Below are 71,805 nucleotides of genomic sequence, written 5' to 3'. Positions count from 1 at the left end.
TGCAATTTTTGAGGTTCTTCTCATCCAAGCTTCAAGAAAGAACGAAATCAAAGATACAAAATTGGACCATACAGCAAATCATTTGAGAGAGAGGGGGGGGACAGAGAGAGAGGTGCCCTGCATCTGGCTATCTGATAGACTCATGGTGGAGCATGAGGGTGGACTGCCGAGCTACGGTTTTCTGCGCTGTCGCATTGGGACGCTGGGCAGGAGGAGGGGGATGGCCGGGCGCGCCGTGCCTAGCTGGGAGCAAGCAAGAGGAGGAGGAGGCCGGGGTGTGCTTGGCGTGGTGCGCTGCGACAGGAGGTGGAAAGAGGAGGAAGAAGGTCGGGCGCGTCGCCGAGATGTGGTTGCGGGAGCGCGGCGATAGGGCGCGTGTCCGGGAGGTGGGCCGCTACGACGGTCGCGTGGTCGGGAGGTGGGGCGCGGAGGCGGGCACCATGGCCGGGAGGTGGGGCGCGGCGGCGGGCGCCATGGCCGGGAGGTGGTGCGCGACGGCGGGCGCCATGGCCAGGAGGTGGGACGTGGTGGCAGGCGCCATGGCAGGGAGGTGGAACAGGGCGGCTGTTGGGTCAGGGGTGGCGCCGGTGGCTAGTTCGAGCTCGGCTATGGGGCCGATCCAGGGCTCGATTTAGGATAAGAGAAGAGATGGGCCTCGGAGAACCAAATGCATAGGATAAAACTTCTAATGAAATTTCAACTTCAGTCGGTTCCAATCCCATGTTCTAGTATCATTCAATAGCCTATACCATGTCAATTTATTTCCCTCCAAAGATAAAGGAAATACCTTCTTCTTACCTCCATCCTAGGATAAACTTGCAAGCTTAAACAATACACAAATTTCATCTATATATATATATATATCAAGTGCATATGAGCATGTACCGTTCCATCTCCTGCATAAGGATTAACTAGCAGTTTCTCTAACATACCTGAAGGAATCTCATAATAAATATTTTCAGCAGGTTCAGTAGGTTGAGGAGCAACTCTTATTGCTTCCGGTCGAGGTGAAGATACCCCAAACAAACCCCTCAAAGGATTATTTTCCATAGTGACAAGTGACAATAAATTTCAGCACGTAATATAAATGTTTCCTTACCAAAGGCGCTTCACTCCCCGGCAACGGCGCCAGAAAAGAGTCTTGATGACCCAAAAGTATAGGGGATCAATCATAGTCCTTTCGATAAGTAAGAGTGTCAAATCCAACGAGGAGCGGAAGGAAATGATAAGTGATTTTCAGCAAGGTATTCTTTCAAGTACTGAAAGTAGCGGTAACATATAGTTTTGTAGCAAGGTAATTAACAAGTAACAAGTAGCAATAGTAGCAAAGGTGCAGGAAGGTGGCCCAATCCTTTTTATAGCAAAGAACAAGCCGGAATAGTCTCTTATAATAAGCAAAGCATTTTTAGGACACATGAGAATTATCGTCTAGTCATTTTCGTTATGTTTAGTTGATTTGCGTTCGCTACTTTGATATTTTGATATGTGGGTGGACTAGTGCTTGGGTTTTGTTCTTACTTGAACAAGCCTCACACTTATGATTACCCCCTCTCGCTAGCATCCACAACTACGAAAGAAGAATTAAGATAAATCTAACCATAGCATGAAACATATGGATCCAAATCAGCCTCTTATGGAATAACGCATAAACTAGGGCTTAAGCTTCTATCACTCTAGAAACCCATCATCTACTTATTACTCCACAATGGCCCAAGTAATGGTCAAAGTGGCATGTAGTCGACGTTCACATGACACCACTAAAGGAAGCAACAACATACATATCATCAAAATACCGAAGAATACCAACTTCACATGATTACTTATAACAAGACTTCTCCCATGTCCCCAGGAACAAAAGTAACTACTCACAAATCATATTCATGTTCAAGATAAGAGGAGAATTGAATATCATTAAGGATCTGAACATATAATCTTCCACCAAATAAACCAACTAGCATAAAGTACAAGGACTAATCAACACTACTAGCAACCCACATGTACCAATCTGAGGTGTTGAGACAAAGATTGAATATAAGAGATGAACTAGGGTTTAAGATGAGATGGTGTTGGTGAAGATGTTGATGAAGATTGATCCTCCCACAATGAGAGAGTCATTGGTGATGTCGATGGCTTCGATTTCCCCCTCCTGGAGGGAAGCTTTTCCGGTGGAATCGCTCTGCGGGAGAGCAAAAGTGCTTTTGCCCAGGTTCCGCCTCGAGACGGTGGCACTTCGTCCTGAAAGTCTTCTCTTAATTTTTTAGGGCAAATGGCTTCATATAGCAGAAGATGGGCACAGGAGGCCTGCCAGGGGCCCACAAGCTCATAGGGCACGCCCTGGGGGGTAGGGTGCGCCCCTTGATCTTGTCGCTCTCTGGTGGCCCTCTCCTGGTATGTCTTCCGCCAATATTTTTTATATATTCCAAAATAATTCTTCTTAAATTTTCAGGTCATTTGAAGTTGTGTAGAATAGCTATCTATATTGTAGCCCTTTTTGGGTCCAAAATTCCAGCTGCCGGCAATCTCCCTCTTCATGTGAAACTTGCAAAATAAGAGATAAAAGGCATAAGAATTGCATCATGAAGTGAAATAATGACCCAAAACTTTAAAAATAATAGTAGGAAAACATGATGCAAAATGGGAATACCATAAATGACATTGCAGAGGCTTATTGGACAAAAATCTTTGAGGCGCTAAGGCGAGTTACCTTTAGGGATGAGAATGATGACCGTGTCATTTATGCCCTCAGGCATAACTCCATTCACAAAAAATTCCTTCATAGCAGCAACTATAACATCCTCCATAAAAGACCAATTTCTTTGATAAAAACAAGCGGGAAAACCATCAACACCTGGCGCTTTTAAAGGCCCAATTTTGAATAATGCATTGCTAATTTATTTCTCGGTAAACTCTCTGCATAGTTGGTCATTCATCTCATGTGTCACTTTGGCCAAAAAGAGGTTGAGTAAGGCATCTGGGTTTAGATTGTTATCCGTCTTGTAAAGCTCTTGGAAAAATTCAGTGGGCATACTAGCCAATTCATTCGCACCTTCAACCCAATTACCTTCAATATTGTGCAGCTTACTTGTCTTATTTTTCTTTTGTTGGCAAGTTGCCTTTTGCTGGAAGTATTTCGTATTTTATTCGCCCTATCAAAGCCATTTAGCTCTTTATCTTTGATGCCATGGGATTTCCTCTCTATATAGATATTCATCTAGCTCAAGAGACTTCCTACGAATCAGCTCATCTGTCTAGACCAAAGGAGCACTGTCCCCTAAGTTGGTGAGTTGTTTCCAAAGGACCTGCACATGCCTGGTAACAGACCCAAATAATTTACTGCTACAATATTGAAGGCCTCACATTAGTCAAATTCCAGGAAATCCCCATAGTGAACAAGTTGTTGACTCATGGGGATGACGATAATTCTCATCTTAGGTTTTTCTAACATATTACGGAGCAAAAGGAATAGCACACAAAAACTAAAGGTTCGCTCGTATTTCATTCCTGTGGGTATAGGGGTCAATATGGACATCCAGGATCTGACTATTGATCATTAATCGAAAGGAGTTCTGGGTCATGTCTATACTTCACCAAACCTAAATGGCCACACGCTTAAGGGTCATCCATCTGCTGGGTACTAGGTTAGGAGCCAGGGAGAAAGTCACCAGAAGAGTTTTGGATACACTAAACATGTTTTGGAGATAAAATTGGAAGTGTTTCAAAGAAACTGAAAATGTTTCGGATAAAACCATCAAGTCAGAAGATTTTCAAAGAACATCCGAATTTTTCGGAGGGTGTCGAAAAGGTTCCAGGACCTCCCGATTTTTTTGGAGAGAAGCCCTCCTATAAATAGAGGTGGAGAGAAGCCCTCCAACACGCACTCGGGCTCTCATACAATGCCATGCGATGATCTGCATTTCTCTCTCTCTCTCCCTCAACAATTTTTTGTTCTACAGCAACGCCGCCTAGTTTACGGCAGTGATTAGTTCTGGGCGGCGAAGCGTTGCTATATCGGTGGCACCATATGTGTGCAACCTAGTAGAGAGAGATCATACGCTAGATCTTCTATTTAGGGGAGGAAAATTTCTCGCGGTTGGTAGGTTGTAAAATCCTAGCTGTGGGAATCTGCACCGACAATCTTCATCAACTCTTCTTCCGCTACCGCTACCAGTTGGTAATGATCAGATCAAACATTGTATGCATCTTAATAGTGGTCCTAGACATATATATAGTATGGAAAAAAATTGTTTTCCTCTACGTTATCCTACTGGTGGAGCGGATTGCGCGGGGACGCTTGGCTGGCGACAGATCTGGCTCAATCGTTTCTCTTAGCCTTGGTGGTGCGATGCTCCCAACCTGGGCGGCGTGCGGCGACATCAGTGGTGGGTAGGGTGTAACGCCCCGGATCCAATGCGCCAGGTGCCATCCAGTTATTCGCCGTCGTTGCCATGTCATTCGCTTGCGTGTTGCACTTTGCCGTGTCATCATCTGCATGTTTTTCGAAAGTTGCATCCGGTCCTTTTCCCCGTTGTCCGTTTCGCGATCCGACACCCCCACACGCGCCCGTCGCCCCTCTCAGACCTTGTTTCGTGAGCGGGAGAAAAACGTTCTCGGAATGGGCCGAGATTTGCCGAGTGGCCTTGGTATAGCACCGGGAGACCGCCCGTCAAATTTCGTTCCATTTGGAGGTCGTTTGATGCCCCAACCGTTAACCGTGTAACCCCGAAACCCCCTTTTCTTTGGCAGCCCAGCACCCCTCCAAATCAGCCCATGAGCCCATCCAAACCCCCTCCATGCTCTCGGTCGTTCGATCACGATCGTGTGGGCGAAAACCGCACCCCATTGGTGTGACGCCCGGATAATCAAGCTACAGTAAAACTCTGCTAATGGTGCCACGTTACCTCCGTTACTGTTGCTAATCTATCGTTAGATCAAAACCGGTCCAAAATTCAAAGTTCAAAATCAAGCAAACAATAAAAGTTTTCAAATATTAAAACTAAAATGTTCGGAGTGAACCAAATATTGCATAGATAATAATGGTGGAGAAACCTAACTTTAATAAAATGCTTAAGTGTTCAAAATAATTAAAATAGAGGTTTAAATATTAAAATAAATGCCTTGTGAATTTTATAAAATATTAAACTATTTTAATTTGGGTTGGGAATTAATGTGGCAATAGTATATTTAAAAGTATTAATTTAAGTGCTAGTGATAATTTTTATAAAACTAAAATAAAAGAGGAACTAAAAGAAAACAGAAAAGAAAAATAAGAAAAAGTAAAACAAAAAAACAAAGCAAAAAAAATACGAAGCAAGACCCCCCCCTCCCCTGGGCCGTTCGGCCCAGCAGGGCACCAGGCCATTAGGCTGGCCCAGCCGCGCCCCTGCATAACCCCCCCCCCCCACCCTGCAACCCTAGCCCACTACACCCCGATTCCCCCACCGACGCCCCACTCGCTCCACCCCACTCCCCTCGCCCCGATCCCCTCTCCCTCTCCGCTCGTTCTGGATCAGGGGCATGAACCCGCCGCGCCCGACGTGCACGTCGCCGCCCTCGTCGGCTCCGTCGTCGCCCTCGCCGGCTCCGTCGCTCGCCACCTCGCGTTGCCATCTCCATCTCCCTCGACGGATCTGCTCGCGTCCGAGGACACCGCCCCCATCGCCGATCCCGCCGTCCGTCGCCCCCGGACCGCCACCGCGCTCCCTCGTCCTCCTCTGGACGCCGTCGCCCCGAGCACCGCGCCTGTTGCAGCACCGCCGTCGCGGCCACCTCATCGCCCGGATTCTTCCTCGCCGGACTGCCTCCCCGTCGTCGCTCGCCGTCGACCCCGTCCTCCCCCCCGCGCCCATTGCCCGTGCCCTACAATCACCGTGAGCACCGCACCGCTCCTTCCTCCTTCTCTCCCCTGCCGCTGCTCTGCATCGCTCCGTCACCGCCCGCACGCGCCACCGCGCGCGTAAGTCACCCCGCTCGCCCCCTCTACTCAGGACCGCCCGCGGCCACCCCGTCGGCCACCGCGACCATCTGCACCCGCCTCCGACGCGCTGGCCCCCGCTCCAGTCCCTCCCTTCGCCGCTGCCGTACGCAGTCGCCAGTCGTCGCCCACGCCGGCCACGCCCGCTCAGTCCTGCTCCGGCCGCGGCCTTGCCTTGTCCCCCCGGTCGGGCTCGGCCTCAGCACGGGCGACGCCAGCCCGCACGCCCCTGCCCGCTAACCCGCTAAGACCCCTGTGCATATGACAAGTGGGGCCCGCCCCTGAGAACGTTTATATAAAAAAAGAATTAAAAAAATATAAAAAAATAAAAAATAAAATAAATAAATAATTAATTAGTTAATTAACCCTGTTTAGATTAATCTAATTTAATTAATAGTTAATTAATTAGTTAACCCTAATTACCCTAATCAGTCGATGACATGTGGGACCCACGTGTCAGATGACTGCTTTGGATAATGTTGGATTAAATAATTAATTAAAATTTAGAAAATGATTAAATCTTTAGAAAATCATATAAAATAATCCGTAACTCGGATGAAAATACTTTCTACATGAAAGTTGCTCAGAACGACGAGACGAATCAAGATACGCAGCCCGTTCGTTCACCACGCGTCCCTAGCATAGTGAATCTGCAACATTTCACCTCCGGTTCATCTGTCCGAAAACGTGAAACACCGGGGATACTTTCCCGGATGTTTCCCCCCTTCACCGGTATCACCTCATACCGCGTTAGAACACGTCTAGCTCTGCCTGTTGTCCTGTTATGCACTTGCTTGCTATGTATTTACTGTTTCTCCCCCCTCTTCTCTTCGGTAGACCCCGTGACGATGCTGATGCCCCTGTGGTCGACTACGTCACCGACGACCCCTCCTTGTCTGAGCAACCAGGCAAGCCCCCCCTTGATCACCAGATATCGCATATTCTTCTCTATACTGCTTGCATTAGAGTAGTGTAGCAGGTTACTGCTTTCCGTTAATCCTATCCTGATGCATAGCCTGTCATTGTTGCTACAGTTGTTACCCTTACATGCTATCCTACTGCTTAGTATAGGATGCTAGTGTTCCATCAGTGGCCCTACACTCTTGTCCGTCTGCCATGCTATACTACTGGGCCGTGATCACTTCGGGAGGTGATCACGGGTATATACTATATACATTATATACATGACACATGTGGTGACTAAAGTCGGGTCGGCTCGTTGAGTACCCGCAAGTGATTCTGATGAGGGGGCTGAAAGGACAGGTGGCTCCACCCCGGTAGAGGTGGGCCTGGGTTCCTGACGGCCCCCGGCTGTTACTTTGTGGTGGAGCGACAGGGCAGGTTGAGACCACCTAGGAGAGAGGTGGGCCTGGCCCTGGTCGGCGTTCGCAGATACTTAACACGCTTAACGAGATCTTGGTATTTGATCTGAGTCTGGCCATTTGGTCTATACGCACTAACCATCTACGCGGGAGTAGTTATGGGTATCCCGGCGTCGTGGTATCAGCCGAAGCTCTTTTTGACGTCAGCGACTGAGTGGCGCGCGCCGCATTAGACCGTAAGCTCGCGCTTGTATTAAGGGGGCTAGGTCTGCTTCCGGCCGCGTACGCAACGTGCAGGTGTGCATAGGGCGATGGGCCCAGACCCCTGCGCGCATAGGTTTAGACCGGCGTGCTGACCTCTCTGTTGTGCTTAGGTGGGGCTGCGACGCGTTGATCTTACGAGGCCGGGCATGACCCAGGAAAGTGTGTCCGGCCAAATGGGATCGAGCATGTTGGGTTATGTGGTGCACCCCTGCAGGGAAGTTTATCTATTCGAATAGCCGTGTCCCTCGGTAAAAGGACGACCCGGAGTTGTACCTTGACCTTATGACAACTAGAACCGGATACTGAATAAAATACACCCTTCCAAGTGCCAGATACAACCCGGTGATCGCTCTCTAACAGGGCGACGAGGAGGGGGTCGCCGGGTAGGATTATGCTATGCGATGCTACTTGGAGGACTTCAATCTACTCTCTTCTACATGCTGCAAGATGGAGATGGCCAGAAGCGTAGTCTTCGACAGGACTAGCTATCCTCCTTTTATTCTGGCATTCTGCAGTTCAGTCCACTGATATGCCCCTTTACACATATACCCATGCATATGTAGTGTAGCTCCTTGCTTGCGAGTACTTTGGATGAGTACTCACGGTTGCCTTTCTCCCTCTTCCCCCCTTCCTTTCTACCTGGTTGTCGCAACCAGATGCTGGAACCCAGGAGCCAGACGCCACCGTCGACGACGACTCCTACAACACTGGAGGTGCCTACTACTACGTGCAGGCCGCTGACGACGACTAGGAGTAGTTAGGAGGATCCTAGGCAGGAGGCCAGCGCCTCGTTCGATCTGTATCTCAGTTTGTGCTAGCCTTCTTAAGGCAAACTTGTTTAACTTATGTTTGTACTCAGATATTGTTGCTTCCGCTGACTCGTCTGTGATCGAGCACTTGTATTCGAGCCCTCGAGGCCCCTGGCTTGTATTATGATGCTTGTATGACTTATTTATGTTTTAGAGTTGTGTTGTGATATCTTCCCGTGAGTCCCTGATCTTGATCGTACACATTTGCGTGCATGATTAGTGTACGGTCAAATCGGGGGCGTCACAAGTTGGTATCAGAGCCAGGTTTCGATCCTGGGACCTGTGGGTTATGGGCCCACGTCGCCATTGGGTGGTATTAGGATCTTTTACTCCCTGCCTATACTCTGGGACTCTGATCTCTCTTCTATTCGGGTTAAATGATTTTGCTAAAAGGACTAACTGTAGGTTCTCGTAAATACTTTCTCCCGGAGAGCCCTTTTTCACAGATGGTCGCCGACTGCACCAGAAGATGTTGAAGATACTCTTCGATCATTCCCGAGACCCTTGTGCCCTCTGCCTTTTCAATTCCCTACTACCGATATATCCATATGGATAACAACATACACTTGTTGTTCATACAATTACTCTGAGTTTCTCATGTTATTACCAGATACATCGAATTGCTCTCCGGCTTTTTAAGAATTTCTTGTACCACTGCCTTGCAGTTCTTTTCCACCTGAATACCCCTACGAATAATTTCTCGCACTTATCGAGTATCCGCTCATCCCCAAATGATTCATGTATTTCACAACGTCTTTGAAATACCATTCGATCTTCCGAAAATCCTCAGCAGCCTGTTGCTCTTGAAATTCTTGCTTACTAGCATTATGATTAATCCCATAAGTCTCGAAATCTTATTGGCACCCTTTGTCATTATCTTTTTGAGTCAATTGATTCAATATGTTGCGAATGCTCGCATTCCTCAATCAGATCCTAGAATTCATCCTTCCGGCTCAGACATCTTTAACATGAGCTGGATCTCGACCAATCAAATCGTCATCGATTGTACCCCTAAGGCTATTCAACTTATCCATCCCTAATCAGAGCATTGCTTCTGATCCCTTGTCTTGGAATTCATAATTCCTTTGCATTTGAGCTTGTGAGTTAGTCAGTTGTTTCTATAGTCTGATCTCCTTGCATTCTTCTTCCTCTGGTTGAGTACTGATGCTCACATCAGATCCCTTGTGGACCACCAGACCCTTTTGTCGGATTTTATCCGACAATGTCCTCCATATTAAATAAGCTGGTGAGCTTTTCCTCGGCTACATAATGCCTTTTCCCGCCCCGCCACGCCCGAGGCGCCCGGCGACCGCGCCTCGCCCCGCGGACGCCACCGCCGCCGACCGCCGCCTTACGCGCCACCTCCGCTCGCCGGAGCACCCCGACGCCGTCCTCGCCCGGATCTGGTTAACCGGGACCAGATCCACCGGTCCCTCCAACCAAACGGCCTCCCCGCGCCCTGGATCCCTCCGTCCCGCTCGTCCTCGTCCCGCGTTGACTTTTCGCGAGGGTAAAATTCTGCTAAGTCCCTAGTTTTCCAACTCCATGTGTACATCTTTGACATGCCATATCTTCATGTATATAGCTTCGTTTTGCATGTACAATATATCAAAATGTTCATCATCATATGCTCTTAATTTTATTCCACTGGGACATGCTTGTTTGAGTTAAGCTTGATGCCTTAATCATCGTTGCAAGACTGCTATATGATGTTGTCTGCTGTAGTTTAACAGAACTTGCTCATTTGCCATTTTTGTATCTTTTTGTGTGAGTTTATTTTGAGAATGATGTCTACATGTGTTATGAGCTAAAACATGCCGTATTTGCTGTGGTGCAATCCACTTTTCAGGATATGCCATCTGTAGGTTGTTACAAGCTTGCAAAGTAGCCTTCGTGATGTTGCTGATTTCTGTGACTTGGTCATTTCTGCCAAGTCTGTAGTTGTAACATTGTGATGCCATGTCAGCCTGCTTCTACAAGTCGTTCTATGCATAACCTGGAGATGTTCACTAAGGATATTTTCTTACACATGTGATGATATATCCATCCATGCCCTTGGTTGCATTTATAGCCTGTGTAGCTTGTTGCAAACTTGCTCTCAAATTGCTAAATAATGTTGGTGTCAGCCTGTTAACATGAAGTTCAGTTTTGACATGTGTTTTGCTAGTGATCCATGCACCGTATGACTATGCTATTGCCATTCTTAGCTTCATATTTATGCCTTCTTGCTGTTGGTTGACTTCACATGCCATGAAATGCTATGTTGTGAGTGGTTCAAGCTCACCAACATGTCTACTTATCGTTGTTTCTGCCATGAACTGTTATTTTCACTAAGTCTGAATCTGTCATGAACCTTGCTATGTTTACATGGGTGCTATCATATCTTCTGTACCTTTTTGGCTCGTCATCAGTAAGGGACTTTTATTCTATGAAATTATTAGATTCATTCCATGTCTTTGTTTGCTATGATCTGTTCCTGTAGCATGTTGTTTGATAGCTCTAAACTTTGCAACCTGATGTAATTTCTGCCATGCACAGTGATTTCTGCGAAGTCTGTGAAACTGTTATTATTTGCAATCTTGCCATGTCCTTTTGAGCATGTTATAGTGTTTTCTGGAGATAGCTCAGTGTTCATGTTTTGTTGTGCTTTACCTGTACATCATGTCCATGCATTTTGGTTTCATGTTGAGGTGTTGTAGCATATTTTCATGATACTTGCAAGATGCCTAGTTGCTGTTTTGGACAGATTGTTGTTATATCTTGTTTGGAGTGTATGTGATGAACCGTTGCTCCGTTTTGAGCATGCTCTATATGAAACTTGCTTAGTTTTGCATGTAGTTTCATGTTACCTTGTTGCATCCTTATTTTGAGGTGTTTGCTTGATGTTTGTATGCATTTTGCATTAATGCCATGTTTAACTTGTTTTGCTCATATCTTCTAGGCCGTAACTCCGAATTAAAAGAACTTTATATGTAACTTGACTAGAATTTCGTGTAGATCATCATGGTGCTCTTTAAATTGCTGTTTAACAACTTCAAATTAATATTTGTTCAGATCTGGACCAATTTCGAAACTTGCATATGGGGACTTATCGGATTTGTTATAGGTTGTTTCCGGCCTCATTTAAACTTGCTTTGATGTGTTGTTCTTGTATGCATCATTTTTTGCCATGAGTAGCTTCATGTAGCCTTGTCATGCATCATACTTGGTTGAGCATCATGCCTTGTTCATGTGTGGTGTGTTTACCATGTTCTGTGCTTCTTCTCGATAGTTCCCGTTTCGTTGCGATCGTGAGGATTCGTTCGTCTACGCTTGGTTCGTCTTCGTGGCTTCATCTTCTTCATGGGCTCGTTCTTCTTCCTAGCGGGATTTCGGGCAAGATGACCGTCACCTTGGATCTCATTACTATCATTGCTATGCTAGTTGCTTCGTTCTTTCGCTATGATGCGCTACCTATCACTTGCTTTTCAAGCCTCCCAAATTGTCATGTCAGCCTCTAACCTTTTCACCCTTCCTAGCAAACCGTTGTTTGGCTATGCTACCGCTTTTGCTCAGCCCCTCTTATAGCGTTGCTAGTTGCAGGTGAAGTTGAAGTTTGTTCCATGTTGGAACATGGATATCATGAACTTTGTTGGGATATCACAATATCTCTTATATTATTAATGCATCTATATACCTTGTAAAGGGTGGAAAGCTCGGCCTTATGCCTGGTGTTTTGTTCCACTCTTGCCGCCCTAGTTTCCGTCATACTGGTGTTATGTTCCTTGATTTTGCGTCCCTTACGCGGTTGGGTGATTTATGGGACCCCCTTGACAGTTCGCTTTGAATAAAACTCCTCCAGCAAGGCCCAACCTTGGTTTTACATTTGCCTCACCTAGCCTTTTTTTCCTAGGTAGTCGCGCTCCCGAGGGTCATCTTTATTTTAACCCCCCGGGCCACTGCTTCTCCAAGTGCTGGTCCAAACCGAGCGATGTCCGGCGCCCCCTGGGCAACCAGGGTCTATGCCAACCCGACGTCTTGCTCATCCGGTGTGCCCTGAGAACGAGATATGTGCAGCTCCTATCGGGATTTGTCGGCACATCGGGCGGCTTTGCTGGTCTTGTTTTACCATTGTCGAAATGTCTTGTAAACCGGGATTCCGAGACTGATCGGGTCTTCCCGGGAGAAGGAATATCCTTCGTTGACCGTGAGAGCTTATAATGGGCTAAGTTGGGACACCCCTGCAGGGTATAAACTTTTGAGAGCCGTGCCCGCGGTTATGTGGCAGATGGGAATTTGTTAATATCCGGTTGTAGAGAAGTTGACACTTGACTTAATTAAAACGCATCAACCGCGTGTGTAACCGTGATGGTCTCTTTTCGGCGGAGTCCGGGAAGTGAACACGGTTTTTGGGTTATGTCTGACGTAAGTAGGAGTTCAGGATCACTTCTTGATCATTGCTAGTTTCACGACCGTTCCGTTGCTTCTCTTCTCGCTCTTATTTGCGTAAGTTAGCCACCATACATTGCTTAGTCGCTGCTGCAACCTCACCACTTATCCTTTCCATACCCATTAAGCTTTGCTAGTCTTGATACCCATGGTAATGGGATTGCTGAGTCCTCGTGGCTCACAGATTACTACAACAACAGTTGCAGGTACAGGTTTTGCGATGATCATGACGCGCGAGCGATGTTTTGGAGTTCTGCTTCCGCTTCTTCTGCGATCAGGGGATAGGTTCCAGGTCGGCAGCCTGGGCTAGCAGGGTGGATGTCGTTTGAACTTCTGTTTGTGTTTCATCCGTAGTCGGATGTTGATCTTATGTATGATGTATTCATGTATTCTTGCGACATTTGTATGCCTGGTATGTATCCCCATCTATTATGTAATGTTGATGTAATGATATCCACCTTGCAAAAGCGTTTCAATATGCGGTTCTATCCTTGGTGGGACCTTCGAGTCTCTTTAGGATAGTATCGCATATTGGGCGTGACATAGGGTTTCCTCAAGCGGCTTGGAGCGCATCTTGCAAGGTAAAAGATTTTCTTTTGTTTTAGATTTTTCTAGACCGGTTTTGTTCGGTTTTTTCTTTCTTTTTATATCTTTTTTTTCTTTTTCCCTTTTCTTCTTTTCAAATACATGGAACTTTTTCTATTTGAAGTTTTTTTCAATTTGTAAACTTTTTTCAAATCCGTGAATTTCTTTTACAAATATCAATGGATTTTTTCCAAACTCACAAACCTTTTTCAAATTTCATGATTTTTTTAGATCCGTGAGTTTTTTGTTTATTATTTTGTGATTTTTTTTGCAAATCTATAAACTTTGGACGCCCATATCTGTCGTACATATGGTGTGGGGAACCCCCAACCGAACGAAAATGTACGACACGAGGGACCAGCCACCCGAATGATCTCGTTCGGTGGGAGATGCCCCACAGCCCAAACGTCTCCACATCGCCCCTCTCCCAGTAAAAATGAAAAAGGAAAAATAAAGCCCAACAAAAAATAGCCCCAATTTTGTTTTTCTTGCAATGGCAAATAAAGGCCAGTATGTGTTGTGCTACTATTTTTTCAACATATTAAAAAAATTGAAAATTGCCATGGATTAAAAGATTTCTTTTTTCTAATGACCCAACAGAAAAAATTTATGGTAATTTCCATCATAGTAACAAAAAAATGTCATGGCAGATTCATAGTAAAAGTAAAATTTACCATGGCAAAAAATAAAGTTAAAATGTCCATCACATTAAAAGTAAAAGTTGCCATAGCAAAAAGCATAGAAATTTGCCATGGCAGAAGTGGAAACCTTTGACAGAAAATGAAATAAAATAGCCATGTATGTGATCATGAGAAAATGTAACATTTGCCATGGAAAAATAAAGTAAAATTTGCCATGTCATTGAAAGTAAATTTGACATTGAAAACAAAAACGTAGAAAATTTGCCATGGCAAAAGTAAAGTGATCATTTGCCATGGAAAAAGGAAAAAAATTAATATAAAATGAAAATAAATTTGCCATGCTACTAATTAAATTTGACAAGTGAAAATACAAATATCTTACAAATTGTCGTGTGACGATTCTAAAAAGATGTTTCAAATTATGCTACAATGTATGAGACACACTTTGTCATGATATGTTTGATGAACTAGAACTTGTTGGGGGTATTTTTAGTACATGAACAAAAATTACCATGCATATTAAAAAAATTGTTGTATTGTATTATAATTCTTTTGTCATTTTTTTGCAAGAGAAAGATAGTGTACCATGATACATAAACTACAAATGCTATGCTCCAAGGACTTAAATTCCCATGGTCTCAAAGAAAGTAAATTTTCTCATGTTGCAATAGAAAAAAGAATTTTTATCTACAAATTAATATCAAAAAGATTGCCATGTCATTAAAAGTATGCCATGGCAAAAAAATGGAGTACATTTTTCCATGGCAAAAATGGATTAAAATTTGCCATGGCAAAAAATAGAGTAATTTTGCCATAGAAACAAAATTAAAATTGCTATGGCTACAAAAGTATATTTGCCATGCTAAATATTAAAATTTGTCATGTTCTGTAAAATGTAAATTTGCCTTCATATTTAAATCAAAATTGCCATGCTCTATACAATAAATTTTCCATGTCAAAAAAATAAAGTAAAATTTTCCATTTCATTGAAAGTAAAGTTGTCATGGCAAAGAAAATGTAGAAAAATCCCACTTTTGGCTATGAATAAAAGCATTTTTTCCATGCCCCGTTAATACATTTGCCAAAAACATCTTAAGTTTGCCATGTTTTTTGAACATATTAAGTTGCCATGTTTTTGAACATCTATAACATTGCCATGTTTTTTAACATGGCGAAGTTGCCATGGTAAGTTTGTCATGTTTTTGAACATGTTAAGTTGCCATGTTCGTGAACATCTATAATTTTGCCATGTTTTTGAACATGCCTGCCATGTGTTTAGATAAAAAAAAAGTGCCACGACAAATCACATGAAAAGTCATATAGAGCAATTGCAATTGTTTATGAACAAGGACAAAGATGGAAGTTGCCATGAACTTTGCAAAATTAGCGAAGGAAAACAAAACATTGCACTTTTGCCATGGTATTTTGATTAGAATTTCCATGTTTGTATGAGAAATTCGCAGTGTGTGTAAAAAAGAACAAATTATGAACAAAGAATTTGCCATGGCAAAAAGTTAATTTTGCCATAGTAACATTATAAATTTGCCATGGCAAAAACATCGACTAAACTAATGGAAAGTTAATTTGTCATGACAACACAACTAAAATATGATATGTATAATGTAAATATACCATTCCTATAGATGATAATTTGCTATGCTACCGCACAATTACAAAAAGAATAGCAAGCAACAATAAAAAAAGTCATTCCTAAAAATCAAAGCCACTGTCCCCCCCCCCCCCCCCCCCCCCCCCCACCACCACACACACACACACACACACACACACACACCGGAGAAGAGGCAATATCACTGTCTCATTGGCGCAATGGGGAAGGGATCCACCGACGACGGTTTGCGCTGCGTCTCAAAATGGGCCTTCCCGGTGGCGGCGAGGTTGCGGTGGAAGCGGAGCGCCTTGGGGACGAACTGGGCCTTAAACGGGAGCGGACGCGAGAGAATGTGGAGGTCGCCAATGGCCATGTCCGCCACCGCCACACCCCCTTCCCGTGTGTGCGGTAGGACTTGCAGATCAGTTCGGGAATGGTGGGATCCTGAGGATGGCTTGTCGGAGGCAGCATTTCCGATGATGGACGGCGGCGGAGGCGTCATTCTGCATAGTGGTCGAGAGGAGAGATGAGATGGGGATGGCGAGCAGAGCGAGAGAAAGGAGCGGCATGGGGCAGTGGTGAAGGAACCTGGTGGCGCTCGTCGGCCGTCGACGGTCGCGGAGCCGCGGGGCCGAATTGATATGTGGCATTTTGGTAAACTTTTTTCCAAATCCGCGAAGGTATCCGGCCCCCTTGTTTTTTTTTAAGGTATCTCCCCCGGAGGCCGCCCCTCCCACACTAGTCCGCCCCATCCATCATTCCATCATGTTCGCCTCCATCTGCCGGCGGCGGCTCGCCCTCCGAATCCATCAAATCGCTGGCGGCGGCGGCGGCACAAACCTCCTCGAATTCATCCCTGGCACCATTCCTCTCGCCCACTGCTACACCTCGCCCGCCGTCGCCGAAGTCCCGAGCTCGGAGCCCTGCCCCGACACCGTTTCCTACCTCATCTCGTGCGGCCTCTCCCCCGCCGCCGCTGGCGCGGCCACCACCGCTCAACACCTCCGCATCCGCTCCACCGACAAGGCCGACGCTGTGCGCGCCCTCCTCAAGATCTACGGTTTCACCGACGCGGACATCGTCCGGACCTTGCGCAGCGCCCCGGTTATCCTCGTCGCTGACCCCGAGCGGATCCTCCGCCCCAAGCTCGACTTTTTCGCCTCCCTAGGCTTCGAGACCCACAAGCTCGCAACTGAGCCTTTGCTGCTCGCACGCAGCCTCGACAAGCACCTCGTCCCCGCCATCCAGTTCCTCCGCGGGATCATCGGCAGCGACGACGACCTCCGCCGCGCTTTTCACCGCGTCCCCCGCGGCCTTGCTGTGGACCTCGATAACAACATGCGCCCCGCCGTGGAAGCTCTCCGCCGCGGCGGCCTCACAGAGGCCGACATTTCGAAGCTACTCGTCATCCGGTTGGGCGTGCTCTTGTCGTCACCGGATCGCATCAGCGAAATCTTTGAGGAACTCAAGGCGATGGGCATGTCCGTCTTGGACCCACGCTTCCTCTACTGCTTCCGTGCGATGTCCGGTGTTAAGAGGGACTCATGGCTGCGGAAAATGGCATTTTACCAGAGCTTCGGGCTGTCAGAGGGTGAGTTGCTGCAGGCCTTCAAGACGCAGCCCACCATTTTCCTTTTCACCGATGAGAGCATAAAAAAGAAGGTCCGATTCCTGCTGGACGAGCTGAAGCTTGGAATAAGTGATGTAATTGCGCGGCCTGTAGTTCTAGGCTATAGCTTGGAGAAGTGCATCCTGCCGAGGTGCGCCGTGCTGACTGTGTTGATGAGGGAGGGGAGGATTCGGAGAGATATCAAATTGCTTCAGGCATTGCTTGGCAGTTCCAGGAATTTCGAGACCAGGTATGTGTTGAGGCATGCTGATGATGTGCCAGATGTTGTTAAGGCATATCAGGGTAAGATCAAATTTGAAGGATTCAAATAGGCTGGTCTTCTAGAATGATATAATTCTAGATTAGGCTTATGTTTCTAGTGCCAATGTTAAAGATCAAGTCATGATTCATGATTCTAACAGTACTTCCGAGGACAGTTTTGCCCTATTGGTAGCCCATGTTACTGAGTATCAACTACATTTGTAGTTTAACATCTGTGATTTTGCATCCTGCAGCCTATTAAAATCTAGAAACATAGTAGATGGTTTGTTGTTGTATAGAGGCTGCGTCAATTAATTCGGATCGGAGGGAGTATTGAAGTTTCTTGATCTTGTATGTTCAACCAGTTCTTTTAACCGTTTGTGCTTTTTAGATTGATTATCCCGATAACTCTGTGCATGACAAACATCACAATGGAACGAACCCTGTGTTGATCTTTACGTCTTACTCTTTCCACTACTCATATGAACTATGAAGTCTCTGGTTCTTTCAAATAAATAAATGTCGCCGTGTTATCCAGTGTAGAGAACTTGCACTTGTTATTTCCTCTCCCTAGATATAGTGCTGATGTGTACGAACAGAGGTGTGTGTAGGTCGGCCATTTGCAAGTTCAAGCCTGTAATGATGCGTAAAAATGGATCATGTGGGTGGAATCATGAACTTGCTAAAATGTCGATCTGTTCACGTACAGTAATATTACATATGGTAAGGTCTATCCTAGAGAGACACCCCTATTTATGGTAAGGTTTATTCTGGAGAGACACCCCTGTTCTTGAAACAATGACTTTTGCCCTTGAGGCTCTTGATGGATTTCCTTTCAGTTTCCATTGTATCAATTGTTTCAGACTGCAGAGAACAAGTTCTGTGGAAAATATACAAGGGTAAGCTAGTCCAAAACCGGAATCGCTGCATACCTTATAAGACACAACACTAACTTCTCTTGTTCCGGATCACCGAATGAGTATCTTGGTCTGTATATTATGTTCTACTTGGTCAAGGGCACGATAGATCAAGAATCAGAGAGTTTGAGTCTCCAAACTCGTCCGCCTGTTGTATCCTACAAGAACTCGGATCTAACAATGATCTGGCATGTGTTGATGTGCATCATGGGATCTTTATGGATGTTCAGAACATTCGATATTGTTGAGACAATGTAAGCTGCTTTGATCCGTTTGATCTTATGTAATGGCATTGCTCATTTCATGGTCATTAAACTTCTGGTATATCTAGTATGTTGAACCAGTTCTTTTAACCGTTTATGCTTTCAGATTGATTATTCCGATAACTCGGTGCATGACAAACATCACAATGGAACGAACCCGGTGTTGATCCTCACATCTTACTCTTTCCACTAGTCATCTGAAGTCTCCGGTTCTTTCAAATAAATAATGCTGTCGTGTTGTCCAGACTAGAGAACTTGCACTTGATATTTCCTCTCCCTAGATGTAGTGCTGATGTTTACCACCAGATGTGGGTGGGATGAACTTGCTATTTGGTCTAAGAAATGCGGATCTGTTCACGTCCAGGAATATTACATATGGTAAGGTCTATCCTAGAGAAACATGGACACCCCTATTTGTGGCAAGGTCTATTCTAGAGTGACATCCCTATTCCTGAAACAATGATCTTTGCCCTTGAAGCTTGATGGATTTCCTTTCAGTTTGCATTGTATCAACTGCTTCAGACTTCAGACTTTCAGTTCTGTTGAAAATATAGAAGGGTAAGCTGGTCCAGAACCGGAATTGTTGCATACCTTATCAGACATGACACTAACTTCTCTTGTTCTGGATCGCCGAACGAGTATCTTGGTCTGTATGTTAATGTTGTACGTGATCGAGGACAGGATAGAGCAAGAATCAGAGAGTTTTGAGTCTCCAAACTTGGCCTTCTGTTGTATCCTACAAGAACACGGGTCTAACACGGGCCTGGCATATGTGAATGTGCATCAGGGATCTTTATGAATGTAGAGAACATTCGATGTTGTTGAAATTATGTAACCTGATTTGATCCATTTGATCTTATGTAGTGGCACATTGACACTGCTCATTTCATAAAAAAAATCGACAAAGGGCATTGCTCATTAAACTTCTGGTCTATCTACACAATGCCTGCCATTTTCATGGTCATTATGCTTGAGTGCATCGAGTCAGTTACCTTCTGAGCTGACGAGCAGCTATGCGTCGCTACTACGAGTGCATAACTGAAACTGGGCTTTGCTGGTCGACATGTAAACGCAGAAACAACGCTTGCTCTGATAGGAAGGAAAATCGTTGGATCTCCTGTTGATTATTCAAACAGCCAAAACAAAACCCAAGGGCAAATTTCGATGCAACCGCATCCGGATGCCATTTGTTTCTACCCAAGGCGGAAGTTGTTGCAGGTGGTCTGCCGGAAGAGCAGGGAGGAGCTGAACCCGAGCCGCGACCGCTGCAGATCGAACTCCAGCAGGTTGTCCTCCATCATGTGGCCCCCGACCACCACCGACGTCCGCGGGGCCGCGCCGCCGTCCACCACGCCGAGGCAGAGCGCGCCGCCCTTGGCGGCCACCATCGAGTTGGCCCCGAACACCACCCACGACGCGGCCTCGCTCTGCAGCACCAGCTCCACCGTCGGCACGGCCGGGCCCACGCGCGTGCTCCCCACCTTGCTCCCGTCGTAGCAGAGCTTGAACGGCGCCACGGCCCGCACGCGGGGGATCATGGCCGTCTCCGCCGCGAACGCGTCCGTGACCGCCTTGTGGATGGAGGTCTCCAGCACGGTGTAGGGCGCCACCGTGCTGAGCTTGGTGCCGCCGCCGCCCTGCCTGTCGATGGTCAGCAGCGAGGCGTTCAGCGGCACGGCGCGCCCGTTCACCTTGATGGCCGTCACGCCGATGAAGTACTCGCTCGACTTGTCCTTCTCGCCGGAGACGCCGGCGGTACTCACGTTGTTGACGAGCAGCGGGGTGTACAGGAGCGACTTCGAGAGGTCCACCCCGGGCTGGAACGCGTAGGGCGCGTCGCCGAAGACGACGACCCCGGCCGCCGAGGTCGACGTGAGGCAGAGCGCGAACTTGCGGGAGAAGCGGAAGGCGGCGGCGAGCTGCGTAGGGAGCGCGAAGCGGGCGCGGCTGAGCGACGCCATGCCGGTGGCGCCGGCGGCGAGGCCCTCGGTCAGGAACGTGGCTCCGCAAGTGAACAGAAACGCCGGCGCGGTGGCGAGCGGCCCCGGCGCCGGGCGGAAGGTGGTGGGCACCGACAGCACGTCGGTGATGAGGTTGCCGCCGGTGCTGACGCGCGTGACGGTGTTCTCCGGGAACCCGCCGCAGGTGTCGTTCAGGCACCCCGGGGACGGCTTGCCGACGCAGCTGGTGGCGCAGGCCCCCGTCTTGGCGAGGCGGCAGAGCTTGGACGCGCACGGCACGCGCGCGTAGGACGAGGACACGTACCCGGCGTCGCAGTCCACCCAGAGCGTGCCGCCACCGAGGTCGAGCACGGCCGTCACCGGCACCTGGGGCGTGCGCTGCCGGAAGCCGGTCAGGTATTGCCCTGTCGCGCTGTCCTTCCTCACCGGCAGCACCACGGCGCTCGGGCTGTCGCCGGCCGCGCGGCACGAGCACGCCGCCGACAGGAAGAGGAAGAAGAGAGCCGTGGCGGTGGAGGCGACGAGACGAGAGGAACGCGCCATGTTGAGGGCTGGCAGAGACGGCGACGTGAGTGAGACGGCGGGAGCGGCGAGGAAGGGTGGCCTTTATAGCACCGTCTGCGTGCCCTCGCTGTTGGGGTGTCGGGATCATGCACAGGAGGACAGCGCGGCACGAGGGAGGCGGGGAAGTGGCGTGGCGGCTAGGCCTCGTGGCGAGACGCCGGAATGGACTGCACTGGGCTAGTGGGCCTGGAACTGTATTTGGTCGTAGTAGTTTCGTTGAACGGGTCCATGCATGGCCGAAATTCTCATTTTGTTTATGGATGATGAGGATCGACGAGATCCGGCATCCAAGGCAGGGCAGGGAGTGAAGGAAGCTCGTCCCCATGTGCACATTATCCTGACGCATCGACGTGCCACCACTTCCCATTTGTCGCCTGTCTCTGACTGACTAAAAATGATTTGTTTAGGGGGCAAATGTGCAGACTGTGTGCGGCCGGCGAGTCGTTTTCATGGAGAATGGCGTCCGTCCATCCGGGGAATTTACCGGCGAGCCGAGGATAACCATGGGTGGGTGGGTGGGGGTGGAAGCTCAGTTTACGAAGGTGGTGCAACGCGCGAGCGGAAAAGGCTTGGCGTCCCAGCTCCACCACGCGGGAGCGCCCGCGCGGCAGCTTTTGCTCGCGCACGCCGGCGAGGCGATCGACGCTGGTGTCCGGTGGTGAAAGAGTGGGTGGGGCGGTGGGCCACGGAAACGAACTGGACCATGCTGCTCGTGGTGGTCGTGGGCATCTCTGGCCCTGAAACCGCGGTGGCACTGGTGTTTTCTAGTATTTCCCTTTTTTTCTCAGGAGGAACGAGAAGCTTTTCTCTCGGTTTCCAAATTTTTTTTTGCCTCAGCTCTAAAAGCCTGACATGTTTCGCAAATCAGATGTAGTAAGGAAAATACCAGCTTAGAGCAACTTCAATGGGGCGACCCATTTCGTCTGTTTAGGTCATCCGGACACAAAAGTTGGCTCAACGGGGCGACCTAAACGGACACAGCGTCCGCCTGCTGTCTGTTTTGTGTCCGTCCCGATCCAAACTGGACGCAAAAATGGGCAACAAATGGGTCCGCGGCGGCCAAACTGGGCGCTCCTGTCGTTCGCTCTCGTCCGCTCCTCCCCTCGCGTGTCCGGCCTGGACCCACTGGGCAGCGACCCACACTTCCTGCCACACGAGGACTCGAGATGCAGGCCACGGCGGCAGAGGATCGCGGCGGGCGGCGCGAGAAGAACGCGGTGGCTACGGCGGCCGGCCGGCCGGTGGTGCAGGCCGTGGCGGCGGAGGAGCGCAGTGGGCGGCCGGCCGGTGGGCCGGTTGGCTCCTCCCCTTCGGCGACGCCAACGACAGCGCTATGCCGCCGCTCTGCACCAGGAACCACTCCGTCCCGGCCTTCCTCTTCTCCAGCGGCGGCTTCGCGGGCAACCTGTACCACGACTACACCGACGTGCTGGTGCCGCTCTTCACCAGCACCCACCACTTCGGCGGCGAGGTGCAGTTCCTGCTCACGGACATCAAGGACTGGTGGTTGGACAAGTTCACGCCGCTCTTCCGCCAGCTCTCCAACTATGACGTCATCGACGTGGACAACGACCAGGAGGTGCACTGCTTCTCGCGCATCGTCATCAGCTCCACCTTCCACCGGCCCATGGGCATCGACGGCACGCGCTCGGGCGGCGAGACCGTGGCCGACTTCAAGCGCCTGCTCCGCCACGCCTTCCGCCTGGACCGCGTGGTGGCGTTCCACGACGGGGCCGCCAGCCGCGGCTCCTCATCATCTCCCGCAAGTCCTCCCTGCGCCAGGCCTCGCCGCGCCCGGCCCGGCAGCGCCCGGCAACGCCACGCCTGGCCTCGCGCTCGCCGCGCCATGCTCGTGGTGCTCGCGGTGCCGCCCCCGCCATGGGGTTCGAGCTCGCCCGTCGGCCTCCCCGCGCGCTGCGAGCTCTCCTGCACTGCCTGCTACGTGTTTGAGGACATGTCAGGGCGGACATATCGAAAATGGGTCTGGCTACCATTGGGCGCACTCGCAGACCCAAATAAAAAAGCGGATACGGACGCGCGGACGGGCGACCCAAACGGACAAAAAGCAGATGAAATCGGTGTCCGTTTGGGTCGGCCCGTTGGAGTTGCCCTTAGAGCATGTACAACTATCGTTTCTTAGGCCAACTCCAGCGCGCGACCCAAATCGTCCGCTTTCGTCCGTTTGAGGTAAACTACGACCCAGCGGGCGTAGCCAAACGGACAAAGCTGTCCGCTGGTGTCCGTTTTTTATCCTCCCGGCTCCAAACCTGGACCAAATTTGCGCGACAAATGCGGTTGGACGGACACGAAACGGACGCTGTCGCTGGTTCCTCTCGTCCGCTCTCTGGCCCACAAATCAGTGACGCACATCCCGCTCGCCCCACTGGCTGCCGCCGCGCGCTGCCGTCCCTCCGCCTCCCCGTTCCCTGCGCAGGCCGCCGCCGTCCCTTCGCCTCCCCGCTCACCGCACGGGCCGCCGTCGTTCCTCCGCCTCCCCACTCGCCGCGCATGTCACCGGGAATTGCTTCTCCGGCCCGTTCCCCGCGTCCCTCGCCTCGCTACGTCGGCGCGGCTCCGTCGTGCGCGAGTGCAGCAGAAGCAGCTGGGCTCTAGCAAGCTAGCTAGCTACTAAGCACGCCCGTGCGTGCACAACTGCTAGCTAGCTAGCCAACCAGCCCGTGCGTGCTAGCTAGCCGCGCCCATGCAGCAGCGAGTCGGGGCCGGGCGCGAGCGAGCGCGCGGTTCCGAGCGACCCGGCGAGCGCAGGTGCACGAGCGACGCGCGCGGCCGGGCTCGGGAGCGCGGACACGAGCTAGTTAGTGCGTGCGTGCGCAGCAGCAGCTCCACGGTGGACCAGGGCTCCTCCGGGTACTGCTGCACCAGGTCCGCGGCCTCCCGCGCGAGCAGCCTGGCATAGGGCGCGACCAGGAAGGCCAGCGCGCCGAGCACGGCAGGAGCGCGAGCACGTCGAGGACGGCATGGGGCGGCGCACGTGCTGGGGATCTTGGGGCGGCACGCTCTGGCGGCATTGCGGCGGGTGGGGAGCTCGGGGCGGGGCAGGCGTGCTCCGGCGAGCGCGGGGCTACCGGGAGGCTCGGGGCGGGCGAGCTCTGACAAGCGCGGGATGGCCCAGGAGCTCGGGGCGGGCGCGCTCCGGCGAGGCAGGGCGCGACGGCAAGGCGGAGGAGCTCGGCGCGGGCGGGGCACGTCCGTTTGCAGTCGGGATGCCTCCTGCGCGTTGAGCGCAGATGCTTGCGTCCGCCTGTTCGCCCTCCGGACGTCCGCCAAATCGCACCCCAAATGGACAAAAACTGACGTCTGTGTTGGGATCGTGCGGTGGAGTTGGCCTTAGGCCGTCAGGCGGACGGCCGGTCACTGCCCGGTCACAAAAATAGCCGACCGGACCCTCAAATCGGCCCTATACTTTGGCTGTCCGGCATTCTCAAACCCGGCCCATATGTGGGGGGGGGCTCGCGATGGCCCGTCTCATCCCCACATATACCCCACCTCGGATCAAACTTTAAACCCCGGTCAACACTCTCGAACGATACATTGTTCGCCTCCCTCCCTTCCCGTCTGTCCCCTTCCCCTTCCCTGCCTGCAGCAAGCGTGGCTCCGGTAGCGAGTCAGACCCAAATGGCTAGGCAGCGCTTGCGGAGGAGGACTCGAGCTCCGTGTCGTTGGACAAGGAACTTGCATTCCGCGCCACCCTCCGCCACTCATGTGTGGACAAGGGCAGCTCTTCGTGCTTCACGCCACCCTTCGTCGTCTACCGGGGTGAAAAGCAGCCGTGCCGGCAGCAGCCACGAGAGTAATCACTCCGCTCCACGCCGGCAGCAACCACGAGCATAATCGCTTCCGCCGTCCCGCATCGGTCACCGCCGCCTTCCACTCCCCATGGGCGCTGGCTGCTCGTACCAGCCGTCAGGATCTTCCAACCCCGCGTTGTCCGGATTTACAAAGGCATACGAGTTATTCGCGAAGAAATTTACTCCGTCCAAAACTTTCAGGATGTAAGAGGGGTGCAGACGTGTGCGCGGAAAACTTGAGCATTGTAATATTTTTATCAAGTTTGTTCACATAAATTCGTCCTCGGTTTTCTTTTTCGATCATCTCAATCCGAAGTTGTATGCGACCTTCAAAGCCAAGAAAAAAGATTAGGACGCTGATAACTGCCACACGTGTGGTGTATCGGGTGGTTGTGCCGCACGCCCTGTGTGGCATGAAGACGAACCCGCCCGCACGACCGCGTCCGGGCGCGCGCAGCCATAGCCCGCACGCTCGATGTGTGGCAACATCGCCCACACGTCCGGGCAAACGACCACGCTGCCCGCACGACCCAGCACGCCAGTCGTCCCGGCCTCCTTTCGATCCTCAGTCCAACCCGCCGCCGTCGTCTCCTACCTCTCGATCCCCTACCTCCATCGCCTTCCTTCTCTGGTTGCCATGGCAACCAGAGTAGATCCATAGCGCCTTCCCACCGCTAACCACCCACCTACCCAGCCCCCAACCCCGCCCTCCCATGACGACGAGCTAAAAAAAGGTGGATCTCCGATCTCCTTCTGTTTCTCGTCCTTCTTCTGCCCAGAAATTTGAAATTGCAAATTTGCCCACGAAGTTGGCGACTGGATCCACACTATCAGGGCAAACACCCCACGGATTTGCATGTATTCGCATTTGCCCACCAACATACACCAGATCTGCCATGTACTATGCTAGAGTTGAGCTAAGCTTCTGGGTTGGCTTTGGTGCGAGTAGTTGGTAATGAAGGATGCGTAGGAATCACTAAAAATAGGGAGGGAAAGGAGAAATTTGGCAGAGGGAGGTAGGAAGAATAATTGCCACTTGTATCTAACATCAGTTGCCACCTATCGTTGTCGTTAGCTGCCACCATGTTATCTTGTTGCTTGCCATCCTATTTTATTGGCTGTTGCCATCACTTCAAAATGATAGCTGGCACCCAGATTTCAGAAAAGAGAATGAATGTGCATGTCATACTTGCCATGATGTGTTGGTTGCCTACGCAGGAAATGTGATAAGATTGCCGTGTAATCTTCTACGTGCAAACAGCAAGAATGCATTTTGCAGTTTGTTGATGCATTCTTGTTCATGCAGTGACTGAAAACACTCTGGCAGGAAAAAAAAGCGGAAGAATGAATCACGAAGACGACACTGATCCTTGGTTTTCTCAAAGGCCGGAAACGCTCCCTTGGGATGCAGTAGAGTACAATCAACTCATTTCTGCAGGGCCGCTGCTGCCACTACTAGAGCAGTACGCGGGCATCGGTACGATGCATGATTAAAAAAAAGAACAGTTGCCATGTTCGCGTCGATGAAGATGTCATTCTACTTATGTCCTACAATGTCATTTTCCGCAGGTTCTTATGACCAAACCACATTTGGGGGGGCACCGTGGCAAGTTCAGTCACAGGGCGCTAACAATGACAAATGTACGGGCAACCAACTTCAAGTAGCTAATGTGGCAAATCAAGGTAACGCATACGAAAAAGAAACATAATGGTGTCGACATGAAATTAAACTTGCAAGGATGGCAAAAGACTCACGAGTTATGTCGGAAAAATGTAGGACCTTCATGCAGCATGTGGCATCAGGCGGCAAACATGTACTTGCCATCAACGTCGAACACAGGTGAGTCCATGAAGTAAAGTTGTGGACAGTGAATTAGCAGAAGGAACATAGCTAACAGCTGCAGTTGCCATGCCTGCACAGCTGCAGTTGCCATGACTGGACAACTGCAGTTGCCATGTGTCATAAAATGTGATTGCAAATGTCTAAACAATTGTGGATGACGCGTGTGGACAAACATGTGTGGCATGGATGCACCGCTACATGTGTCATGTTGAACAAACTACAGTTGCCATGCATTGACCAACTACTAACATGATCACAGGTTGTTACGGTAGAACCACATCGGCAAACGTCTCATGGCAAGCTTCACAGTTGCAGGACAGCGCTATTGCAGATAGAGTGCATCAAATTGGAATGACAGGCCAGATAAGATCAGCACATGCGGCACAACAAGGTAAAAAAATGTGAACCAGAACACAGTGTTGCATTTGCTTTTGTGGGAATAACATGTGAGGAAAAAGTAGATTTGTAACGGTGGTGGTGGAAAACAAACAAAAAATGCTACCAAGTGGTTGCGTGCAAAGAGTCATCTATTGTCTTCAGGATTTGGCAATTGCTATATGATTGTGTGCAACATTCATGGTTGATCTCATTTGCCTAGTGAGCTCGAATCTAGAATGCAAGTTTTGATGCTAAAAGATAGTGGTTGCCATGTCTTGGCAACAGTAGTTGCCATGTATGTTGGACTATAGATGCCATGGCTATAGAATGCAAGTTTTGATGCTAAAAGACGCTGGTTGCCATGTCTTGGCAACAGTAGTTGCCATGTTTGTTGGATTGTAGATGCCATGACTGGAGAACTACAGTTACCATGCATGGCCATATGCAGATTCATGGCTTGTTGTGTGAATGATCTCATGCCAAATCACATGCAGTTGCTGTATTCCGTTATGATAGACATGCCATTCAAGCAACTACTTACGCTCGTACCTTTTTTTATTGCAGGACCTTCAACTACAATCAACAGCAGCACGGGGACATCTACTGCAGGAAGCTCTGAGCGCACGGAAGAAGCGTTCCACCAGCAAGCTAACAATCATGCCACAAACAATGTAGAGTCAGTGTCGGAAATGGCAATCGTTCCAGCAATGCCGACAAGCACACCTTTGCACACCAGCACAAGCAACACTCAAGCAGATGAAACAGCCGCCGATACTGAACTGAATGATGAAACTGATGACGAAGCACAAGGGGATGCAGAAGATGGGCAATCAGAAATCATGGTACCTAAGCCACCATATGTTGGGCAGAGGTTTGATTCGTTTGAAGATGCCAAGGAATTCTACCAGACATATGCAAAGTTCCATGGGTTTGCGGTCAACACCGAATACCATAGGAAAATTAAAAAAACTAACGAGTACAGCAGAGGTGAGATGAGGGCTACAAGGCATGAAGGAACAAGAAGGGTAAAGGTGTTGCGCCTGTCGTTCCGGAACGAAAGAGAGGTATCATTGTCAAGACGGAATGCCCTGTCCGGTGTAAGCTGAATGTAGATGGAGCACGGTGGGTGGTCACTGAATATTTTGACGAGCACAACCACGAACTCATAAAGAAGTTTGACCTGGTAAAATTTCTGACCGCCCACAAAGGATTCACCCCACTTGAGAAGAAATTCATAAAGCTGCTACATGATTGTACTGTCGGTCCATCAAGAATGGTCCAGGTACTGTCTCTCATCCACAGCAAAAATGGGACTCTGAGTAGCATGCCGTACATACCAGCAGACGTCACAAACCTAAAGGCAAAGTACCGTAGAGAGAGCAGGTTGGCTGACTCTTGATAACCCACAAGTATAGTGGATCAATTGTAGCCTCTTTCGATAAGTAAGAGAGTCGAACCCAACGAGGAGCTAAAGGTAGAACAAATATTCCCTCAAGTTCTATCGACCACCGATACAACTCTACGCACGCTTGACGTTCGCTTTACCTAGAACAAGTATAAAACTAGAAGTACTTTGTAGGTGTTGTTGGATAGGTTTGCAAGAATATAAAGAGCACGTAAATAAAAACTAGGGGCTGTTTAGATAAAGACACAATAAAGTTAGTATAGCGAGTGTGGAAAAGTGGTGGTAGGAGTTGCGAAATTGTCCCTAGGCAATTGACTACTTTACTACACCGATAGCAAGTTTTATGTGGGAGAGGCCACTGCTAGCATGTCATCCCTGACTTGGAATTCTATGCACTTATGATTGGAACTATTAGCAAGCGTCCGCAACTACCAACGTTCATTAAGGTAAAACCCAACCATAGCATTAAGATATATTGGTCCCCCTTCAATCCCGTATGAATCAATTTCTATGCTAGGTAGAAGCTTCTGTCACTCTTGCCCTCCAATACATAGTCCTATCAACATACAACTAACCCTATGGTGTGATCCACGTGCGCGCTCATATGATGGGCACCAAAGGACAGTAACATAACCACAAGCAAATTAAATCAATCATAGCAATTCATCAACCACCGATAGGACAACGAAAATCTACTCAGACATCATAGGATGGCAACACATCATTGGATAATAATATGAAGCATAAAGCACCATGTTCAAGTAGAGGTTATAGAGGGTTGCGGGAGAGTGGACCGCTGTAGATAGAGGGGGGAAGGTGATGGAGATGTTGGTGAAGATGGCGGAGGTGTTGGTGAAGATCGCGGTGATAATGATGATGGCCATGGCAGCGTTCCGGTGCCACCGGAAGAGAGGGGGAGAGGGGCCCCCTTCTTCTTCTTCCTTGACCTCCTCCCTAGATGGGAGAAGGGTTTCCCCTCTGGTCCTTGGCCTCCATGGCATGGGAGGGGCGAGAGCCCCTCCGAGATTGGATCTGTCTCTCTGTCTCTCTCTGTTTCCGCGTTCTCGTATTCTGCCCTTTCGCCATTTCTTATATATACAGAGATCCGTAACTCTGATTGGATTGAAACCTTCGCCAAGATTTTTTTTCTTCTGAAAATTAGCTTTCTTGCGGCCAAAGAAGAGCAACAACCGCCTTACGTGGGGCCCACGAGGGTCAGGGGTGTGCCCAGGGGAGGCAGGCGCGCCCCTGCCTCGTGGCCACCTCGGGCACCGTCTCGCGTTGATTCTTCCTCCCATATTTCCCAAATATTCCAAAAATATTCTCCGTCCGTTTTTATTCCGTTTGGATTCCGTTTGATATGGGGTTTCTGCGAAACATAAAACATGCAACAAACAGGAACTGGCACTAGGCACTGGATCAATATGTTAATCCCAAAAAATAGTATAAAAAGTTGCCAAAAGTATATGAAAGTTGTATAATATTGGCATGGAACAATCAAAAGTTAGAGATACGACGGAGACGTATCAGCATCCCCAAGCTTAATTCATGCCCATCCTCGAGTAGGTAAATGATAAAAAATAATTTTTGATATGGAATGCTACCTAGCATAATCTTGATCATGTAATCAAATCATGGCATGAATATTAAGACACGAGTGATTCAAAGCAATAGTCTATCTTTTGACATTAAGACAATAATACTTCGAGCATACCAACCAAGCAATTATGTCTTATCGAAATAACATAGCCAAAGAAAGCTCATCCCTACAAAATCATATAGTCTGGCTATGCTCCATCTTCACCACACAAATCATTCAAATCATGCACAACCTCGATGACAAGCCGAGCAATTGGTTCATACTTTTTAACGCGCTTCAGCCTTTTCAATCCTCACGCAATACATGAGCACAAGCCATGGACATAGCACTATAGGGGGGATAGCATATGATGATGGAGGTTTGTGTGAGAAGACAAAAAGGGAGAAAGTCTCACATCGACGCGGCTGATCAACGGGCTATGGAGATGCCCATCAATTGATGTCAATGTGAGGAGCAGGGATTGCCATGCAACGGATGCACTAGAGCTATAAGTGTATGAAAGCTCAAACTGAAACTAAGTGGGTGTGCATCCAACTTGCTTGCTCATGAAGACCTCGGGCATTTGAGGAAGCCCATCATCGGAATATACAAGTCAAGTTCTATAATGAAAATTCCCACTAGTATATGAAAGTAATGACTCAAGAGACTCTATATATGAGGAACATGGTGCTACTCTGAAGAACAAGTGTGGTAAAACGATAGTAACATTGCCCCTTCTCTCTTTTTCTCTCATTTTTTTTCTCTTTTTTTCTCTTTTTTTAATTTTTTTCTTTTTTTTGTGGGCTTATTTGGCCTCTTTTATTTTGATAACCTCACATGGGACAATGTTCTAATAATGATGATCATCACACTTTTATTTACTTACAACTCAATATTACAACTCGATGTAGAACAAAAATATGACTCTATATGAATGCCTCCGGCGGTGTACCGGGATGTGCAATGATCTAGCGTAGCAATGACATCAAAAAACAGACAAGCCATGAAAACATCATGCTAGCTATCTTACGATCATGCAAAGCAATATGACAATAAATGCTCAAGTCATGTATATGATGATGATGGAAGTTGCATGGCAATATATCTCGGAATGGCTATGGAAATGCCATGATAGGTAGGTATGGTGGCTGTTTTGAGGAAGATATAAGGAGGTTTATGTGTGATAGAGTGTATCGTATCACGGGGTTTGGATGCACCGGCGAAGTTTGCACCAACCCTCGAGGTGAGAAAGGGCAATGCACGGTACCGAAGAGGCTAGCAATGATGGAAGGGTGAGAGTGCGTATAATCCATGGACTCACATTAGTCATAAAGAACTCATATACTTATTGCAAAAGTTTATTAGCCCTCGAATCAAAGTACTACTACGCATGCCCCTAGGGGGATAGATTGGTAGGAAAAGACCATCGCTCGTCCCCGACCGCCACTCATAAGGAAAGCAATCAAAGAACACCTCATGCTCCAACTTCGTTACATAACGGTTCACCATACGTGCATGCTACGGGACTTGCAAACCTCAACACAAGTATTTCTCAATTTCATAATTACTCAACTAGCACGACTCTAATATCACCACCTTTATATCGCAAAACTATTGCAAGGAATCAAACATATCATATTCAGTGATCTACAAGTTTTATGTAGGATTTTATGCCTAGCCATGTGAATGACCAATTCCTGTCATCTCTCTAAATAGATATAAGTGAAGCAAGAGAGTTTAATTCTTTCTACAAAATATATGCCCACGCTCTAACAAATATAAGTGAAGCAAAAGAGCATTCTACAAATGGCAGTTTTCTATGTGAAGAGAAACAGGCAATCCAAACTTCAAATGATATAAGTGAAGCACATGAAGCATTCTATAAAGCCATACTCAAAAAATATAAGTGAAGTGCAATGAGAATTCTATAAATCAACCAAGGACTATCTCATACCAGCATGGTGCATAAAATAAAAGTGAAAACTAAATGCAAAAGACGCTCCAAGATTTGCACATATCGCATGAACGAAACGAATCCGAAAACATACCGATACTTGTTGAAGAAAGATGGGATGCCTTCCGGGGCATCCCCAAGTTTAGACGCTTGAGTCTCCTTGAATATTTACTTGGGGTGCCTTGGGCATCCCCAAGCTTGATCTCTTGCCTCTCCTCCTTATCCTCATATCGAGACATCCTCGATCTTCGAACACTTCATCCACACAAAACTCAACAGAAAGCTCGGTAAGATCCGTTAGTATAATAAAGCAAATCGCTACTCTAAGTACTGTTGCAAACCAATTCATATTTTGTTTTTGCATGGTAGCTACTGTAATATAACTTTTTCATGCCTTAATCCACTGATATAAATTGATAATTTCATCAAAACAAGCAAACTATGCATCAAAAATAGAATCTGTCAAAAACAGAACAGTCTGTAACAATATGAACATTAACCATACTTCTGGTACTTCAAAAATTCTGCAAAAATTAGGAAAAATAAAAATTTATATATAAAGACATCTCAAAAAGAATCAGAACCGTTTGACGTTCCAGTAAAAAATAAAAAATCGCGCACTACAGCCAAAGTTTCTGTCCTGCACCGCACAAACCAACAAGCATTGTAAACATCCTAAAGGCAGACCTTGGCACATTATTTTTATAATACAATGGAATTGTACAAGGGGATAATTATTTTTGTTGAAAAGTTTCTGTAATCAAGATTCACAAAGTTTCCGTGAGCATGAACAAAGTTCAAGGAGCTCCCTCACTTCAACAATGCTTGTCTCTCTCACTTTCACTTTCCTTTTTGAAAAAGTTTTGGGTTCCCCTCTTTATTTTTTTGTTTTTAAACTATACGAAAGAACTCAATAGAAATAAATGACTCTCTAAAACTTCCGGGTTGTCTCCCTCGCAGCGCTTTCTTTAAAGCCATTAGGCTAGGCATATAGTGCTCAAGTAATGAATCCACCCGGATCCCAAAGTATATCAAAGCCAATTTTAATTAGCAATGATTTGGCATTTAGTAGTGAGCACAAAGCAACATATATCAAGCAACAACGAAGTCGAACTCTCTTCCTAGGCATCGGCATGTCATAAAAGAACAATTCATGCACAGAAAGTAAAGGCCAATGCATAGTATAAACAGTTTCTTGCAATTTTATCATGTGGGAAACACAGAGAGGTGGAGATATAGTTCCTCTCTCATAATGATTGCAAGTAGGAGCAGCAAGCACATGCATATTATATTCATCAAAATCATCATGTGCAATGGTAAAATGCAACCCATCAACATAATCCTTAATAAGAGCAAACTTCTCCGATATAGTGTAGTCGAGAGAATTCAAAAAGATAATAGGACTATCATGCGTGGGTGCCATAGCAACAATTTCATGTTTAACATAAGGAACTATAGCAAGTTCATCTCCATAAGCATATTTCATATTGGAATCTTAGCCACAAGCATAGCAAGCATCATCAAAAAGGGATATTTCAAAAGAATCAACGGGGTCGTCACAATCATCATAGCAATCATCCTTCGGTAAGCACGAAGGGAATTTAAATAATGTATGAGTTGAAGAGTTACTCTCATTAGAAGGTGGGCACGGGTGATCAATCCGCTCTTCCTCCTTTTGTTCTTCGTTCTCCTCCTCATCTTTTTCATCCAATGAGCTCACAATGTCATTAATTTCTTCTTCCATAGGCTCCTGCAAAATATTAGTCTCTTCTTGGACAGCAGGGGAGTCCTCAATATAAGGTTTAACATAGGCATTAGAAGCATAATTATCATAACAATATTCAAGTATGGCAAAATTTTCAGATTTGTAAAGAGTAGCATCATACTTTTCAAACAAAGAAGCAATTTCATAAGCACCCTTAAAAGCAACAAATTCTTCAATTTGTTGAACATCATAGTAATTATAAACACCCTTAGCATACGAAGATACGATTCCATTATCACTAAACTCACATTGGTAGGGAAGGTGTTTCTTAGGGTCTTCAGAACAACAAGTAAAATCATATAATTCACATAAATTCCAAGAATAGCATTGCATAGTATTAATTTGATGCTGTAAAAGTTTCCCTTTCTGAGATAAGCGGTGTTGCACATAACAAGCATGCTCATCTAAAGATTTGCCCTCAACTAAGCTAGTTGGGGTTTCAGCACGAGCACAAAGGGATCGAAGATGATCCAAGTAAAAAGCTTCAGGAGTGTGATAGATTTTGAGTGGTTCTTCAACCATTGGTTCAGTAGGTACAACTAATGTTTTTTGGTATTTTGCGTTTCCTACCCATAATTAAAGATAGAAAACAACTAAGAACAGCAAATAAAGATTACTTAGTGATAAAGCAAACAAGCACACATGAGAATATTCACCCCATGCTATGACTCCCCGACAACGGCGCCAGAAAAAGGTCTTGATAACCCACAAGTATAGGGGATCAATTGTAGCCTCTTTCGATAAGTAAGAGTGTCGAACCCAACGAGGAGCTAAAGGTAGAACAAATATTCCCTCAAGTTCTATCGACCACCGATACAACTCTACGCACGCTTGACGTTCGCTTTACATAGAACAAGTATAAAACTAGAAGTGCTTTGTAGGTGTTGTTGGATACGTTTGCAAGAATATAAAGAGCACGTAAATAAAAACTATGTGTTGGGGGGATGGACCCCGCGCAGGCAACGGAACCCAGATCCTCTTCAAAAACAACGAGGCTGGCACCGCCCCTCAATACCGGCGCGCGCTTGGCCGGGTCGCTCGACCCGGCCAAGCCCCCCAAGCCGGCCAGACTAGCCGACCCGGCAAGACACGTTGACTCGGACCCAACAACTGGCGCAAGACTGCCAAACCCGGCACGGCCAAAGCCTCCTCACCAAGCCAGCGCCACCTATGGCGTGCTACGCAATCCAGCCTCGGGTCAACTCCCGTCCCATCCGGGCCGTATGACGGGGACAAGACTTCAATCAACAATGACCAAGGCAACAGTGCCCGGCCCATGCCTCTGGTCAGCAGGAACGTGGCAACAGTGCCCCTCACCTACCCGCTGACCAGGGCCGGCGTGGCAACAGTGCCCCCACCCTCACCGCTGACGACAGCAAGCGGCAACCTGACGGAGAGCACTGTACGCGGCTCGACTCGGCTACGCCCTGACGATCGACAAGACGGCGCACAGTCCCCCTAGGCTTGTGGGGCCCGCGCCTAGGGGAACCCGGCGAACCACAAGCCCTCAGCGGGGCCCAGCCCGGGACCCCGAACACCGACTACACGGACCCACCGACTTATAACATTACCATTGTATCCCCGAGGGGTTGGACTATAAAACCCCTGGGAGCCCACGATCATTCGAGGGGGGCGAAGCAGAAGGACTAGCCACAAAAACAGCAACACCGGAGAAAAGGAGCAGCCCAAGCCTTGGCTAGCTTCCTTCCTCCTTCATACAGCTCCAGGAGCAACATTGTACTATCGATCATCCAACTACACTTGGCAGGACTAGGGGTATTATCTCTCCGGAGAGCCCCGAACCTGGGTATGTCCGGCGTCCCGCGCCCGCTCATGCCAACCTCGCCTCTGGAGCCCACCAGCGCCCTCGAGCCTCCTCCTCTCTTTAGCCATCCCTTGGCATCTGCCGTGCGCCCACCACGACAGTTGGCGCCCACCGTGGGGCAGCTCGAGGAGCTGGCCGGGAGCATGCTTCGAACGGGGCCCTTCTCCTACGCCGACGAGTCCATCGCTCTGGCGGACGATGTCGTCGGCGCGCTCGCCGCCTCCTTCGCCGCGCTGCGCATCTCCGATGCGTTCACGGCCGACGAGTACCCCAGCGAGGTGCTCAGCTACTCCGACTCTCCCCTCTCCCTCGGCGGTGGCGTTTCCGCCGGGGCAATGGGCGTCCATGTGGAGGTCTTCGTCACCGGCGACGGCGCCTCCTCCTCGTCGAGCAAAACAAGGAAGGCTGCCGAAGCCAGGGCCGCAGCGGATCGGATCGAGCCGTCCGAACCGTTGCGCGCCGCGATGCAGAGCCTCCGCATCCCCATCGGCACCGACGTCGACGCCACCAACGTCGCTGAGGCCCGAACCCAGCTCGAGGAAAGGCGCCAGTAGATGCTGGACCTATCTGAGACGCTCGCCGCCACTCAGCGCCGCATGGACGCCGCTCAGCTGGAGCGCGACGCCGCCTACGGATTCACGCCCGCCGCGGCCGAGCCAAGCCAGGTCGCCAATGTGCGTGCCCGGGGAGGAGCGATCGGCTGGGCCCTCGGCGCCGTCCCAACCGTCTACGAGACCCCAGCGAAGAACATGCGCGCGGCCCAGGTAGCCGCAGTCGGCCTGGACCAGCTCGCGGGTGAGGAGCTGAAAGAGCGCATCGGGCGGATGCGTGAACTCCTCCACACCGCCAACACCCAGCAGGACCGCCTCAACCAGCTCGCCAAGCCGGCGGGATCCGGCTCCGCCCGCCTTGGTGGGCCCGGCGAACTTCTGCACACCGCTTCCTCACCACCCGACGAGGCGCACTCCGGCCAAGCCCGGACTCGGCGCGTTCCGGCCGCTACAGCCGTCGGCGGATTGGGCAATGAGCCCGTCCTGGAGACCCGCCAGCGCGAACCCGGCCAGCATGGCCGGCGTCCGGCTCCAACTGACCCGGCCCCCGTGGCCTGGCCACAAGGTCGACTCGGCCCGCGCGCCATCGACGACACCGACGCTCGCCACCGCCTCGATCAGCTCGCTCACTCCCTGGAGGTGGAGGAGAGCGGCGCTATCGGGCCGGCGTGCTTCGGCCCGCGCATCCGGGAGGAGCCCTTCCCCAAAGGATTCATGCTCCCCCGCGACACCCCCAAGTACAACGGGACGGTGAAGCCAGAGGACTGGCTCACCGACTACACCACGGCCATTGGCATCACCGGTGCCAATCGTCGTCTCGCCATGCGCTACGCACCGCTCGTGCTCCAAGGGTCGGCCCGCACATGGTTGAACAGCCTGCCGATGGGCAGCATCAACACGTGGGTGAATTTCGAGGAAGCCTTCGTCCGCAACTTCACGGGGACCTACAAGCGACCCGGCCGCCCTAGCCAGCTCGCCATGTGCGTGCAAGGGCCTACGGAGACCGGTCGCGAGTACCTCGCACGCTGGACCGAGCTCCGGAACAGCTGCGAGGGCGTCCATGAAGTCCAGGCGATCCAGTACTTTGTCAGCGGGTGCCGAGATGGCACCCTCCTCAAGCACAAGCTCTTACGCTCCGAGCCGGCCACCATGGCCGCGCTCATGGTGACGGCGGACAAGTACGCCAACGCCGACTCCGCCATGAAGATCGAGGTGGCGCTGGATGAAGCCAGCAAGGGGAAGCCGGTTCCCCCTCTGAAGCCAGCCGGCGAAAGCAGCCGGCAGCAGCATCACCAGAACAACAAGCGCAAGGCCGACCAGCCGGCGCCGCGTCATGACAACCGGCTCGTCGCGGCCACCGAGCCCGCGGCGGACCCGGTGGTGAAGCGCCGGCAAGACGGCATGGCAACCCGCCATGAGCTTCGAGCAGATGCTCGACGCCCCCTACAAGCACCACAGCGGCGCAAGACCCTCCACGCACACGCTTCGGCAGTGCACCATCACCAAGCGCATCATGAGGGGCGACGTCCTGCCCCCTCCGGCTCCAGGCGCGGGGCAGCCGCCTCCGCCTCCACTGCCGCCTCCAGCTGGCGGCGCTATGCACGACGACGCCTACCCGGACCAGAGCGCGGCCTACGTCGTCTTCACCAGCCTCGGCGACGACAAGCGCAGCGAGCGCCTCCTTCGGCAGGAGGTGAACACCGTCGTCCCGGCCAAACCGGAGTTCATGCATTGGTCGGATCGCCCGATCACCTGGACCCGGGAGGATCACCCGGCAGTCATGCCGAGTCCGGGTGGTTACGCCCTCGTCCTCAACCCCACCATCGTCGCGCGGCGCACATGCAAGTTCTCCCGAGTCCTCATCGACGGCGGCAGCAACATCAACATCCTCTACCGCGACACGATGACCAAGCTCGGCCTCAAGGCCGAGGACCTGGACCAACCCGAACGATCTTCCACGGCATCGTACCCGGCCTCTCCTGCTCCCCCATTGGCCGGGTCCGGCTAGATGTCCTGTTTGGTGACAGCGGCCACTTCTGGCGCGAACCGGTCTGGTTCGAGGTGGTGGACCTGTCCAGCGCGTATCACGCGTTGCTGGGCCAGCCCGCGCTCGCCAAGTTCATGGCGGTTCCCCACTACGCGTACCTGAAGATGAAGATGCCGGGCCCAAGGGCCTCATCACCGTCGCTGGTGATTACCGCAAGTCCCTGGAGTGCGCCCGAGATGGCGCCAAATTGGCCGAGTCACTGGTCATTGCCGAGGAGCGGCGCCAGCTCGACCGGATCGTTGCCCTGGCAGACGAGGCCTCCACCGCGTCAGTCCCGACCCCGGAACCGGCCGACGGGGCCGCCTTCAAGCCCTCCAAGGAGACCAAGAAAGTGAAGCTCAACCCAGAAGACCCCAGCTGCAGCAAGTACGTTGTCGTAGGTGCCCGCCTCGACAGCAAATAGGAAGGCGAGCTCGTCGACTTCCTCCGTGAGAATTGGGATATCTTCGCATGGACCCCCAAGGACATGCCGGGTATCCCGAGGAAGTATGCCGAGCACAAACTTCACGTCCGCAAGGACGCCAAGCCTGTCCGTCAACCCCTACGACGATTTTCCGAAGAGAAGAGAAGAACCATTGGTGAAGAGGTCGCCAAGCTTTTGGCGGCCGGCTTCATAATGGAAGTGTTTCACCCCGAGTGGCTGGCCAACCCAGTCCTCGTCCTGAAGAAGAACAAGACCTGGCGCATGTGTATCGACTACACCAGCCTCAATAAGGCCTGTCCCAAGGATCCGTTCGCCCTCCCGCGGATCGACCAAGTCATCGACTCGACCGCCGGGTGTGAGCTCCTGTCCTTCCTGGACGCTTACTCCGGCTACCACCAGATCAAGCTGGACCCGGCCGACGCCCTGAAGACGTCCTTCATCACGCCCTTTGGGGCGTATTGCTACATCACCATGTCGTTCGGCTTGAAGAACGCCGGCGCCACCTTCCAGCGCTGCATGCAGAAATGCCTGCTGCCGCAACTCGGCCGCAATATCCACGTATACGTGGACGACATCGTGGTGAAGACCAAGCAGCACCTCACGCTCCTCGACGATTTGAAGGAAACCTTCGCCAACCTCCGCGAATACAAGGTCAAGCTTAACCCGGAAAAATGCGTCTTCGGCGTCCCGGCCGGAAAGCTACTCGGCTTCCTCGTCTCGGAACGCGGCATTGAGGCGAACCCGGAGAAGATCAAGGCCATCGAGCGCATGCGCAAGCCGGCTCGGCTGCGCGATGTCCAGAAGTTCACCGGATGCTTGGCCTCGGTCAGCCGGTTTCTAAGCCGGCTGGGCGAGAGGGCGCTACCCCTGTACCAGCTGATGAAGAAGACGAGCCCGTTCGAATGGAACGGCAAGGCAGACGAGGCCTTCCAAGACCTCAAGCGCATGCTCTCCACCACGCCAGTCCTGGCCGCGCCGACCAACAAGGAGCCGTTGTTGCTCTACATAGCCGCAACCTCGTGGGCGGTCAGCATGGTGCTGGTGGTCGAGCGACCAGAGAAGGGCAAGATCCAAGCCGTCCAGTGCCCAGTCTACTACCTGAGCGAGGTGCTCTCCATCTCCAAGCAGAACTACCCGCACTACCAGAAGATGTGTTACGGCGTGTACTTCACCGCCAAGAAGCTGAAGCAGTATTTCCAAGAGCACGTCGTCACCGTGGTCAGCACGGTGCCTATCGAAGAAATCATCGGGTGCCGGGATGCCTCTGGCCGGGTTGCCAAATGGGTGATCGAGCTAGCCGGCCATACCATCCTCTACGAGCCCCGCACCGCGATCAAGTCTCAAGCCCTGGCCGACTTCCTCGTCGACTGGACCGAAACCCAGTACTTGCCGCCGCCTCCCGACTCGACGCATTGGCGCATGCACTTCGACGGGTCCAAGATGCGACTCGGCTTGGGGGCCGGCATCGTACTGTCGTCCCCGAAGGGCGACCGGCTCCGCTACGCGCTCCAGATCCACTTCGCCGCCTCCAACAATGTCGCCGAGTACGAAGCCCTTGTGCATGGCCTCCGGCTGGCCAAGGAACTCGGCATCCGGCGCATTCTGTGCTACGGCGACTCGGACCTGGTGGTGCAGCAATGCTCCGGCGAATGGGACGCCCGTGACTCCAACATGGCAAGCTACCGCTTCCTCGTCCAGAAGCTGTCCGGATCCTTCGAGGGTTGTGAGTTCCTCCACGTCCCGCGCGCGGAGAACGAAGCAGCGGACACGCTCGCCAAGATCGCCTCGTCACGACAAGCCATCCCGTCCGACGTCTCTCTCGAGCACCTACGCAAGCCGTCCGTCAAGCCATCGCCGGACTCCGAGTCCATCCACGTTCCAGACGACCCGGCCGCACCTCAACCCGGCCAGGGGACTGCTGAACCCGGCCCAGGGGCTGCTCAGCTCGACCCGGCCACCATCGTCCCGGACCCGGCCGTCACCATCCCCGACCCGGGGGCTGCTCAACCCGGCTCGGGGGCTGCCGACTCGGAACCCACCCTGGTGGCCGTCTTCGCCGTGGTTACGGCTCCATCTTGGGCCCTCTCAATATCAGAGTTTTTGGAGAATGGGGTTCTCCCCATGGACGAGACCCAAGCTTGGCAAGTGCAGCGCCGGGCGTCCGCCTACAGCATCATCAACAACGAGCTCGTCAAGTGTAGCTCCACCAGCGTGTTCCAGCGCTGCGTCGAGCAGGAGCGGGGCGTCGACATCCTCCTCGACATACATCAGGGCGAGTGTGGGCACCACGCCGCATCACGATCCCTGGTGGCCAAGGCGTTCCGCCACGGCTTCTACTGGCCCACGGCCCTCCAAAACGCCGAGTCGCTCGTCCTCAAGTATGAGGGATGTCAGCGCTTCAGCAAACGCAGCCACCAGCCGGCGTCAGCACTCCGCACCATACCGATCGCCTGGCCCTTCGCGGTCTGGGGACTCGACATGGTGGGACCCTTCAAAACCGCCCGAGGCGGCATGACGCACTTGCTGGTGGCAGTGGACAAGTTCACCAAATGGATCGAGGCAAGACCAATAAAGAAACTGGACGGGCCAACAGCCGTCCGGTTCATCAAGGACATAGCGGTGCGCTACGGCATGCCGAACAACATCATCACCAACAACGGCACCAACTTCGCAAAGGGCGCGCTCGAGCAATACTGCTCCGTCTCCGGCATCCGCCTCGACCTGGCCTCCGTTGCGCATCCGCAGTCCAACGGGCAGGTCGAGCGGGCCAATGGACTCATGCTGTCCGGCGTCAAGCCGCGACTCGTCGAGCCGCTCATCCGCTCACCCGGCAGCTGGCTTGACGAGTTGCCAACCGTTCTCTGGAGTCTACGCACCACGCCGAATCGGTCGATCGGGTTCACCCCGTTCTTCCTCGTCTACGGAGCCGAAGCCGTCATCCCGACTGACGTCGAGTTCGACTCGCCACGCGTCGCGATGTACACCGAAGCCGAAGCCAGAGAAGCCCGCGAAGATGGCGTCGACCTGCTCGAAGAAGCACGCCTCCTGGCGCTCAGTCGCTCGGCCATCTACCAGCAAGGCCTGAGGCACTACCACAGCAAGAAGATCAAGCCCCTCGCGTTCCGCGAGGGCGACCTCGTCCTCCGACTCGTCCAAGAGCAGGCAGGCCAGCACAAGCTGTCCCCTCCATGGGAGGGCCCATTCATCGTGAGCAGGGCCTTGCGCGACCGCAACGCCTACTACCTCATCGACGCACGCAAGTCAAGGAAGCGCAAGAAGGACACCGCCGGTGAAGAAACGACCCGGCCGTGGAACGCGGAACTCCTCCGCCCGTTTTACAGTTAGCCGCACGAGCGTATGTATCATCGCCTTTTGTAAACGCATGAAACTATGGGGTCCCCGAACGAGACTCGGGGGCTGCCTTTTGTCGACCAATTTATTGTGTCCCTATTTTCTTGCATCACTATACCACTGAACCCGGCCACCGGTCCGACTCGCTCGACCCGGGGGCTCGGGGGCTGGCCGGCTCGGTCGCTACCCCGCCGCCTTACTTGGTGATTCCTGATAAAGTTAGGATGCCGCGGTCCCCCACTTCGCCCAAAAGCCACAGATCCAGCTTTGGCTGTCGGCTGGCAAGCACAACGGGCCAAAACTCCTTTACGCTTCATACACTAAGCCAAAGGTTGCTGGGTCGATCAACCCGGCCCACCATTCATCAAATGAACAACCGCACGACCGACTGCTCGCCAACCGGCTTCGCCGGATTGCCGCCAGTCAGCCCAGTGGGTGTTTCGCTCGCGCTCAACATTTCGAGGGACTCAAGTCCTGCGCGCTCCTCTCAAAGAACCAAACTCCTTGTCACGGACCGGAGCCTCGGCCGTCTGACTCGCGGGGGGGGGGGGGGGTTTGAGAAAGGAAAAGCGCATGAAATCGGTCCAAAAAACGGAAGGCAAAAAAGCAAAAGCACCCACGACATCTACACAAGTACTTAAGAAAAGGCCCACGACCCGAGTTCATTACACCCTAAAACCCCCAGTGGGTGGGTGGACCTGCTATTTAACAAATTTTACATAAAGTGTCTCAGGCATCTCCAGCGCCGCGTCGCGACATCGACGGCTCTCCCCTCGCGGCCTCCGGGTCCGGCGAGGTGGCGGTGCCCTCCTCAGCATCCGCGTCGCGGTAAACGCCCGTCTCCTCCGAGCTCCCCTCCGGATCATGGAGGAGCAAGCCATAGTTGTCGCCGTCCACGACCCCGCCGTCTTCCGTCCGCTCCGGATGGAACTCGTTGTGGAAGGCGAACTCGGTGATGTAGCTGGCCCGGGAGGCGATCCGGCCGGCTTGCTCCTGCAAGAGCTGCTCCGAACCGGCCCGCTGGCCCATCAACGCGTCCAGCTGCAGGTTCGGGTGCCAGGACAGCGCGAACCGGAGCGCCATCTCAGCACCGGCACAAGCGGCAGAGACGCGCCACTCGCCAAGCCGGTCCGGCCCCATCTCCAACCAACGCGCCAGGCGCGAGAAGCTGCTCGGTTGGACGGAGTCCGGCCATAGGGCCGCCGTCATCGCGGTGCCGGCCTGGGACAGCCGCCCCAACTGCGTTCCCAGGGCCTGCAGGCGGGCCTCAGCGGTGGCGATGATCTCTAGGAAGGTCCAGGCCACCCGCGGATCCGTCCCGGACCCAACAGCGCCGGTCGGGTCATGCAGATAGCGGACGGCTTCCTCCGCCAGCCGCTGCATCTCTGGGAAGGCCCCTGCCGCAAAGGAAGAAGCGAGTTAGAAGAAGAACAACAAGGAAGAAAGGCCGAATCCCGACCCGGCAAACGACAAGAAAAAAGCACTTACTGGAGAAGGACTCTTCCAGGTGCTGCGCCTCAAGCAACGTACCACGCCGCTCCCGCTCGATGGCGCGGTCGCGCTCCTCGAGCGCCTTCTCTAGATCGGCTGCCTTGGCATGGGCCGCCTTCAGCTTGGCGTCCTTGTCTTCGACCGACTCGCTCCGACGGGCCTCGTCCTGACGGGCCCCCTCAGCCGTGGTGACCTGCCCCCGCAAGCGATCCACCTCGGCCTGGAGCCGGCCCTTGTTGTCGGCCAGCTGGCCGCGCTGCTGGTCCGCCTCCACCAGGGCCTGCTGCGCCTCTGCCACCTTGGCGTCTTCCGCCTTAAGGAGCTCCACCTCAGCCTCGAGGTGGCTCTTGTGACCCGCCAGCTGCTCGTGCAGCCGGTTGGCCTCATCGAAAGACCGCCGAGCCGCGGCCGCCTCCGCCCTCGCCTGCGCCGCCTCGACGCCAAGACGGCCGGTGTCGGCAACGAGCCGGTCGTAGTGATGACCGGCCCGGAGCAGACGAGTCCGCCAGGACAGCACCTCGGCTGCGAAAAAGAAGAACTCAGTAGAAGAAAAAAGCAAGACTTAAGATTTGGCCCAACTGTTACACAGTTGGCCCGAATCTCGGGGGCTACACCCAGTGGGTGCGCTAGCGCGCCCCCACTAGAAAAGAGCACAAGGATACCTGCGGCGACGCGGAGCTCCTCCTCCTTGGCGGCAAGCCGCTCCACGAGCTCCCGGTGCTTGCCCAGGAGACGATTGTAGGCGGCGACCCGGAAGGCGTCGAGATGCTGAAGAGAGCAGAAATCAGAACAAGGCCAACACTCTAAAGATTTGACCCAACTACTATGTAGTTGGCCCGAACCTCGGGGGCTACACCCAGTGGGTGCGCTGGCGCGCCCCCACAAAGAAGAAAATTGCAAGAAGACTCACCAGGACGGCGCGCTCCAGGTCGCGCGTCCGCTCCACCTCGGCCTGGGCGAAGGCCTCGAGCCGTTCCGTCCGGCCTCGCAGGCGGCGACTGACGTCGTCCAGCGCCGCCTCCTCCTGGGTCTGAGGCCCGAAGACAACGGCGCCCCCGATCCGCGCCGGCTGCGGCACGGCAGCTCGGCGATCTCCCTGCCGGGGCACTAAGGCGCGCTCCTCGCTGACCGCTCGCGACGCGGCCAGCACCTCCTCCGGGACGCCCTGCGTCGCCGACACTGACCCGGACGCCGGGACGCCCTGCGTCGCCGTCTCCGGCCCAGCTGCCGGGGTGACCTTCGGCGCCGCCGGCTGCGGTGCCTCCTCCAAAACCGGCGGCGCTTCCGACGCCGCCGCCCACAGCGTCTCTTCCAAAACGACGCCGCCTCCACCACCATTAGTCCCCGCTCGCTTGGCCACGTCGGCCCACGGCGGGGTGTCATCCTCCACCTCCACGACCCCCCGGTCGGGGATAACCACCTCACCTCGGCCTTCACGGCCGCGCTCCCTCACCGACGACGGCTCAAAGACCGTCGCCGCCACCACCGTGCCCTCCGGCATTTCGCGCCAGACCGGCTCCGCGCCGAGTCACGCCCATGCCGCCGCCGCATCGGTCCAAGCCCGGACCGACGCCGCCTCCAGCTCCGCCTCGGCCCGATTCCTGTCCCGCCAGGCCAAGGCTTTGGCGTCATTCAGATCCAGGCCGAGGTCCGAGTCGGCCCGTCCCTCCGCCTCAGCCTGGTCGGCAAGGTTGGACCGGCTCCTGCGGAACGCGGCCCCTTCGGCGGTCGCGGCTTCCGCCGCCGCCCTCGCCAGCGCGATTGGCGACCTAGAGAAGAAGACAGAATGAGCAGAAAAGAAACAAGACTAGCTCAAGGAAAAAAAACCTGAGCGCAAACAAGAGATGAAGCTTACCCTGCCAAGACCGGGACCGGGGTTGGCCTCCCGTGCCCGCCGCCGCGCTTCCTCTTGGCCGGCCTCCCGGCCCTGGCCGGGTCTGCCATGCGCTTCGGGGCCCGGGGTCGCGGCGCGACGCTGTCTTTCCCATGCGAGCGGCTCGGCGCCGCCCCATGTGAGGACCCGGCTCCGCCCGCGTCGCCGCCTCCCCCGCCCAACGCCACTACACCAACAACCGGCGTCAGCACCGGCCGTTCCGTGCCGCGGTCAGCAATTCAAGACACATGAAGAAAAATGCAAGACTTACCCGCGTGATGCCCAGCACCGGCGTTGGACTCGGCCTCCTCCTCTGGCGCCACCGACTCCACCTGCGACGGAGCCCAGGCGTAAGGATGCCGAATCGCGTTCAGAAGTACCCCCCGCGTCGCGTCAGGACGGATGAGAAGGTGTACGGCAGCAAAGTAAGAAGACCAGACACTCACCTGCGGCGCCGGGTTCGACTGGCTGTACGGCGCCTTGCCGAACCGCCAGTCCTCCCCAAGGTTGGCCTTGGAGATGTCATTCACGCCGCGCGCGACCTGCTCCGCGGACAGCCGCGTCGACCCCATGCGGTTGGGGTCCTGAAGACCGACCATTTCGCCGATGAGGCAGGAGCGCCCCTGAAGCGGAAGGACCCAGCGCATGATGAACGCGACGAGGAGGTCGGTGCCGGTGAGCCCCTCCTGCGTCCTCATCACCATCACCCGCTCGCAGAGATTAACGATCTCCTACGACGGGCACTTGGGCGAGTAGCCCAAGTTCGTCTTCGCCCGCGGCGGTGCGATGGCGAAGGCCGGAAGATTGATGTGATCCGCTCTAAGGTAGCGGACGTAGAAGAAGGAGTTCTGCCACCTCTTGGCAGAGTCCTCCAGCGGGATCTTGGGGAAATCCGCCCCCGACCGCTTTGAGATGACGGCGGCGCCGCAATCGGCGAACTCCCCGGCCGACGGCCCCTGCTGCTTCAAGGAGAAGAAGCGCGCCCAGAGGTCGATCGTAGGCTTGACCCCCAGGTACCCCTCGCAGAGGGTGACGAAGCCGGAGAGCTGGACGATGGCGCCGGCGCCAAGATGATGCGGCTGGAGCCCGAAGAACTCCAGGAAGGCGCGGAAGAAGGTGCTCGCCGGCAGCCCGAACCCGCGCTCGAAGTGCGTGAGGAATACCACGCGCTCCTGCCCCTCGGGCCGAGTCCTCTGCTCGCCGTGCGGCAGGCGGACGCCGACGTCCATCTCCCGCGGTAGGCGCCGCGTCGCCCGGAGCTGGGTGATGTCCTCAGAGGTGACGTTCGAGCCCATCCAGGAGCCCGATGGCAGCGACATGATCGAAGAAAGAAGAAGGAAGATGGACGGCAAAGGAGTTCTGCTCGGAGCAGCGGGCGCCGCAGTGCGTCTGTTGTGAAGAGCGGAGCAAGAGCAAAGGGACAGGAGGGCGCGAGCGAGAATAATGTCCGCCGCCCCCCTGCCCCCCACCCCCCGATTTATAACCCTCGGTTTGAACGTGGGGAAGTGGGATCGTCTGCATGCGCCCGTTCCACTACCCCGCAATAAGCGCGCGCGTACGCGCGCATTAACTGCCCGGGGAAGAGCAACCGGCCCCCGGACGCCGCAATAAATCCGCACGCTTGGGCCGAGGGCGCGCGGCGGCGGGTCCCAGCCCGTCGCCCAGTCCCGTCGCGCGCGTGGCCTGTCAGGCCCCTCCAGCTTCCGGGCACCACGTGGCGCCCGCGCAAAGCCCGAGGGATTGCCCCAAGATTCGGCGGACTTCTCGGTCCCCGCCACGACCAAGACGCCGCGATCCGGTTTTCGAGAAAACCGGAACACAGTGGGTGTTGCCGGACCTGGCGCTCGCAGAATCCACCTTGCTTAAGGGGGAAACTGTGAAGGCCCACTCATCCGAAGACGGCGGACCTTCACAGCTTCGGGGACTACTGTCAGGGGATGGACCCCGGGCAGGCAACGGAACCCGGATCCTCTTTAAAAACAACGGGGCTGGCACCGCCCCTCAATACCGGCGCGCGCTTGGCCGGGTCGCTCGACCCGGCCAAGCCCCCCAAGCCGGCCAGACTAGTCGACCCGGCAAGACACGTCGACTCGGCCCCAACTGTTGGGGAACGTAGTAATTTCAAAAAAAATTCCTACGCACACGCAAGATGATGGTGATGCATAGCAACGAGAGGGGAGAGTGTTGTCCATGTACCCTCGTAGACCGATAGCGGAAGCGTTAACACAACGCGGTTGATGTAGTCGTACGTCTTCACGATCCGACCGATCAAGTACCGAACGCACGGCACCTCCGAGTTCAGCACACGTTCAGCTCGATGACATCCCTCGAACTCCGATCCAGCCGAGTGTTGAGGGAGAGTTTCGTCAGCACGACGGCGTGGTGATGATGATGATGTTCTACCGACGCAGGGCTTCGCCTAAGCACCGCTACGATATTATCGAGGTGTAATATGGTGGAGGGGGGCTTAAGTGATGTGCATTACCGAGAGGGCCCAGAGATACCTCTCCGACAATCGGAGTGACAAATCCTAATCTCGAAATACTCCAACCCAACAAGTACCTTCGGAGACATCTGTAGAGCACCTTTATAATCACCCAGTTACGTTGTGACGTTTGGCAGCACACAAAGTGTTCCTCCGATAAACGGGATTTACATAATCTCATAGTCATAGGAACATGTATAAGTCATGAAGAAAGCAATAGCAACATACTAAACGATCGAGTGCTAAGCTAACGGAATGGGTCAAGTCAATCACATCATTCTCCTAATGATGTGATCCCGTTAATCAAATGACAACTCATGTCTATGGCTAGGAAACATAACCATCTTTGATCAACGAGCTAGTCAAGTAGAGGCATACTAGTGACACTCTGTTTGTCTATGTATTCACACATGTATCATGTTTCCGGTTAATACAATTCTAGCATGAATAATAAACATTTATCATGATATAAGGAAATAAATAGTAACTTTAGTATTGCCTCTAGGGGATATTTCCTTCAGTCTCCCACTTGCACTAGAGTCAATAATATAGTTCACATCGCCATGTGATTTAACATCAATAGTTCACATCACCATGTGATTAACACCCATGGTTCACATCGTCATGTGACCAACACCCAAAGGGTTTACTAGAGTCAATAATCTAGTTCACATCGCTATGTGATTAACACCCAAAGAGTACTAAGGTGTGATTATGTTTTGCTTGTGAGATATTTTTAGTCAACGGGTCTGTCACATTCAGATCCGTAAGTATTTTGCAAATTTCTATGTCTACAATGCTCTGCACGGAGCTACTCTAGCTAATTGCTCCCACTTTCAATATGTATCTAGACCGAGACTTAGAGTCATCTAGATTAGTGTCAAAACTTGCATCGACGTAACCCTTTATGACGAACCTTTTGTCACTTCCATAATCGAGAAACGTATCCTTATTCCACTAAGGATAATTTTGACCGCTGTCCAGTGATCTACTCCTAGATCACTATTGTTCTCCCTTGCTAAACACAGTGCAGGGTATACAATAGGTCTGGTACACAGCATGGCATACTTTATAGAACCTATGGCCGAGGCATAGGGAATGAATTTCATTCTTTTTCTATCTTCTGCCGTGGTCGGGCTTTGAGTCTTACTCAATTTCACACCTTGTAACACAGGCAAGAAACTCTTTCTTTGACTGTTCCATTTTGAACCACTTCAAAATCTTGTTAAGGTATGTACTCATTGAAAAAACTTATCAAGCGTCTTGATCAATCTCTATAGATCTTGATGCTCAATATGTAAGCAGCTTCACCGAGGTCTTTCTTTGAAAAACTCCTTTCAAACACTCCTTTATGCTTTGCAGAATAATTCTGCATTATTTCCGATCAACAATATGTCATTCACATATACTTATCAGAAATGCTGTAGTGCTCCCACTCACTTTCTTGTAAATACAGGCTTCACCGCAAGTCTGTATAAAACTATATGCTTTGATCAACTTATCAAAGCGTATATTCCAACTCCGAGATGCTTGCACCAGTCCATAGATGGATCGCTGGAGCTTGCATATTTTGTTAGCACCTTTAGGATTGAAAAAACCTTCTGGTTGCATCATATACAACTCTTCTTTAATAAATCCATTAAGGAATGCAGTTTTGTTTATCCATTTGCCAGATTTCATAAAATGCGGCAATTGCTAACATGATTCGGACAGAATTAAGCATAGATACGAGTGAGAAACTCTCATCGTAGTCAACACCTTGAACTTGTCGAAAACCTTTTTTGCGACAATTCTAGCTTTGTAGATAGTAACACTACTATCAGCGTCCGTCTTCCTCTTGAAGATCCATTTATTTTCTATGGCTTGCCGATCATCGGGCAAGTCAACCAAAGTCCATACTTTGTTCTCATACATGGATCCCATCTCAGATTTCATGGCCTCAAGCCATTTTACGGAATCTGGGCTCACCATCGCTTCTTCATAGTTCGTAGGTTCGTCATGGTCTAGTAACATAACCTCCAGAACAGGATTACCGTACCACTCTGGTGTGGATCTCACTCTGGTTTACCTACGAGGTTTGGTAGTAACTTGATCTGAAGTTACATGATCATCATCATTAACTTCCTCACTAATTGGTGTAGGAGTCATAGGAACAGATTTCTGTGATGAACTACTTTCCAATAAGGGAGCAGGTACAGTTACCTCATCAAGTTCTACTTTCCTCCCACTCACTTCTTTCAAGTGAAACTCCTTCTCTAGAAAGGATCCATACTTAGCAACGAATGTCTTGCCTTCGGATCTGTGATAGAAGGTGTACCCAACTGTCTCCTTTGGGTATCCTATGAAGACACATTTCTCCGATTTGGGTTTGAGCTTATCAGGATGAAACTTTTTCACATAAGCATCGCAACCCCAAACTTTAAGAAACGACAACTTTGGTTTCTTGCCAAACCACAGTTCATAAGATGTCGTCTCAACGGATTTAGATGGTACCCTATTTAACGTGAATGCAGCTGTCTCTAATGCATAACCCCAAAACGATAGTAGTAGATCGGTAAGAGACATCATATATCGCACCATATCTAATAAAGTACGGTTACGATGTTCGGACATACCATTACACCGTGGTATTCCAGGTGGCGTGAGTAGTGAAAACTATTTCACATTGTTTTAACTGAAGGCCAAACTCGTAACTCAAATACTCTTCTCCACGATCAGATCGTAGAAACTTTATTTTCTTGTTATGATGATTTTTCGCTTCACTCTGAAATTATATGAAATTTTCAAATGTTTCAGACTTCTGTTTCATTAAGTAGATATACCCATATCTGCTCAAATCATCTGTGAAGGTCAGAAAATAATGATGCCTGCTACGAGCCTCAATATTCATCGGACCACATACATGTGTATGTATGATTTCCAACAAATCTGTTGCTCTCTTCATAGTTCCGGAGAACGGCGTTTTAGTCATCTTGCCCATGAGGCACGGTTCGCAAGCATCAAGTGATTCATAATCAAGTGATTCCAAAATCCCATCAGTATGGAGTTTCTTCATGCGCTTTACACCAATATGACCTAAACGGCAGTGCCACAAATAAGTTGCACTATCATTATTAACTTTGCATCTTTTGGCTTCATTATTATGAATATGTGTATCGCTACGATCAAGATCCAACAAACCATTTTATTGGGTGTATGACCATAGAAGGTTTTATTCATGTAAACAGAACAACAATTATTCTCTAATTTAAATGAATAACCGTATTGCAATAAACATGATCAAATCATATTCATGCTCAATGCAAACACCAAATAACACTTATTTAGGTTCAACACTAATCCCGAAAGTATAGGGAGTGTGCGATGATAATCATATCAATCTTGGAACCACTTCCAACACACATCGTCACTTCACCCTTAACTAGTCTCTGTTCATTCTGCAACTCCCGTTTCGAGTTACTACTCTTAGCAACTGAACCAGTATCAAATACTGAGGGGTTGCTATAAACACTAGTAAAGTACACATCAATAACATGTATATCAAATATACCTTTGTTCACTTTGCCATCCTTCTTATCCGCCAAATACTTGGGGCAGTTCCGCTTCCAGTGACCAGTCCCTTTGCAGTAGAAGCACTCAGTCTCAGGCTTAGGTCCAGACTTGGGCTTCTTCACTTGAGCAGCAACTTGCTTGCCGTTCTTCTTGAAGTTCCCCTTCTTCCCTTTGCCCTTTTCTTGAAACTAGTGGTCTTGTCAACCATCAACACTTGATGCTTTTCTTGATTTCTACCTTCGTCGATTTCAGCATCGCGAAGAGCTCGGGAATTACTTTCGTCATCCCTTGCATACTATAGTTCATCACGAAGTTCTACTAACTTGGTGATGGTGACTAGAGAATTCTGTCTATCACTATTTTATCTGAAGATTAACTCCCACTTGATTCAAGCGATTGTAGTACTCAGACAATCTGAGCACATGCTCACTGCTTGAGCTATTCTCCTCCATCTTTTAGCTATAGAACTTGTTGGAGACTTCATATCTCTCAACTCGGGTATTTGCTTGAAATATTAAATTCAACTCCTGGAACATCTCATATGGTCCATGACGTTCAAAACGTCTTTGAAGTCCCGATTCTAAGCCGTTAAGCATGGTGCACTAAACTATCAAGTAGTCATCATATTGAGCTAGCCAAACGTTCATAACGTCTGCATCTGCTCCTGCAATAGGTCTGTCACCTAGCGGTGCATCAAGGACATAATTCTTCTGTGCAGCAATGAGGATAATCCTCAGATCACGGTCCAATCCGCATCTTTGCTACTAACATCTTTCAACATAATTTTTCTCTAGGAACATATCAAAAATAAACACAGGGAAGCAACAACGCGAGCTATTGATCTACAACATAATTTGCAAATACTATCAGGACTAAGTTCATGATAAATTTAAGTTCAATTAATCATATTACTTAAGAACTCCCACTTAGATAGACATCCCTCTAATCCTCTAAGTGATCACGTGATCCATATCAACTAAACCATGTCCGATCATCACGTGAGATGGAGTAGTTTCAACGGTGAACATCACTATGTTGATCATATCTACTATATGATTCACGCTCGACCTTTCGGTCTCCGTGTTCCGAGGCCATATCTGCATATGCTAGGCTCGTCAAGTTTAACCTGAGTATTCCGCGTGTGCAACTGTTTTGCACCCGTTGTATTTGAACGTAGAGCCTATCACACCCGATCATCACGTGGTGTCTCAGCACGAAGAACTTTGCAACGGTGCATACTCAGGGAGAACACTTTATCTTGAAATTTAGTGAGAGATCATCTTATAATGCTACCGTCAATCAAAGCAAGATAAGATGCATAAAAGATAAACATCACATGCAATCAATATAAGTGATATGATATGGCCATCATCATCTTGTGCTTGTGATCTCCATCTCCGAAGCACCGTCATGATCACCATCGTCACCGGCGCGACACCTTGATCTCCATCGTAGCATCGTTGTCGTCTCGCCAATCTATTGCTTCTACGACTATCGCTACCGCTTAGTGATAAAGTAAAGCAATTACATGGCGATTGCATTGCATACAATAAAGCGACAACCATATGGCTCCTGCCAGTTGCCGATAACTCGGTTACAAAACATGATCATCTCATACAATAAAATTTAGCATCATGTCTTGACCATATCACATCACAACATGCCCTGCAAAAACAAGTTAGACGTCCTCTACTTTGTTGTTGCAAGTTTTACGTGGCTGCTACGGGCTTAGCAAGAACCGTTCTTACCTACGCATCAAAACCACAACGATAGTTTGTCAAGTTGGTGCTGTTTTAACCTTCGCAAGGACCGGGCGTAGCCACACTCGGTTCAACTAAAGTTGGAGAAACTGACACCCGCCAGCCACCTTAGCTGGTGCAAAGCACGTCGAGAACCAGTCTCGCGTAAGCGTACGCGTAATGTCGGTCCGGGCCGCTTCATCCAACAATACCGCCGAACCAAAGTATGACATGCTGGTAAGCAGTATGACTTATATCGCCCACAACTCACTTGTGTTCTACTCGTGCATATACATCAACGCATAAAACCAGGCTCTGATACCACTGTTGGGGAACGTAGTAATTTCAAAAAAATTCCTACGCACACGCAAGATCATGGTGATGCATAGCAACGAGAGGGGAGAGTGTTGTCCACGTACCCTCGTAGACCGAAAGCGGAAGCGTTAGCACAACGCGGTTGATGTAGTCGTACGTCTTCACGATCCGACCGATCAAGTACCGAACGCACGGCACCTCCGAGTTCAGCACACGTTCAGCTCGATGACGTCCCTCGAACTCCGATCCAGCCGAGTGTTGAGGGAGAGTTTTGTCAGCACGACGGCGTGGTGACGATGATGATGTTCTACCGACGCAGGGCTTCGCCTAAGCACCGCTACGATATTATCGAGGTGTATATGGTGGAGGGGGGCACCGCACACGGCTAAAGAGATCAATAATCAATTGTTGTGCTCTATGGGGTGCCCCCTGCCCCCGTATATAAAGGAGCAAGGGGAGAGGCGGCCGGCCAAGGAGGAGGGCGCGCCAAGGGGGAGTCCTACTCCCACCGGGAGTAGGACTCCTCCTTTCCTTGTTGGAATAGGAGAAGGGAAGGGAGAAGGAGAAGAAGGAAGGGGGGCGCCCCCCCTCCCTAGTCCAATTCGGACTAGTCCATGGGGAGGGTGCGGCCACCCTTTGGGGCCTTTCTCTCCTTTCCCGTATGGCCCATTAAGGCCCAATACGAATTCCCGTAACTCTCCGGTACTCCGAAAAATACCCGAATCACTCGGAACCTTTCCGAAGTCCGAATATAGTCGTCCAATATATCGATCTTTACGTCTCGACCATTTCGAGACTCCTCGTCATGTCCCTGATCTCATCCGGGACTCCGAACTCCTTCGGTACATCAAAACATATAAACTCATAATATAACTGTCATCGTAACTTTAAGCGTGCGGACCCTACGGGTTCGAGAACTATGTAGACATGACCGAGACACGTCTCCGGTCAATAACCAATAGCGGAACCTGGATGCTCATATTGGCTCCCACATATTCTACGAAGATCTTTATCGGTCAGACCGCATAACAACATACGTTGTTCCCTTTGTCATCGGTATGTTACTTGCCCGAGATTCGATCGTCGGTATCTCAATACCTAGTTCAATCTCGTTACCGGCAAGTCTCTTTACTCGTTCCGTAATACATCATCTCGCAACTAACTCATTAGTTGCAATGCTTGCAAGGCTTAAGTGATGTGCATTACCGAGAGGGCCCAGAGATACCTCTCCGACAATCGGAGTGACAAATCCTAATCTCGAAATACGCCAACCCAACAAGTACCTTCGGAGACACCTGTAGAGCACCTTTATAATCACCCAGTTACGTTGTGACGTTTGGTAGCACACAAAGTGTACCTCCGATAAACGGGAGTTGCATAATCTCATAGTCATAGAAACCTGTATAAGTCATGAAGAAAGCAATAGCAACATACTAAACGATAGAGTGCTAAGCTAACGGAATGGGTCAAGTCAATCACATCATTCTCCTAATGATGTGATCCCGTTAATCAAATGACAACTCATGTCTATGGCTAGGAAACATAACCATCTTTGATCAACGAGCTAGTCAAGTAGAGGCATACTAGTGACACTCTGTTTGTCTATGTATTCACACATGTATCATGTTTCCGGTTAATACAGTTCTAGCATGAATAATAAACATTTATCATGATATAAGGAAATAAATAATAACTTTATTATTGCCTCTAGGGCATATTTCCTTCACCAACAACTGGCGCAAGATAGCCGAACCCGGCACGGCCAAAGCCTCCTCACCAAGCCTGGCGTGCTACGCAATCTAGCCGCGGGTCAACTCCCGTCCCATCCAGGCCATATGACGGGGACAAGACTTCAATCAACGATGACCAAGGCAACAGTGCCCCGCCCATGCCTCTGGTCAGCAGGAACGTGGCAACAGTGCCCCTCACCTACCCACTGACCAGGGCCGGCGTGGGAACAATGCCCCCACCCTCACCGCTGACGACAGCAAGCGGCAACCTGACGGAGAGCACTGTACGCGGCTCGACTCGGCTACGCCCTGACGATCGACAAGACGGCACACAGTCCCCCTAGGCTTGCGGGGCTCGCGCCTAGGGGAACCCGGCGAACCACAAGCCCTCAGCGGAGCCCAGCCCGGGACCCCGGACACCGACTACACGGACCCACCGACTTATAACATTACCATTGTATCCCCGAGGGGTTTGACTATAAAACCCCCGGGAGCCCACGGTCATTCGAGGGGGCCGAAGCAGAAGGACTAGCCACAAAAACAGCAACACCGGAGAGAAGGAGCAGCCCAAGCCTTAGCCAGCTTCCTTCCTCCTTCAGACAGCTCCAGGAGCAACATTGTACTATCGATCATCCAACTACACTCGGCAGGACTAGGGGTATTATCTCTCCGGAGAGCCCCGAACCTGGGTATGTCCGGCGTCCCGCGCCCGCTCATGCCAACCTCGCCTCTGGAGCCCACCAGCGCCCTCGAGCCTCCTCCTCTCTTTAGCCATCCCTTGGCATCTACCGTGTGACCACCACGACGGGCTGTTTAGATAAAGACACAATAAAGTTAGTATAGCGAGTGTGGAAGAGTGGTGGTAGGAGTTGTGAAATTGTCCCTAAGCCATTGACTACTTTACTAGACCGATAGCAAGTTTTATGTGGGAGAGGCCACTGCTAGCATGTCATCCCTGACTTGGAATTCTATGCACTTATGATTGGAACTATTAGCAAGCGTCCGCAACTACCAACGTTCATTAAGGTAAAACCCAACCATAGCATTAAGATATATTGGTCCCCCTTCAATCCCGTATGCATCAATTTCTATGCTAGGTAGAAGCTTCTGTCACTCTTGCCCTCCAATACATAGTCCTATCAACATACAACTAACCCTATGGTGTGATCCACGCGCGCGCTCATATGATGGGCACCAAAGGACAGTAACATAACCACAAGCAAATTAAATCAATCATAGCAATTCATTAACCATCGATAGGACAATGAAAATCTACTCATACATCATAGGATGGCAACACATCATTGGATAATAATATGAAGCATAAAGCACCATGTTCAAGTAGAGGGTACAGCGGGTTGCGGGAGAGTGGACCGTTGTAGATAGAGGGGGGAAGGTGATGGAGATGTTGGTGAAGATCGCGGAGGTGTTGGTGAAGATCGCGGTGATGATGATGATGGCCACGGCAGCGTTCCGGCGCCACCGGAAGAGAGGGGGAGAGGGGCCCCCTTCTTCTTCTTCTTCCTTGACCTCCTCCCTAGATGGGAGAAGGGTTTCCCCTCTGGTCCTTGGCCTCCATGGCATTGGAGGGGCGAGAGCCCCTCCGAGATTGGATCCGTCTCTCTGTCTCTCTCTGTTTCTGCGTTCTAGTATTCGGCCCTTTCGCCGTTTCTTATATATCCGGAGATCCGTAACTCCGATTGGATTGAAACCTTCGCCAAGATTTTTTCCGAAAATTAGCTTTCTTGCGGCCAAAGAAGAGCAACAACTGCCTTACGGGGGGCCCACGATGGTCAGGGGCGCGCCCCCCTGCCTCGTGGCCACCTCGGGCACCGTCTCGCGTTGATTCTTCCTCCCATATTTCCCAAATATTCCAAAAGTATTCTCCATCCGTTTTTATTCCGTTTGATATGGGGTTTCTGCGAAACATAAAACATGCAACAAACAGGAACTAGCACTGGGCACTAGATCAATATGTTAGTCCCAAAAAATAGTACAAAAAGTTGCCAAAAGTATATGAAAGTTGTATAATATTGGCACGGAACAATCAAAAATTATAGATACGACGGAGACGTATCACTGACATAGAAGACACGATAGCCTACTTCGATGAGAAAGCGAAAGAAGATCCAGATTTCTTCTACAGGATAAGATTGGACAATGAGGACTGTGTCAGGAACATGTATTGGGTGGATGGTGCTACAAGAAGAGCCTACAAACATTTCCGAGATTGCATTTCATTCGACGCGACATATCTCACTAATATGTACAAGATGCCATGCGCTCCATTCATAAGAATAAATAACCACACTCAGTCATTGCAGTTTGGATGCGGGCTCGTTCGAAACGAAGACACGGATGGGTACACTTGGCTGCTCAAAACCTTCTTGGAGTGCATGGGTGGACTTGCTCCGATGAACATAATAACAGACCAGGATTTTAGCATGCGTGCAGGCATAGAGGAGGTCTTTCCATTGGCAGTGCACAGGCACTGCAGGTGGCACATTATAAAGAAGGCTGAGGAGACGCTAGGACCGTTCTTTGCTGACCGTCCGGATCTGCACAAGGCATTCGAGCTGTGTGTGGACCACAGCTTGACGGTGGAGGAGTTTGAACGGAGCTGGATGGCTATGATTGAAACATATCAAGTCCAAGACAACGAGACGCTTGCTAGCCTGTGGGAGAAGCGTATGTACTGGGTGCCATCCTACTTCATGCAGTGCTTCTTCCCATTTCTGCAGACTACGCAGCGCAGCGAGGGGTTCAATGCTGCTCTGAAGCGGTACGTGAGCCCTGGCAACTCATTGCTGCAGTTTGCCAAGCAATACACATCTTTGCAACAAAAAATACTGGGATCTAAGCTACAGCAAGAAGCAAAGACCGCGCTCAAGCAGCCTAAATTGCTAACATGTTTACCAATGGAGAGGCAGATGAGCAAGACATATACCAACAAGATTTTTAACAAGTAAGTCAGTTGTGTTACAGTCTTATTTGCACAAGCATGAAGGTAGTAGGTGCCATATAGAATGCAATGCAGTTGCCAGCTTTTTTGAAAATGCTGATATATTGAAAGTAGCCATTGAGTACAGGGTAACCATGATATGTAGTTGCCATGTTTAATGAACTGCAGTTGGCATGTGAAGTCAACTATAGTTGCCATGTGAAGTCAACTACAGTTGCCATGTTTAATGAACTGTAGTTGCCATGTTTAATGAACTGTAGTTGCCATGTTTAATGAACTGTAGTTGCCGTGTGAAATAAACTATAATTGCCATGTTTAATGATCTGTACTTCCATTTGCCATGATGGTATGGAACGCACTTGCCAATTAAAATGTTATGTATTTGCCATGTGAAAAATATCATGCAATTGCCATAGCCATCATTCATTTTAGATGCCTTTCCTACGTTACAGACTACATCAACATAAGGTGCTACAAAACGTCATATAAGAGTTTAACAAAACCACACAAAACTTGCAGATTCCAGGAAGAAATAAAGCGTGCCAGCATGTACATGGCTTACCAGGTGGACGAACATACGTTCAAGGTGTGTTCTCTCTTGGGCATGTCGGATTCAGAACCTGAAGACCCAGACAAAGGAAGGAACTACTTTGTGAAGGCTTCGATAAGCGAAGGCGAATACTACTGCCAATGCTGCAAATTCGAACGGGGCGGGATTGTGTGCTGTCACATACTAAAGTAATGGACATGAACGCGGTGACACGAATGCCCTGCCATTTCATACGGCGGCGATGGACTTGGGACGCTGACGACGCATTGGGGCCGCAAACATCAAATGCAGTTTTGGCTGTGCATGATGAGAGACCAGAGTCAACCATGGAAGCCGTGAGGCATGTTGTGTTGACAAAGAACTATGCTGAACTAATAGATGAAGCGTGCAAGAGTGATGAGACAGCGAGGGTTGTAGAAAAACACAGGAAGGCCCTGAAAAGAGAGCTTGATGAGATCAAGAAGAGGAAAGCTGAGGAAGCCTTACATAGGTTCCCCCGCACCTTAAGTGTGCCTTCATCCACGGGGCCATCATCTGAAAACTCAGAGGTAGGATCTGGAACAGCAAGCACACAAACCCAGATCAGGAACCCACCCCATTCCATCACAAAGGGGCGTCCAAAAGAGATAAGATACAAATCAAGATTGGAGATTCAAGCAAAGCACAAGAAAACAAAGAAAGGGATGGGCAATCCGTAAGCAACATTGGAGCATTGTGACTTGGTTGTTGGTGACATTTTTTGCAAGCTAGATGTTCTAAAAATTGTAAAAATGGTAGAACAACTCTTGAGGGGAATCAGAGTCTGAAAAGGAAATGCCATGAATCAATGACTGCAGTTGCCACGTGTGTGGTACTGAATTTGCCATGTTATTTCTTCGGAATCTGCCGTGCCTTTTCTACTGAATCTGCCATGTTATTTCAACTGAGTCTGCCATGCCTTTTCTACTGAATCTGCCATGTTATTTCTACTGAATCTGCCATGTTAGTTCTACTGAATGTGCCATGTCATCTATACTGAGTCTGCCATCGCGTAGATTTCCGTGTGCAGTCAACACATTTTAGTCCACACATATTGTATTGTGTGGAAACTATGGAAAACAAGTTGAAACGATCGCGTGCAAAAACCGTAAGGGTACGGCTGCGTACAAACTACCCTGCTAGCCGATACAGTTAGCAGTGCAAAAAACCAAAAAGACAAACGAGAAAGAACGATAACTTTCACTAACCATGACTGATCAACTACATTTGTCATGTTTTCAGACATCAAGGACGCATTCAAAACACCAAACTGGTACTGCCAACCCACAAACGCGTAATAATACTGAAAGCACATAAACGTATCTGCTGTCACACCTAAGTAGGTTCACATCCACACATATATTACAAACTATTCAAATGTCGCTCACACGCCACCACTATATACTAGGCTACGGGGAGATGCAGTCATAGCATATTACACGGACATAGTTTTGAAAAAGAACAAGGTAATACCTTACATTCCTCGGGAACAGAATGTAAGGTAGGCGTTCGGTGTGGAGCACCACGTGATCACTTGTACTTCTTGGTGGCTTTCTTGACAGCTTCCTCTATGAACTCTCGTGCGTTGGACCGCGTGTTGAAATCTTCATTCATCAACCAGTTCCATGTGTAAATTTTGCGGAGCTCGACGACCATTGCAGTTGTGACGACAGGGACCCGTCGACCTTCCCACTTAGCAAGGTATTCCAACGTGTGAAAGCCACAGTCGTGCCTATAAAACAAAAGAATCAGGTGAACTCAAGAAAACAGAGAGAAATCATAAACTTCAATGAAGATGTGACAAAGAGGGTTAGCATTGGTGTAGAGGACACATGAAAAAAGATAGTAATTACCCGTTTCCTTGCTTCATAGTCTCAACGTAATCGATTGGAAAATGTCTGATCTGGACCTTTGAGTTTTGGTAGTGACGGTTCCATGTCTCTTTGAGGTTGTTGATGAAGTATTCGGCATGCGTAGTAAGGTCTACATCAGCTTCTGAACGCACTGAATCAAGCACCTCAAATCGTTGGTTCTTGAGGTCAAGGCAAATCGCGTAGTGGTGAACACACTTGTCATGTGGGTCCTGTGGTGCAAGCTCCTGGAACATGGGGAACATGACCTGCAAGTAAAAAATAAATGAAGGAAAAAAGCAGAGTTCACATCAAGAACAGAAATGATGTAGTTAGAAAAATGATGTCTAAGGACATCGCTGGCTGCACTAGAAGGCACATGAATGACATAGAAGCAACAGGTGTCCAAAAGTACACCATCATAGAAATGTTTAGTTGCAGTGTGTAATTAAAAGAAGTTGCCATCCATGTATGGACTAAGTTGCCCAGTATTTTAGTTGAAGTAGCCACATAAGTTGCATTAAGAAGCAAAAAAAACTCATTTTACATGGCAGCTGTTGCCACATGAAACAACTGTCACAGAACATGGTGTAGCCCACATGTGAAGCATATCTACTGGCAAAACATACCAAGGCAGGAAAAATGTGCAAAAAAGGAAGGAATACTCACACATTTCTTCATTGTGAGCTTGAAGTCACCATGCGCGGCAAAATGCTTCCTCAGGATTTTGTGGTGGAAGTCACCGTCCCATATTTTGCAGGTCACGCTGTACTGCATGATTGTTTTGTCGGGACACATATCCATATGCCTGTTGATGAAGTCAATCCCACATGCAACTACATTCTTCGACATTTTGCCGAGTGGCCTCACAGACTCGGCAAGATCACCCAGGTCAGCGTACGTCGCATCGCATTGTATGATCTTGGTTCTGTCCAAACATGAGCTGTATGAAAATGATATAACATGAAAGAATCATGTCTACTAACTAGAAAAAAGAAAATAAGTCATAAAACAGAGCATCTATAGAATAGCAAAAAGGAAGAAAAGTAAAAAAGGAAAGCAAATGAGGGGTTATGCGGTGTGGTCATTACGCTTTCAACTCCTTCATGTGCTTGCTGTTGGACCTCGCATTTCCAAAGCGCTTGACAATTTCGTACAGCTGGTTCTGATCCTTTGTGGCCTTGACTTCTGGCTCATAGTAATCCGTGGGTGGTGCGTGAACTACCCTATGCTGCCTCACAGAACCAGGGGTGGCACTTCTAATGGTATCCTCAGATAGACTCAGTATGCATGCTAGAACTTGATTGCCCCTGACCTCGTGAGGACCTCCTCTGCAGTGCTGCCTCCTCACTCCTGCGGTAAGCTTCATCAAGTGACGGTGTAATCTCCTCAAGAGTGGCTGCAATGATCAAAAAAGTGGGTTAGGGTATTTGGGAAATAAAACAAGTTAATTGTGCAAAGAAAGGGTGTAGAATGTGAAAATGTAGGTGCAAAATTAGGGAGTTGCCATGTGGAGGCAACTACAGTTGCCAGGTGTAATACAGTGTAGTTGCCATGTGGCAACAACTGTAGTTGCCATGTGGCAACAATTACAGTTGCCATGTGGGCTGAACTGCAGTTGCCATGTTGTATGCACTCCAGTTGCCATGTGCTTGCCGAATGGAAAATGCAACATGGCAACAGAATGTAGGTGACATTGTGCAGCAAATCCAGTTGCCATGTTCATCAGATAACATTTGCCATATCCAGTGAGAAGCCAAAAAAAAGCTTGGTACAAAATTCAGACTAAAAAATGTGTACAACAAAATGATAAACGCAGAAAAAATGTACCTTGCACAATCGGCTCTGCAAACTTCACAGCCTTCCTGCCCTCAGCCATTGGCTGCGCCATCATTGGGGCCATGCCTGCCGGAAAGCAAAGGCAACTGGCATAGGATCGTGCACCACTGGTTGATCTTGGCTGATGCCAAGGCTAAAGCTCGGTGGGGTAAAGGCTATTGGGTGCCTCTCTTGCCTACTAGTCGGACCATGAACAACTTGCCTCTACAGGGGTGAAAGATCTACAAACATTTCTGCCTCGTCTGCTGCAGAATCATCAGGCTTATCAGTAGGGCGGGGCGTGTTGTCAGCGGTATCAGCCGCAACTTTCTTGCCAATCTTCTTGTTTGGGCTGTAGGGGACACCAATGTTGACTGGGAGCTTAGAAGTGCGCAGATTTACGCTGGGGGTCTCCACGGCAGGTAAAGACGCAGTCTGCTCCGGACGTTCACCTCCGTCAGTCGTGTCCGGCTTGCCACCTGGGTCAATTGTACTCCGGTCTTCTGTTTTCTCCATAACATTGCTTTTGGCAGGTGGTGGGAACTGTGTCGACGCAGACACGTAACCAGAGTCATCTCTGCTGCTCCTAGCTACAGCTGGTGCGTTGGGTATGTCTGCTGATTGCTTGCGAGGGCTATGACGCCTAGGTGGAAGACCAGCTCGCGAAACGGTCGCCTTAGCAACCTCTGGACCACCAGAAGCTAGAGCTGTTGTGCCAAGACTCTCACCTATGGATGGCATATCAGTCTGAACTGTCACCTCAGCCCCTTCTTTCGTGGACGCAGAAGTGCTACCACCCACGCGCTTGGAATCCGTATCAGATGAGCGGGAATCTTCCTTGCTTAGGTTGATCTCGGGGGCGTCCACTTCAACACTTGCTGATCGGGTGGCATGGCTCACAGCAGCATCCTTCATTGCCAGCAGAGTGGGCAATATCTCAGCAGTCCTGGCAGATACGGACTCATCACTCCCAGATGTGCGGATGCCTGTTGTTGTAGCCTGCACATCTGCAACCGGCGGAGATGGTCGGCCGCTTGCATCAGAGCTAGTGGGAACAGTGGATGGTGCAGCAGCAGCTTTGTCGACTCGCGCCTCATGAGAATCTGAGTTGCCACCTGTCGACACTTTGAGTGTATGCGTTTGAGTGGGTCTCTGGGGTTCTGCTTTGTCACACGTGTGGTAGTCTTCTTCACCCTGCAAAAAAGCACATGAATAGTGTTAAAAATTAAACAAAAATAGTTGCCATGGTAGCCATCTTAAAGAATGAAAAAATGTGTGATGTGCCGGAGCTGCCATTTCAGAACTAGGTATGGATGAGCACACAAATACAAAGTAGGGGGGTGGAAGCTAGTGGAAAGTTGGTAGTTGCCATATAGGTTGAATAAGAATTGCCATGTGGCCTAGTTAGCAGTTGCCATGCAGGACATGTAGGGGTTGCCATGCAGTAGAAAAAAGAGATCATGGGAAAACAACAGTTGCCAGGTGGGGCTGATGGCAGTAGCCCATGTGGCAAGCTGGACAGCTGCATTGAAAAGCAAAAAATAGCACTATGACAATGAAAAGAACAGGGATAACCTACTTCTTGACTGTCTTCCTCAAGTCTACCAACACGACAGGATCCCCGGTGTTGGACGTCGACGTACGAGGAGATGACCTAGTGGAAGGGGTGTCACCAGCAATGGGGGCACCCTTGTTCAATCGAGCAGAAACACGGGTTGGCGTTGGTGCTTGTTTCTTCATAACTGCTCGTCCACCAGCTGTCGCCTCACTGCACGTATAAGAAAATGGCAAAAAAAGGTACCAAATGTCAGACACGAAAATCATTGCCACGCTTAGCAAAACAAAATGGAAAAAATGGTCGGTCTGTTCAAAAGGAGAGACAAACAAGACACTAAAAATAGATGTCGAACCTCCTCCTAGCAGCTAAGGGATCGGTCCTAGGCCTCTTGCCAGGAGAGCCCTGCCCAACATCCTCTGGAGCCCTGCCCCTCTTTGAGGGCGACACCCCCTTGTCTCTCGCAGCTGTCTGTTCTTTGACTTTCTCCGGTGGGGGGACATCTGATGCAGCCTTGCCCTTCTTGCCACCTGCACGAACTTCAACATGTTCATCATCGTCAGTGTCATGTTGCACGTTCTCCATGTCATCATCATCGTCCTTATCGAGGGCAGCATCTCCATCTAGTTCATCTTGCGTGTCAGGAAGCTCCTAGGAGCTGTTGTAGTCGTATCGGCCACGGCAACCAGTTGGCCGATGTGTCCGTTCTGCAACAAATGGAGTGAACTGCCTCGCAACCGCGTCGCTGTCAGAGCCATTAAGGGACGTCCAACCCTCAACCAACTTCCCGAGCAAGCCGGTCATTCCGGAAGCAAACTGCCCAATTAGATGCTCAACAGGTGCCCTCGCCTGTGCAGAAACAAGAAGCAACAGTAACCAACCGTGTTAGAGTCACGTGCAAGATCAAATAAACCAAAAAACAAACATAGATATATATCAAAAAAAAGAGAAAAACAATTTGAAAAAAACAAAATAAAAATCCTTGATTACCTCAGGAGGACAAGACGAAGCTGAGTGCACGTCCATCCACTTTCCAAAGTTTTGAGGCCCACCAAACACGCTGTAGTCTATAGCATGCTTGGCCATCAGCTGGAAAACATCAAAAACAAACTAGAATGTAAGAGAGAAAATAAGGAACAGTGACTAACAATTCATGTATTGCAAAAAAGAGAGGGAGAAAGTAGAAGTTTCAACACGGATGGCGGAGTTGCCGTGTGGCGTCAGACATGGGTCCCATGCGCAGACAGCCATGGCTAACAAGGTATTCATCTCTTGTTAGTCGCATATGGTTGCCGTATGGGGATTTTTTATATGTTATGCAACATCAAAATTGAAGAATGCCATGCAAGAAAGGAGGCAGAACTAACCTGCAGTTTCCCATATTTCTTATCAGTTATCTTGTCTGCGGCAAGCACAACCTTGACAGCATCGTACGTCCACGCAGAGACAGCAAACTTATGTGGAGGCGGCGGGCCTCCTATCCCAGTAAAGTCGACGGTGGACAGATCAAGACGATCGACGTACATGAGCTGGTGTACACAATTTAAAAGAAAAAAATGTTAGTTGCCATCATGCTATGTTGAAAAAGAAGCTAATGGAGAATACTTCAGTCATCAAGTTGAAGGGGAATGTAAGGGAAAAGATTTGCCATATATCTGTGTTAGTTGCCATCATGATGTGATGACATTTGCCATAGATGATAGTTGCCACAAGGTCAACATCATGGTTGCCATGCATAGTGTATAAAACAGAGAGTGGATGTATGAAATGAATTTATTTATTTTTGTATGTTGTTGACAAATGATATTTCCTTGTAGGCAGCAACCACAGATGCCATGGATCATACAGAAGTCGCCTTCACACGTAAACAAAAATCATATAAAACAAATGAAAACAAAATGGGTTACCATGCATGATCTTGTACGGTTCACACTTATCAACAGCTGACATGTTCATTTGGGAAAACATTCAACGTGGTAAGAGTGTTTTCAAAGGAGTAGGGAAAAAATACCATTAAATGGAGTCGACAACCCTTCTGGTACATCTTGTTTGAGAATGCATCATGCAGGAAGTCCGCGATGAACTTACACCAATTCATGTTCTTCACATCTTTCAGCTTCGCCTGCACGACACATATTTCAGGACAAGAAGTTGCCGCATCAGAAATCAAATGAAAAAACATCAAAAAAACTGGCAGCTACTAGCTTACAAATGACATCGGAGTCAAAAGATTGAAGGAATAAAGGAGTAGAGATAGGTCATTAACCAGGATGGGGAAGCATTTGTTGCTTGGGCGAAGAGACGTGGTAGGCGCGAATACAGCTGAGATCAGGTACATGAGTAGCTTCATCTTAAAAACCTCGCCATGGGTTTTCATGCTCTCCAGTGAATTTGCCAGCACAGTCGTGTTCGGCATGGATGTCGTCCTAGGAAACAAACGAGCAAACAACATTTCCTCAATCTTATTATTGACCTCGTACGGGACTTTGAGTTCTCCACGGGGCACACCCAAAGTGCAGAACACAGATTCCTCGTCCAACGGGAGTCTTCCATGTCCCGGAATCACAAATTCCCTGGAGGCGGTGTCGTAAATCTCACCGAGCCAGTCGCATACAGGGTTCACTAGGTTCTTGCACCGAACATCCATCAGAGCCTGCATACCCATCTCAGCAGCAACTCCCTTCTACTCGTCGGTAAATCCATCGGTCAATATAGTCAGGCGTTCCTGTGAAGCCCTATTGCGATAACGTTTCTTCTTCTACAAAACAGCCAAATGTTCATTTGTTGCCATGTTTCAGTACCATGAAAATTTAGTTCCTACCAGACGATTGCAAACTCAATGTGACAATCAAAAGCATATGGGGGGTGGAAAGTTACCTCATCGCCATCTTTTGTACGTCCAGTTGCGCGATTCTGTTGCGGTAACTCCATGAAATCATCGTCGTCGTCTTGATGGTCGCTGCGAGCCATTGTGCTGGGTAAGAACAAATCAAAATGTCAGGGTGAAATGAACTTACGAAGGAAGCAGTTGCCACCTAACAGAATGTACTTGCCACATGGGCTCAATTGAAAGTGGCAAAAAAGAGTAGGCAATATCATAGGAACACCCACACCCCCCTATGATTGTCCAACAAGAAAAGTGGCAACTAAACACATTGGCCTCATTTGAAAAATGTACAGATCATAAGGCACTTACACAAAATGTTCAAGTTGCCATGGTAGCACAAGACAGTACAAAAAGAAAGGCACACATCTTCCACTGCACAAACATATAATGTGGCAACTCACACACTGTCCTCATTATAAAACCGAGTTGCCATATGTTCAAAGGCAATGTACTAGGTTGAAGTTGCCATGTTAAAATGTAAGACAAATCAAAAAAGTGCTGAAAACATCCAGTAAACAACATGTAATGTGGCAATTCACACACTGGCCTCATATTAAAAATGAGTTGCCGTGTAATACAGCCAATTATGTTCAGATATCACTAGTCAGCATGGCAAAACACAAATTGAGTCTATAGTACAGTGAAGCTGCCACATTATCCTGCCTACAGCATGGCAACAGCCATAGTGTGTTCACAAAAAAAGTTGCCACATGGAAAGCGTATTTGTGGCAACTGACACAGTTGATCAGGAAATTAGTTGCCATCCATTGCAGATAGTTGCTGAAAACTGCCATGGCTATTTTATACTACACTTTGAAAAATACAACTACCTAGATCTAGGGTTCATTAGCAACTATCATAACCTGAAATTCAACAACGAAAAACTTCCCCCACTGATCGCAAATAGCATTTCGAGGCAAATACATAATTAACAACTAGAAAAACGTCGGCTCAATCGCAAGGCAGAACCAGGATGTGGCTGCGGACAGGCCGAGCCACACCGGCATGACTGCCACCGCGGCGGCGACGAAACTGCGCAATGCCACCCAAAACGGCAAGCACGAGACTCCGCCGCCGACGGGAACGCCGGAGCACCGCAAATCCGCCGGAATCTCGATGAATCTCGAGCGGAACATTGACCACGGAGGAGAGGGGGGAATGCAAGCAAGGAATGTGGGCGTGGGGAGGAGCATTACCTTCAATCTGCAGGCGCTCCGGCGACGACGCTCCGGTCCGGCGAGTCCCACCGACGGCCGCGAATGTCGTCAACTATTTCGCCTCCGCCGCCGCCTTCTCCTCTCGGCTTCTCTTCCAATCGAATGAACTGCGGGATGGGTTGGGTGAGTAATGGAGTGAAGCGAGTAAATGGAACCGCGATAGGAGGGGGGGCTAAGTGCGAGACGTGGTTGACGGCAACCGCAGTCGGGCGTGGCGTGCGGACGCCAAGCAGTTCCACCACACGCCCCCGAGTGGCAACCGTTGACCGCGGAGAGGAAAGGCGTGTGGGCGAACTCTGGCACACACCACACACGCGAGTTGTCCTACGTGGCACACAAAATCACCCAAAACGTGCCAAGATTCGTGCAGAAATTGCTGAACGGCGATGGAGGCGTGTGGGTGAGTTGGTTAATGCCCACACGTGTGGGCGTTAGTGTTTTCAAAAGATTATATCACATATCGTTTTTTTTTTCCTTTTAGGGCTCATACAGATCAGTCTGGAGGGTTTTGGATCTTAAATAGACCTCACAAGCAAGACTCTTTTAGGGCTCATACAGATCAGTCTGGAGGGTTTTGGATCTTCAATAGACCTCACAAGCATGTCTTGCGCAGGCAACACGGTGACGTGTGTTCATATGCCAGCAGAACTTAAAAGTGATACAGTGACAGATAAATGAAGAGGCAATCTGTTGATGGACTGGCAGCAAATATCAAAAAAGACATTCGTATATGGTACATTTTCTGCTCATCGAGTAAATGACTAGGATTACATGATTAACAACCCGTTTCGACTCAAAACAATACGCCCAACAGATATAGTTATGTTCTTTGGATCTGACGATGAGAGTACGTCTATAAGTATGCACAAAATAATATTATAGGACAAAAATTTACAGTAGCCGAGGTTCAACAGGTAAAACGTACACGTCACTATGTATTTTTCTTGCTGTCAGAACGGGAGAAGCGGAGTTCCATTGTTTGCAGCTTATTCCTCAATTCCTCATTCTCCGCAATTAGACGCTCATACTCAGTAAGCAAACCTTCAGATTGTTTCTGTAAAGCCAAATTATTCATTTCAGCAGTTTTTAGCTCCTGTGTTTGAGATTCTGACTGGTGTTTGAGTACTTGCACCTGCTCATTCAAACTGTCAATCTTTTTCTGATATCCTTGAATTTCCTCAGAGTCTCCGAGTTTTGTTTCTTCCAAGACCCTGCTCTGCTTTGTCACAGCCTCCATGTTTTTCTTCATCGCCCGTAATTGCCTGATATAGTGATGCAGTCGATCAATAATTAGCCCAAGGAACAGAGAGTATCCTGGAAAACAACAAACACAGCAAGATTCAGTCGAACTGAAAGATCAATTTTGAGACACTGTTCAACAAATATTTCTGAAACACTATTCACCATACAGAAGATATACAGCTCATTCTGAGAAGGCTACGTTTGACTTCAGCATGATGAATATAACTTGAATAATTGTTTGGAAGTATTAAACCCATAATTTTATTGCATGCTAGGTGTCAGGTGGAAATGTTGAAATGGAAAGCAACTTATTCACAGATGGAAAAACAACTATTTATAGAGATATGTGGCGTCAATACTACTCATATCACTACGTCTCCGAGCAAAAATGTCCCGGACTATTTGTTCCACTTTTATTATGTGGATAAGTGGTTGCATTATGCGACAACAACAAAATAACATTTCAGAATTCGAATAAATTTATGAGAGAGGGCCACATTACCCCCCCCCCCCTCCCCCTAAACTTGTCTTATGGTTCACTTGACAACCCTCAATTCTATTTTGGCTCAATTCTCACCCTCCAACTTTGAAAACTCATAAAACAACCCCTAGATGGATCGAGATGTATTAACTCCGGTTGTATCAGCCATCTCATAAGATCTTCCAAGAAAATCTCCACCTGTTCCCTTTTCAACTTCGCTTGATTCGTCTAGTGGAGAGAGCACCACCACTTAGGAGAACTTAGCCCACTGCCGCGCGTACGGCGTGCGTACACACTGATCAGTATGTAATACTAGTTTTAGTTAGTTAGCAGCCAGGGCCAGCCCTTCTCTAGCCATGTCGACGATCCTCCGGCAGTGGCGTTGACCCCGAGTTGTGTGTCGCATCGACAAAGACGACTGTCCCGGCAACAACCTGCTGGCTGAAACGGCGTGCAGGTCCACGTCGCCGCTCTGCAGCCTGTCCACTGGTGGTGGTGGACGTCCCGAAAGTCCTACCTAGCAGCGCCTGCGGTGCAGCCAGTGGCCGGCGGGACCCATGGACGGACACCCACCATGCGTTACTGCTACTACCACGTCAATGGCGATGTAGCACCTTCGGACGCCACGTGCTGTCCATGGAGCTGGCCGATGGCACAGCGGGGCAGTTGTGCAACGCCGGCGCCGGGGAAGTTGAGCTAAGCGGACAGTGCCGACGTCGTAGGTATGGGTGGTATATTCAGACCGCTGATGCGGATGCTGCACCGACGCATTGACAATGATGCAGCCCCAGATAGATGATATCGCAGTCCGGGACAGAGGACATCAGCTTAAGTACGGCTGAAAGGCGATTTACCCGTGCCGTTGGCCCGTACCTGTTCCAGCAGAGCTGCAGTACGAGACGCATGGCCGTGAGCAGGAACCATCCAAGTCCAATTCCTCGAAGCCAAAGCAGCAGAAAACCTCGTCGGCGGTGGCGCAAGTGTTCTCTCCGATGTATGAAGAATGGGCACAAGAGATTTTCAGGGGAGATCCTACGTGGCTAATAGGAGAAAAAAAAACAATGATGTGGTTTACAAAACTGGAGTTAAAACAAGTCAGTCCATTTCAGGTTGTATTATGAAACCGAAGTTGAGGGTTGCAAAATGAACCCTATGACAAGTTAAGTTAAGGGGGAAATTGGAGGGGGGGGGGGGATATGTGCTTCTCTCTAGTGCACACGAGTAGAATCATGATGAATCAATGGTTGTCGATTACTTTGACTTTGCAACATGAAATTTCTAGGAACAATGCTGTGATGAACAAGCTTGCTAACCAGAAAAAGTAACTTCCAAGAAAATGGTCACTGATCATAAATATATTAATAGGAGAAGCCACTTCGTATATTACCAGACATTAAACTAGAAGGATTTTGATTCTATCCTAAACCTTGATAGGAAAATCTTATAATAGAAACTAGAATGACGCATAAACGTTCAAATTCTGAACATATATAATACGTTTTGATCAAAGTTCATCGACATGTCATGTAACATTCAAATCGTCCAGTCAAGCCCAAGATATTCAAATCTACCTAATAAAAAGGAGCCTTTGGGGCATTTACAAGCATGTGACCAACTGTTTGGCCATGGCTTGTGCTCCATGGAAAAAGGAACATGCATCATTTGAAGAACTGTTTCGATAAATTCCAACATGGTTCAATGGGAACAACAGTTTATTACGACAGAATTTGGTAACACAAGTATAACTCATAACATGTTATCAATATCTCTAACACAAAATTATGCCAAATAAAAATTCTAATAATCTTCGATTGTCATTCTCTTGACAATTCATTTTTCACATTCTTTTATTGTCACATCCCTCGCTTCAACGCATATATGTGTGTCTGTTATTAGAATCCTAAA

The 71,805-nt window shown here is 49.9% G+C and overlaps 4 protein-coding genes and 1 pseudogene across 4 annotated transcripts in view; 2 read left to right on the top strand and 3 right to left on the bottom strand.

Moving 5' to 3' along the window:
* Positions 1-15,823: 15,823 nt before the first annotated feature.
* Positions 15,824-16,343, bottom strand: LOC123181960 (uncharacterized). Its single transcript, XM_044594386.1, has 2 exons — positions 16,218-16,343; positions 15,824-16,132 (listed from the first exon to the last, which is right to left on the bottom strand). Exons 1-2 carry the CDS (start codon positions 16,277-16,279, stop codon positions 15,829-15,831), a joined length of 366 nt encoding a protein of 121 aa, XP_044450321.1. The 5' UTR covers positions 16,280-16,343; the 3' UTR covers positions 15,824-15,828.
* On the top strand, positions 16,126-17,898 carry LOC123181959 (uncharacterized). Its single transcript, XM_044594385.1, has one exon. The coding sequence runs from the start codon at positions 16,395-16,397 to the stop codon at positions 17,568-17,570; it is 1,176 nt and encodes a 391-aa protein (XP_044450320.1). The 5' UTR covers positions 16,126-16,394; the 3' UTR covers positions 17,571-17,898.
* Positions 17,899-19,769: 1,871 nt separating this feature from the next.
* Positions 19,770-21,252, bottom strand: LOC123181958 (probable aspartic proteinase GIP2). The gene has a single exon (XM_044594384.1). The coding sequence runs from the start codon at positions 21,181-21,183 to the stop codon at positions 19,873-19,875; it is 1,311 nt and encodes a 436-aa protein (XP_044450319.1). The 5' UTR covers positions 21,184-21,252; the 3' UTR covers positions 19,770-19,872.
* A 5,105-nt stretch (positions 21,253-26,357) lies between these two features.
* LOC123159233 (protein FAR1-RELATED SEQUENCE 5-like) lies at positions 26,358-59,530 on the top strand (annotated as a pseudogene).
* Positions 59,531-68,865: 9,335 nt separating this feature from the next.
* The window catches only part of LOC123181957 (uncharacterized), a 3,517-nt gene continuing 577 nt past the window's right edge, over positions 68,866-71,805 (bottom strand). Inside the window, exon 2 of the mRNA XM_044594383.1 lies at positions 68,866-69,491. Coding sequence (XP_044450318.1) covers positions 69,109-69,491 — 383 coding nt within the window. The 3' untranslated portion in view covers positions 68,866-69,108. The remainder of the gene's footprint in view (positions 69,492-71,805) is intronic.

Source organism: Triticum aestivum, chromosome 1D, assembly GCF_018294505.1.
Source record: "Triticum aestivum cultivar Chinese Spring chromosome 1D, IWGSC CS RefSeq v2.1, whole genome shotgun sequence".
Taxonomy (NCBI): domain Eukaryota; kingdom Viridiplantae; phylum Streptophyta; class Magnoliopsida; order Poales; family Poaceae; genus Triticum; species Triticum aestivum.
Note: the sequence above shows the minus strand (reverse complement) of the source record. Positions and strands in the feature narration are given on the sequence as shown.

Bases quoted from the DNA above. Each gene is read 5' to 3' on its own strand.
- LOC123181958 (XM_044594384.1), bottom strand. From the start codon at position 21,183: ATGGCGCGTTCCTCTCGTCTCGTCGCCTCCACCGCCACGGCTCTCTTC.
- LOC123181960 (XM_044594386.1), bottom strand. From the start codon at position 16,279: ATGCCACATATCAATTCGGCCCCGCGGCTCCGCGACCGTCGACGGCCG. The intron at 16,133-16,217 runs GTTCCTTCACCA...ACCACTATGCAG, and splicing joins CGGCCGACGAGCGCCACCAG to AATGACGCCTCCGCCGCCGT.
- LOC123181959 (XM_044594385.1), top strand. From the start codon at position 16,395: ATGTTCGCCTCCATCTGCCGGCGGCGGCTCGCCCTCCGAATCCATCAA.